The sequence below is a fragment of the Schistocerca gregaria genome, chromosome X, assembly GCF_023897955.1.
Source record: "Schistocerca gregaria isolate iqSchGreg1 chromosome X, iqSchGreg1.2, whole genome shotgun sequence".
Taxonomy (NCBI): Eukaryota; Metazoa; Arthropoda; class Insecta; order Orthoptera; family Acrididae; genus Schistocerca; species Schistocerca gregaria.
The window spans coordinates 427187240-427248187 of record NC_064931.1 but is presented as its reverse complement, the minus strand read 5'-3'; the positions used below and the strand labels follow the sequence as shown (position 1 = coordinate 427248187).

Genomic DNA, 60948 nt, shown 5'->3' with positions numbered 1-60948 from the left:
TATTTTGGCAAATTAAGTATAACGCCTAAGCTGTAGCAATTGTGTTAAATACTACGGGACATCTCTTAGGATTGTATAGCTCAGTTTTGGAAGTATATATTGTAGAGCTACATAATAGTAAATGTTTAACATTGCGAGTGCGCTCGGGTATGACCTACATATTTTAAGGGGTTAGGAAGTCAAAGGGGCCGACTTTGAGCAGGAGAGGCACCACAGGAAATTTTAATTTCCACTGTCCATACTTTTACAAATTCATAAGATTGTGCGCATGACCAGGAAGGATTCAGAATTCACACTCATAGCAGGGGAAATTCGAAAACAATGAAGTAATTTTTTTTAATGTGAAATTACATATATTTTCACTTACTAATGGCAGCGTTTGTTGCTATAGATACACTTTTCATAAGTAAGAGATGGTTCGATGAATTTTGCACAGCATACAAATCACACTTAAAGGTGTATGAAACTCTGGAATTTTCCACTTACCAAAAACTGTGGAAAAATTGAGGTAATTAACTACAAAATGTGTTTTTGTAAACATGAAGTTTAAAATACATCAGATCAATCATTTTCTCATAAATTAAATTCTATAGTTTCATACACCTGTAAGTGTGGTATGTATGCTGTACAAAATTCATAGAAGAATCTAACTTAAAAAGACAAGTTTACCTGTAGCAACAAATGCTGCCATTACTAAGTGAAAAAAATTAAATTTCACGGGTAAAAAATATTGTTATTTTTTCGAACTTCCACTGCAATGAGTGTGAATCTTGAATCTTTCCTGGTGATGCTAACAAAGTTATGTGAATTTATTTCTAAAAGTATAGACACTGAAATCAAAATGTACTGTAATACCTCTCCTGCTCCAAGTCGGCCCGTTTGACGTCCTGTCCCCCTTAATGTTCTGTTTCCTGATAAACCATTAGGTCGACACCACAGTCAGTTACAGTAAAAGTTTACGAACAGTGGTGATAAAATCGTCGGAACAAATAAATGAATACTAATGTAGTTAAACGCTCTAAATTTTTACGGTGTACGTTCCTTGAGCCATCACATAATCTTACAAAATATAAGGCAACTAATTTATTACTGGATCTTTAATCATGCGACATCAAAAACTAAACAGAACGTAGAAGATAAGCAAATGCATTGACAGTCACAAATTCAGACAATTAAAAACAAGCCTAAACTTCATCAGATTTTAGAACAACCGGTATTACACAGAGACGGTAATTCCAGCAGCTTACATTGCGGAGTAAAGAGCGGCTTCAACGCTAACAGACACATAGTAGGAACAGCGGCGTCGTTGGCCCAGTCGCAGTACAAACAAAATGGGTGGCTAGTCTCACATAATTCACTACTACGACAAACACTGTCGCAGCGAAGACAGCACAGTTCAAGTCAGGAGTCACGGAAGAACATGCCACACTATAGTCTCTGTCCAATTTATCTACCACAATTTCTGTTTTTTTTTTTACATAATGTCACGTCCACAGCGCTATAGATACTACATTTATCTTTCAAAGGTACTGTAACACTTCATGGAATTTATTTTTAAAATAATGCTTCGTTAATTGACTTTCCCTTGTACCGATGAGATATGTAGACTTCGAATTTCAACGTTTCAGTTAACAGTAGAATCTAGGAACAAAACCTAGTACACTGACAGCGTGAAAAATACTAGCAAATAACCCCATTTCACTTAATAAACTTCCAGTGAATGGATTAATAGAATTTGGCGTTGATGGCATCTAGTCAGTAACATCAAAGAACAACTTCTTTTATTATTTCTTCCTCGGTGACTTATGGTTCTATGTGTTACATCTGGCAGAGAAAAAAGAGTGGACGGCTCTTTCTTGGCAATTTATGACAACATCGAACACTATATTGGCTGTATTTGTCTACAATCAGTTTGTTCTTGCAAAGCGTGGCGAACTTAAGTAACTGTCACGAATGTTGCATAGTTCCCTGCACACTCGCCTGATACAGATTTAAGTTCAGGCCGTGAATTAAAAAGGTTAATCCAAAGCGTTCTTAGCTGGTGCCAATGAAATCTTTTCATTTGCGCATATTACTAAATGCAGAATAGGTTTATATTCTAGGCAGGAATCTGACTCCTAGGATTAGTTTACTCTTGCTCTATATCTCAACACGTACACCCAAAGTAACACTGATCTGAATATATGACTTCATTTCTTATCAGTAGTCCACCCGCACATTTGGTTCCATTAGCACTCCACTACTAATACCACCGCTTAACCATTCAACTAAGAGAAACATAGATAGTGCCTATAGCAAAATTAAAGAGACTTTTAGAGAAAAGAAAAACAGCTGTATGAATATCACGGGCTCAGATGGGAAAAGAACGCTAAGCAGAGAAGGACAAGCTCCTTCGAGTAGAAGTATATAGCAGGACAGTACAAGGAAAAATTACTTGAAGGCAGTATTATAGAAAGAAAACAGGACATAGATGAAGATGAGAAAGGATGTAAGACATTGCGAGAAGAATTTGACACGCCACTGAAAGACCTAAGTCGAAACAAGGCCCCTGGGGTAGGCGGCATTCACTCAGAAATACCGATATTCTTGGGTGAACCAACCATAACAGAACTGATCCACATGGTATACAAGGGGTATAGCCTGAAGAGTACTCAGGGAGTCTTGCCCCTTAAGAACGTCTCGTTGGTAAAGGAACGAACGTGCCTGAGTGATCGCGCGATGGCCACCACTTCAGCAGAGAATACACTTCATCAGTTTGGCATGGAGCGTAGTTCACTGTATCTTGCATGTGTGTCGGCAAAACTGGTTCGTCCGTCGATCATACAGGTATCAGTATATACCACTTCAGAACCCAGGAATACATCAAAAATCAAAGGCGGCCAGGAATTGGTGGTGAAAAGCCGTGGTATCAAAAAAGATTTTCGATCCAAAGTTCATACTGTCGGCTTCGGGAGCTGTCTGGCTGCCCAATCAAGTTGTTATGCTTTCAACTAATATATGCAAAGTATTGATAAGGTAAATAACAGTAGTTCGTTCGCTCTTACGTTATTACATACTTAGTAAGAAAGCTTCATCGGCAGTTAGCGGCTAGAATATGTTAACTGTTTGTGCCAAATATTTCAGAAACGTTACGGTTATCTTTTACCTCAAGTAATATACTGAACTAAGGGTAGTTTCCTTTATGTTCAAATGTCTGCGAAATCTAATGAGACTTAACTGCTAAGGTCATCAGTCCCTAAGCTTACACACTACTCAACCTACATTATTCTAAGAACAAACACACACACCCATGCCCGAGGGAGGAAACGAACCTCCGCCGGGACCTAGTTTCCTTTATCAGCTCTATTTTTATAGGTTATACTGAGCCAGGCGGAAAAGACTAGGTGGAGTTTCGCAGATTCGACCCTAGTCTTGTATTTAGGAGAAGAGAGTTACAGAGATCTGACTCATCATGGTATGTATCGCAAGCAGCCAGATCATTTTAATCCATGTGCTAACTAGCATGACCACTGTCTGTTCTGCCAAGTCATTAATGAAATTTATTCAAGTTACGTTTTGCTCTTCAGGCTTCCGTGGCGAATCCGTTTCCGTTTAAGGTACACTACTGGCCATTAAAATTGCTACACCACGAAGATGACGTGCTACAGACGCGAAATTTAACCGACAGCCAGAAGATGCTGTGATACGCAAATGATTAGATTTTTAGAGCATTCACACAAGATTAGCGCTGGTGGCGACACCTACAACGTGCTGACATGAGGAAAGTTTCCAACTGATTTCTCATACGCAAACAACAGTTGACCGGCGTTGCCTGGTGAAATGTTGTTGTGATGCCTCGTGTAAGGAGGAGAAATGCGTACCATCACGTTTCCGATTTTGATGAAGGTCGGATTGTAGCCTATCGCGATTGCGGTTTATCATATCGCGTCACTGATGCTCGCGTTGGTCGAGATCCAATGACTGTTAGCAGAGTATGCAATCGGTGGGTTCAGGACGGTAATACGGAACATCGTGATGGATCCCAACGGCGTCGTATCACTAGCAGTCGAGATGACAGGCATCTTAGCCGCATGGCTGTAACGGATCGTGCATCCATATCTCGATCCCTGAGTCAACAGATGGGGACGTTTGCAAGACAACAACCATCTGCACGATCAGTTCTACGACGTTTGCAGCAGCATGGATTATCAGCTCGGAGATCATGGCAGCGGTAACCCCTGACGCTGCATCACAGACCGGAGCGACTGCGATGGTGTACTAAACAACGAACGTGGGTGCACAAACGGCAAAACGTCATTTTTTCGGATGAATCCAGGTTCTGTTTCCAGCATCATGATGGTCGCATCCGTGTTTGGCGACATCACGGTGAACGCACATAGGAAGCGTGTATTCGTCATCGCCATACTGGTGTATCACCCGGCGTGATGGTATAGGGTGCCATTGGTTATACGTCTAGGTAATCTCTAGTTCGCTTTGACGGCACTTTGAACAGTGGACGTTACATTTCAGATGTGTTACGACCAGTGGCTCTACACTTCATTCTTTCCCTGCGAAACCCTACATTTCAGCAGGATAATGCACGACCGCATGTTGCAGGTCGTGTACGGGCTTTTCTGGATACAGAATATGTTCGACTGTTGCCATAGCCAGCGCATTCTCCCGATCTCTCACCAATTGAAAACGTCTGGTCAATGGTGGCCGAGCAACTGGTTTGTCACAATACGCCGGTCACTACTCTTGATGAACTGCGGTATCGTACGAGGGCTGCTATATATATTTCTGGCCTAGGCAACACTAAGTGTTGCCAGGTGCAATCTGACATTTCCATTGGAAAGTTTGACATTTTTTAGCACAAATGTACTCAGAACTTTTTGACTTACGACAATTTTTTTTTCTTTTACAGGGACTTGAAGAAATCAATTTGGCACAAAAATGGAATTAACTCGTGAACATTTCCGTGCGATCATTTTTCACAACTTTCGACGTGGATTATCACGACAAGAGTGCATCGATGAACTTAAATCTTTGTATGACGACGAAGCACCATCCTATAGCACTGTGAAAAACTGGTACAACGAATTCAATCGTGGCCGACGCTCGCTCAAAGACGAATTCCGTGAAGATCGTCCAAAAACAGCCGTTGTGCCAGAAAACATCGATGCCGTACGTGAACTGATAATGCAAGACCGTCATGTGACATACCGTGAGATAGAGGCATGCCTAGGCATTTCTCCCACCAGCATACATTCGATATTGCATGAACACCTGGCCGTAAAAAAGGTTTGTTCTCGTTGGATCCCGCACAATTTGACAATCGCTCAAAAGAAAGCTCGTGTGGATTGGTGTAAAGAAATGCTGAAAAAATACGATCGCGGTTTTTCAAAAGACGTTTATAAGATCGTCACAGGTGACGAATCATGGATCTATGCGTATGAGCCCGAAACAAAACAGCAATCGACCGTGTGGGTCTTCCAAGACGAGCCAAATCCAACGAAAGTTGTTCGTGCAAGAAGCACTTCGAAGCAAATGGTCATGTGGCGACTGTTCCACTTGAGCAACGTAGGACGGTCAATTCTGAGTGGTACACCACCATTTGTTTGCCTGAAGTCTTCGGAGAAATTCGAAAAATGAACAAGAGAAGACGAATCATTGTGCACCATGACAATGCGAGCTGTCACACATCGGCTCATACCAGCGCCTTTTTGACCGGCCAAAACGTCGAAGTGATGGGTCATCCGCCGTACAGCCCTGACTTGGCACCCAATGACTTCTTTTTATTCCCACACATCAAGAAAAAAATGCGTGGTCAACGATTTTCGTCGCCAGAAGATGCTGTTGCAGCATTCAAAAACCATGTTTTGGAGGTGTCTCAATCGGAGTGGAAAAAGTGCTTCGAAAATTGGTTTGAGCGCATGCAAAAGTGTATAAATCTTGATGGAGAATATTTTGAAAAACAATAAACCATTTTCGTTGATAAATATTCGTATTTTCATTATTAGGCCAGAAATATATATAGCAGCCCTCGTATTGAAGTTTCATGGGCAGCTGTACCTGCACACGCCATCCAAGCTCTGTTTGACTTAATGCACAGGCGTATCAAGGTCGTTATTACGGCCAGAGGTGGTTGTTCTTGGTACTGATTTCTCAGGATCTATGCCCCCAAATTGCGTGAAAACGTAATCACATGTTGGTTGTAGTATAACATATTTGTCCAATGTATACCCGTTTATCATCTGCATTTCTTCTCGGTGTAGCCATTTTAATGGCAAGTAGTGTATGTGAAAATACTGTAATATTCTTCGCGGCAATTGCCTAACATCGTCAGGAGGTACTGCTGACAAGTAGTAAAAGTTTCTGCTTACAGATAGTAATCACGGGCTATTTCTAGCAGTTTCCTGGAGAAAATAGTGTGCGATTTAGGCAACGTGAATCTGCGGCAAACCCGAGAGAATGTACATGCAAATCCACAACCTTAAATTTCATGGACGGACTGAGTTCCTCGCTATAAACTGGTGGGTTGCAATCAAACGGAAGATTTTGTTGAGTACAAGTTTACTGTTTGTGCGTACATAACGAGCCACGCCGCAGCGACGTAACGTCACTGATCAAAGTGGACGCCTGCTATCGGTAGGTTCACTTGACCTAATTACTACAGAAAAATAGTGCAACATCGAAATTCACGAATGTGTCTTAAGTAAACGTTATTAGAGTAACCGTAGTTCATCAGCCCTCAGATGCACTAAACATACTTCACACTTCAGCAAATAACAGCGTATACAGAATTTAACATACGCACTCTAAACTGAAAGATCCTGTTAACTCTATATCCAGCTCCGTCAAGAGTAGCAAACTTCTGAAAGAGAAAGCATACACTCTATGTATGCTCGACGAAACGTTTTAAGATTGAAAAGGGCGCTTCTTGATAAAACTGCTTAAGAAAAAGCGCATCCCATAGGATTTCGTTATTACGTGTAATCTGCATTTTTCATCTATTACAATTTCACATTGAAATGCATATATTACAAATTACAAATGTAATTTAAAATTAGAGTATTTTCTGTCCCACAAATTTCACTTATTCGTCGGCATCCTTTGGTAGGAAATTCTATTATTTTAAGGTTTGTCGAAATGTTTATAAAAATTAAACCTAGCATCACTAATTTTTTCACAAATGTCTCAATACCGGTGAAACAGCAAATAATGACTAAAAGGTACAGATACAACCGGTATGAAAGAAAAATTTACACTCCGTTAGCCTCTGTATCCAGTCTTGTTTACTGCATTTTACTTCATCAGCAGTGCAACTATATCGTATTAATACTGACCTTCCCTCGTACACAGACACTGACAGCAAGGCATGACTGTAAACAGAAGAGACTGGTCATGGTTTTCATTTCACAGGCAAGCATAGGTTACCGTAGAACTAAAAACACCTCAGATTATGTACACACTGACTGGATTAAATTCCAGATATATGAACACAGTCACCTACACATAGCATGCAGAACACTATTGAACTGAATTCGCCCAGTGGATGGGGTGACACTTGGAGTCCTCTAGTAGCCTCCGAAGCCTGTATGCGAAATGGTAGCATAGTATTTTATCCTCCCATTTCTTTAACTCCAGTTTCCTCTTTATGCTAAGATTAGAATGTTTACACGATCACAAACAAAAGAATCGCATTAAACTATAAAGTACCTCAGTCATAAGTCCAGCCGAATTATGAGGGAAGGAAAAGTAAAAGAACAGTATTCCGGCTCTGTGTCCATTTTAGTGCTGCTAGTTCTGTCTTTATAAATTCCACACACCTGCCCTCATCAGAACGAAGGTCATATTCATTTGATGTGCTTAAATTGGTATCTCGCAGTTTAATAGTGGACACATCTCAATACCTTGCTTACAAAAAGTATCGGTTGTGCAATCGTCTACGGAGCAATTTCTGTTTTGAATTATTACTTTTAGATTCTGTGACTAGTGTTGAGCAGTGAAACAGTTGTAACCAAAATAGGGTTTATCGGCTTCAAAAGACCAAAATTCTTTGGTGTCTAACTCTCTAAATTAAGCATCGTTCCGCTCTCATATCTCATTAAAGTCGAATACATTAGAGATATACTGCGCTAGCTCATAGTATACAAACATCGAGATCGGTAGTAGCTTTGCTTCAGTAAGTGTCGAAATTTCGCCAGAAGTGCTTTTACAAACCACGAAAACATAAATCACAATGGGAGCTCTGTTACTTGGATCTAGCCTTTCCTGAATACGATCTAATTATTTTATTACCAACTACCCTATCTCGGTATATATTGCTTAATTTTTGTGTAACTTCGCACATTCTGGGCGGAAAGGACATTTATTGGCGAACTTTCATCACTGTTTAGGGTAGCTTGGTAGGTGTATGATGTAGAGAATTCCTGGTCTCTTTTAGGTAGCTAACAAGCAACATACAGATGTGTCACTTAACTATAATTAAGAGGTGTTTTTAAAATATTATAAAGAAAACTAAATTGGATATACAATACTATTGATACTGTTCCTGTTAGGGTCAGTTATTACTTACTGCTACTGACAGTTCACCTATTAGATACTGAGAAGTATGTCCGTTACGTATAATACAGAAAAAAGACGCAGTGCAACCATAACTCAGAGTGACACTTCATTATCTAATCGCCAATTCTCAATCACCACATCCATGGACCTGGAGTGGAGTCAATTATGGAAACACTAAAACAGACTTTCTTAAGATTTTTGTAGGATACCAAATGGAACCTCGTTTGTAAATACCAGCTCTAGCTCAAGGCTTTTGATATCATTTTCGCATGGGGCTTTTCTTAATATTAAATGAAAGATGTCAATTCTATGAGCTTGTGTTCTTGGATTACCACAGGGATATTTATCATCAACACATCCATTTTTCTGTGTGAATGGGGGCTAAATGTCGCATTAAATATGGGTCAAATGTTTTAAATATTATAAAAAATACTTTTTTGAGCTACGAAAAAGTTACAGGCCTTCCCACCGGTTTTAGATTTTTCTTTTTGTCAACGTACCAGGTGGAGGGGTAAGGAATTCATGTTCCGTCAAATCGTCAGAGACTGAATGCAACATTGACTCGGTCAAGTCTGAGGAAGTAAAACGATTGTGTCCCTTTCAAAAACCCCAGACTTGGATTTGAGGAAACCATAGAAAATCTAAATGGCATTGTGGAGATTTTAACTCTATTTTCCACGAATGTGATTCCATTTCTGTCGATGTCTGAGACATGTATTACATTCTGAGCTATAGTATTCTGATGATCTCAAGGATTGTCCATGAATCTGTTCCTCAATTATGCGAAAGTTTCATCCGGTTGAAGCAAATGATTCTGTGAAAGTGCAGCCAGATGTTCGAGGTCTATACGTGTGGACTCACTGTGTTGTTCCCAGTATCGTAAAAAATGCTAGTTTAAGCCATCTTTTAAAACTATGTAAAAATACATATTTTCATTTTATAAAGCAGTTCTCCAAATGATTAGTACAATTTCTCAGGTGAGATGCGCGATCTATGGATTACTAGCATGAACTGTTGGCAGAATCGTCGGCAGGAATATAATTCAGTCAGCATATCATACTCAGTATACAGATTATTTATTGCGTTAGACCCTCCAAAACTTACTCCCACTGCAGTATGAAACATACAGGTCCGTTAGTGTATACATATACTAGGTAACGTCTTCTAGAAATTAGTGTGCGATGAATGAAATTATCATTGCAAGCTGAAAGGCTTGAGTTCCTGTCGCTTCAGGATAATTAAAGAGTAATCTACGAAAGCGATTAGAAAGACAGAGATCTTTGTAATCTGCCATAGAACTGCGAAGCATGTGGCACATACAGTGACAGTTATTAGTGTCGCATTCGACAACAGATGGTGACGACTCTCCTTCCATCGTTTGAGGACGTTAGCGACTCCTGTCTGCAGACATGCCTCGTCGGTTACTGCAGTGACATAAATATTATGCCAGTATGTCCAAATTAGTCAGTAATAAATTACTTTCGCGAACCGGCTTTCAGAAGACTCCAATGTTGGACCAGTTTTCTCGTAACTCAGCTGTCGATTTTAACTGAAAATTTTCATATCAAAGAAAGTCAACAGACATAAATTTTTGTGTACACACTGTTCTAATGCAGTGATTTATCAGCGTTCAAATGTACATAATACAACAAAAAACAGTTATTACTGATTATAAAAGCTCGTTTCCCGCCCGTCTCATTCAGTACACCACATCAGGATTAAAACGTGCGAGGAGATATAACTTCTGTCAGTCCTGTTCAATGGATACTCAAACATCAATGCTGATGTGGACGCTGATGCAGAGCGAGGTATCTGAGTAATACAGAAAATTACAAGCTTAACGAACACGTTCTTCATCTTACTAATATGAACAACAACATACTAGCACTAGGTGATATTAGCATCAGTTAACTGATACTATGCAATAACACAAATAATATTTGGTGAAACAAGCGCAATTCTTAGCAGACTACAGCGAATCGTCTTCTTAAGACTGATAGGGGCTTTTGGAACAACATCTACAGATGCTTGTTTGTTACTCAAAGTGCGTGATCATTAGTTACAGAGATTGATTGAAAAATGAGAGCATTACAGTATTGGAGGAAAAGTGTAATAAAAAGGTATTCATGAAATTTGTGACCAGCACAGTTAAATTATTAAAGAGCGCACCTAGTCATCATCTGTGATGGAATGCGACAGAAATAACTATCATTATATGCAAATTACAGAGATGCCTTAATGTATGATAGTGTTACCAGATTTTTGTGTAATAAATCAGAATCGAAAGCGACTCGTGCTTTTTTGCTTGCAAAGACCATTAAAACTATAACACAGTAACTTATGGCATATCTTAGCAAATAAACTCACTACATTTATGAGTGCGTACGGTTTTGGCTGCAGCGGGTGGTAAGCTTTAGTGACTAGAACACATAAGTAACCTAAAAACTGTGAACAATATTGACTCAAACGTATTCTTCCTAACGATGCTGCCAACAGTACATGCCAATAATCCATAGATCATCTTATCTCACGCGAGAAATCGTACTAATTATCTGGAGAACTGCTTTATCAAATGAAAATATATATTTCCACACAGCTTTTAATCGTGGGTTAAACGAGAATTTTTAACGATCCTGGAAACAACACGCTGAGTCCACACGTATACGCCTCATACATCTGGCTGTACTTTCCCAGAATGATTTCCTTCAACCGTATCTAGCTTTTGCATAACTCAAGAACAGAGTGATGGGCAATCGCTGAGATCATCAGTATGTGACAGCTCACAATTTATGTTCATGTATCAAACGCTAACAGAAACGGAAACATATTCGTGAAAAATAGGGTTAAAATCTCCACTCGGAAATCCAAAAGTAACTTTTCTATACTTTCTCAAAATCTCGTACGTCTAAGGCTGGCTTGGTTCCGCATCAACGTCGATTTTGTACTATGTCGCTAGCAACTTTGTCGTCGACGGTGTATTAAATCCTGAGTTTCCTACTTCCTCACAGTGTCAAGTATATAAGATTGGCATAATTTTGTGAAAAATTATGAATAAAGCAAGAAATGGGAAAAACACGGCTAATTGTAACCTATAACAGAAAGTAGGTTCACAAGATCCGTAGAAATTTGAATTCATGCAGTAAAAGATCACAAAAACGTAATCAAAAATATAATCACGGTGTCCCGCTGATGTTTTTAGACAATTCACGTAAAAAATATTTATTATAAATACGAAAGTATGGAGTTAAGTCTGAGGGTTAAGAAACAAACTAGTACTAATGTGACACTTTTCTGGTGTGTATAAGCGTCACGTGGACATCGAAGGGGCCGGCCGAAGTGGCCGAGCGGTTCTAGGCGCTACAGTCTGGAACCGCGCGACCGCTACGGTCGCAGGTTCGAATCCTGCCTCGGGCATGGATGTGTGTGATGTCCTCAGGTTAGTTTGATTTAAGTAGGTTTAAGTTCTAGGGGACTGATGACCTCAGCAGTTAAGTCCCACAGTGCTCAGAGCTATTTGAACAATTTGAACATTGAATGGATAATAAATTGGCTATAAAGCAAGCTGATAAATGAAAGAGAATGGAATCGACCATCCAAGGGTGTGTTTTTTAAACACGGAAAATGTGCGACTCGCAAAGCAATTCATAATATTTCTTCGTCTTCTTGTATGTACCAGACAAAAAGTTTTGAATTCTTATTATTTTCTGCATACAATCCTTTAAGCAACGATTCAGTTATATCAAATAAGAGAATAAGAAGAAGATACTGCTTGGTTAGAAGATAAAAGTGTTTGTTCCACACTTTAAAATTATAGACAGTAGGGTAACGTGATACTGCGCAGGAATTTTGAACTAATCAGACCATTTTCAATAAAACTTTGTGAGTTTTTACTTGTGTAATTTTTTTGTAATAAGATGCATCATTGGAAATGGTCCCCGGAGCCAAGTTTTGGGTAATAAGCTGCAACATTGGAAATGGTGCCCAGAGCTAACCCGTGAAGTAAATGATGGCGTAGATCATAACGATGACCATGGCCTTTTGCGGACGATGTGCATCAACTAAGCTGGTCCAGCCCACTACTTTAGTCTTTAAGGATTACATATTTCAGTTCTGATTGCACTAGAATATAACATGGGTTTCAAAACTTGATAACTCTTCCATCCTGTTCTGTAAACTCTATTCTTGAAAAAATGTTAGGTTTTACAAGTTACCGAACATAATTACTTGTCTTTAGTTTGGACCAAGGACACGCTGCATAAAGATAAGGCACTATGCACAAATTCGAAAGGGTGGCTGTTCAGATCCCCATCCGGCCAGTAGTTTGCTGAAATCAACCAAGGCAAATGCCAGAACGGTTCATTTGGAAAAGACATAGTCTGATTCCTACCTATTCCAGATATGTGCTTCGTCCTAATGTTCCAAGCTTCAAGGCAGTTCATCTGTCAGTTGGTCATCTGTCAAGTATCCGACAAAAGTTTGAAATCGTTAATACACTCCTGGAAATGGAAAAAAGAACACATTGACACCGGTGTGTCAGGCCCACCATACTTGCTCCGGACACTGCGAGAGGGCTGTACAAGCAATGATCACACGCACGGCACAGCGGACACACCAGGAACCGCGGTGTTGGCCGTCGAATGGCGCTAGCTGCGCATCATTTGTGTACCCCCGCCGTCAGTGTCAGCCAGTTTGCCGTGGCATACGGAGCTCCATCGCAGTCTGCAACACTGGTAGCATGCCGCGACAGCGTGGACGTCAACCGTATGTGCAGTTGACGGACTTTGAGCGAGGGCGTATAGTGGGCATGCGGGAGGCCGGGTGAACGTACCGCCGAATTGCTCAACACGTGGGGCGTGAGGTCTCCACAGTACATCGATGTTGTCGCCAGTGGTCGGCGGAAGATGCACGTGCCCGTCGACCTGGGACCGGACCGCAGCGACGCACGGATGCACGCCAAGACCGTAGGATCCTACGCAGTGCCGTAGAGGACCGCACCGCCACTTCCCAGCAAATTAGGGACACTGTTGCTCCTGGGGTATCGGCGAGGACCATTCGCAACCGTCTCCATGAAGCTGGGCTACGGTCCCGCACACCGTTAGGCCGTCTTCCGTTCACGCCCCAACATCGTGCAGCCCGCCTCCAGTGGTGTCGCGACAGGCGTGAATGGAGGGACGAATGGAGACGTGTCGTCTTCAGCGATGAGCGTCGCTTCTGCCTTGGTGCCAATGATGGTCGTATGCGTGTTTGGCGCCGTGCAGGTGAGCGCCACAATCAGGACTGCATACGACCGAGGCACACAGGGCCAACACCCAGCATCATGGTGTGGGGAGCGATCTCCTACACTGGCCATACACCTCTGGTGATCGTCGAGGGGACACTGAATAGTGCACGGTACATCCAAACCGTCATCGAACCCATCGTTCTACCATTCCTAGACCGGCAAGGGAACTTGCTGTTCCAACAGGACAATGCACGTCCGCATTTATCAAGTGCCACCCAACGTGCTCTAGAAGGTGTAAGTCAACTACCCTGGCCAGCAAGATCTCCGGATCTGTCCCCCATTGAGCATGTTTGGGACTGGATGAAGCGTCCTCTCACGCGGTCTGCACGTCCAGCACGAACGCTGGTCCAACTGAGGCGCCAGGTGGAAATGGCATGGCAAGCCCTTCCACAGGACTACATCCAGCATCTCTACGATCGTCTCCATGGGAGAATAGCAGCCTGCATTGCTGCGAAAGGTGGATATACACTGTACTAGTGCCGACATTGTGCATGCTCTGTTGCCTGTGTCTATGTGCCTGTGGGTCTGTGAGTGTGATCATGTGATATATCTGACCCCAGGAATGTGTCAATAAAGTTTCCCCTTCCTGGGACAATGAATTCACGGTGTTCTTATTTCAATTTCCAGGAGTGTATTTTCTGCATGTTCCCTTTCAAGTGACGATTCGATTATACCAAATACGAAGGTAAGGAAAAAGTACTGCTTATTTAAGGGGAGAATAGTTGAGAAAAAAAGAATCGCTCATTCCTTCGTTCAGTAGAAGATAAAAAGGTTTGTTCCATACTTACAAAATAGGGAGGGTGGGTAACGTCCCACTACCCAGAAGCTATGAACGAATCAGACCATTTCTCAGGAAATTATTCAGCAAAATTTTGTGACTTCTGATCTGTGCAAATCTGGGTAATGAGCTGTATCACTGTAACTGGTCCAGGGACCTAAAACATGATGTAGATGATAATAATGATGATGATGATAATGAAGATTTCTGATAGTGAATCTATCTGTCGAATTAAAATTATATGCCAACGAAGATCGTCGCCTTTTGTGGACGAAGTCGATTAACTGAGTTGGTAAAACTCACTATTTTAATCTTTAAGCAATAAATATTTCAATTCTGATTACACTAGAATGTAAAATTAGTTGCAAAACTCGGTAAGCAAATGTTAGGTTTTATAAGTTATGGAACATTCTTACTTGTCTTTAGTTTGGACCAAGCGAGGTTGCATAGAGGTAAGACACTCAACACGAATTCGAAAGGGTGGCTGTTCACATCCCGATCCGGCCAGCAGCTAGCTCGAATCACTCAAGGCAAATGTGAGAACGGTTCATTTGGAAAAGACATAGCCTGATTCCTTCCAATTCCAGGTATGTGCTTCATCCTAATGACCTCGTTGTCAAAAGGAAAACTAATCACTTAAAAATGGAATAAATTTCTAGACGAAATATAAAAATCGTGGTGCTTTAGAGGTCCCGAATCACTTAGAAGACTGTCGCACTTGTCACATGCGTTGGTAGCTTCATGCTGAATCAACACCTACAGGCAATGGCGCTCTAAAACAGTTACCCTTCCAACTATTAGCACAGCATTGGTATGATGGAAATTCGCGACATTCGGTATTATAGGGTTAAAAATTAATCTTTAGTTTGGCATAAAAAAGGGGAACGTTTATGCTGAATTTCCATTTTCGAAAGTAATATGAAAACATTTCTTCCGATTATCGACCATATTGAGGGAGCTACTGTGTGTTGGGTCAGGCAATGAGGAAAGTATCTGAATCTGTGACATTCCTCAGAGTACCATCACGTATAGACCAAAAAGAACGCATTCTTTTTAATTCCCGTAATTAGTACACTGACTACAGATTTTTTCTTGACTGTAATTTAATTCCCATACCAGTAAGAACGGGAGTGGAATGGCAGCAATACAATTGCGGTTTATCAGCAGAGAGCATTTACGAAAATATATGAAAACAATTTTAGAATGGTAAAACATCTATGCGTCTGCTTTACCTGTTAAAATGTACATTTGTACATTTAAGGTGCTAAAAAGCATTAGATGTATTCTCAAACACAAATATCGTTGGTAGTCATTAAAATAAGAAAGAATGATTTCACTTGCAGCACTAACATGAAGGAATCGCAGGCGTCAAGGATAGATTGGGATTATAATGGTTGTTTGTTATTGTGGTCTTCAGTCCGAAGACTCGTTTTTTTGCATTTTCCCACGCTACTCGATCCTGTTCAAGCCTACAGCCAACATCCTTTAGAACTCACTTGCCGTATTCATCTATTGGTCTCCCTCTACGATTTTCACCCTCCACGCCTTACTCCAATACTAAACTGGTGATCACAGTATGTTTTATGTTTCAGAATCCTACAACCGATCCCTGCCTTTGCTCAAGGTACGTCAGTACTTACTTTTCTGCCCATTTCTATTTAGCACTGCATCATTGGTTACATAATACACCAGTCTAATCGGCAGAGTTCTTCTATAGCACCACATTCCAAAAGCTTCTGTTTTATTCTTGACTGAAATGTTTATCGTCCACGTTTCACTTCAGTACAAGGTTGCACTCCATACAAATACCTTCGCACAGGGATTCCTAACACTTAATCTATAGCCTATGTTAACAACTTCCTCTTCTTCAGAAACGCTTTTCTTGCCAATGATAGTCCACATTTTTTATTTTTGCTCCCTGAACCTTAGATCCTTCTCCAACTTTTTCTTTTGTTTCATTTACTGCTTGCTCAGTGTACAGAATGAATCACCCAGGCTACAACCTTGTGTCCCTCCCTTCCCAACCACTGTTTTCTTTCTTGCATCTGGACAAATAACTGCGTTCTGGTTTCTGTACAACTCGTGTATATTCTTTCGCTCCCTGTGTTTTACGCTTGCTACCCTCATAATTTAGGAGAGCGTATTGCAGTCGACATTATGGAAATATTTCTCCAAATCTGCAAAAGCTATAAATTACGTTGGCCTTTCCTTAATCTATCTTCTAACCGAAGTCGTAGGGTCAGTATAACCTCGCGTGTTAGTACGTTTCTCTGGAATCCAAACTGATCTTCCTGATGTCTGCTCCTACCAGTTTTTCCATTCTTCTGTAACAATTTGTGTCAAAATTTTGCAACCATGACGTATTAAACTGGTAGTGCAGTAATATTCACATCTATCTACAGCTGCTTTCTTTGGGAATGGAATTATTACATACTTCTTGAAGCCTAAGGATATTTCGCTTGTCTCCTACACCTTGTATACGAGGTGGATTAGATCTGTTATGGCTGGCTCAACCGAGAATATATGTATTTCTGAGTGAATGTCGTCTACCCCAGGGCCTTATTTCAACTTAGGTCTTTCAGTGGCCTACCATATTCTTCTCGCAGTATCTTACATCCTTTCTCATCTTCATCTAGGTTCTCTTTTCTTTTCATAATATTGCCTTCAAGTAATTTTTAATTGCACTGTCCTTCTATATTCTCCTTCCGCTTCTCAGCTTTCCCTTCTTTGCTTACTACTGGTTTCCCATCTGCGCCCTTGATGTTCGTGTAGCTTCTTTTCTTTTCTCCAAAAGTGATTTTAATTTTCCCGTGGGATTTATCTGCTTTTCCCATGGCCGAGTGGCCAAGTGAAGATGTGTGTAATAGAGTTGTGCGGGTGGACTACTGATAAGAAGTGAAGTGACATATCTGTGTTAATTTCAATGTTACTTTGGGTGTACGTGCTGAGGTATAGAGCAAAACAATCCTAGGTGTTAGACTCCTGCCAAGAATATAAATAAATTCTGCTGTCAGTAACATCTGCAGAACAAACAGTTTCATTGGCATCAGCTAAGGACACTTTGGATTAAACTTCTTAATTCACAGTTAAGGAAGAAGCTGTAAAGACGAGGGCGTAGAGAACTATGCAACGTTCGTGGTAGTTGCTTAAGTTTTCCACGATTTGCAAAGGCAAACTGACTACAGACAAATGTAGTCAGTACGGTGTCCGACGTTACCATAAAATTCCAAAAAATAGTCGTCCACTCTTTCTCTTCTATCAGATGTTACACACAGAACCACAAGCAGTGGCGAAAGAATAATTAACACGTTGTCTCTTGATGTTACTGCCTAGATGCCATCAACGTTGAATTCAGTTCGACCATTCAGTGCAAGTTTGTTAAATCATATGATGTTATTTCTCTAGAATTTTGTACGCTATCGCTGGACGAGGAGTTGCTCCCAGATTCTACTGTTAATTGAAATGTTGAAATTAGAAGGCTACACATCTCATTCGTACACGGAAAAGTTAACTAATGAAGCATGACTTTAAAACTAAATTCCATGAAGTGTTACAGTATCTCTGTAAGATTATCGTAATGGCTTAAGTACTGTAGACGTGACATTATGTCAAAAAATAAAGAACTTGTGATACATAAATTGGACAAGGACTGCAGTGTAGCATGTTCTTCGGTGACTGCTGTCTTGAAGTGTGCCGTCTGTGCTGCGACAGTGTTTGGTCTACTAAGGGGTTTATGTGAGACTAGCCGCCCTGCCCATTAGTAGTGCGAGTCAGCTAACAGCGCCGTTCTTGTTGACATTGTGGAGTCTCACAGCCATGTGTCTGTTTGTATTGAAGCATCCATTTACTCCGCAATGTAAGTTGCAAGAGCTGTTGTGGGTTTGCAGTACAGATAGCTCTAAAATTTAATACAGTTTAGGTTTGTTTTTAATTGTCTGAATTTGTGAACGTCGATGTGTTTGCGTGTCTTCCACGCCGTTTCTAGTGTCTGATGCTTCAAGATGCAGTAGTAATTAAACTAGTTACCTTATAAAACGTAAGACTTCGTGGTAGATAGAGGGACGCATATCGGTCAAATTTCGAGCTTTTAGTGACATCATTCTGCTTTATTCATGACGATTTTGTCATCACTGTTGGCAAACTTCCGTTGCCACAGACTGAGGTGTCCGGTCAATGCTCTATAGGGAAGCAGCGAGATACAGCTACGTAAGTAGTAACTGAATGCACTCGTCATGTTGACAGTAGTTCACTATTCCGTAGCTGTCCAATAGATTTACTTCAGGAACTTCATCACTTGACGCTAAACGTTTCTAAATAATCTCATACCATTTTAACATAATTGCTATGTCAGCTCAGGAGTTTCACACCTTTTGCGTAAATAATTACACTATATACGAGTAGACGTTTATTGGGTCGCTTTCTGTTCGGTACAAACTTGGTAATCGATTTTGAGCTTCGGGGTGAGTTGTGTGCTAGAACCTCCCAGCGTAGTTCAGAACTGGGTGACCATTCAGTATAGCACGCTTCGTCAGTTAGGTGGTGGCCTTGTGTATCACTGCAGTCCCTCTTCCCTTGTTAGAGGCGAATTGGTTCACGGGATAACAACTTCTTGTAAGCCCCCATGTAAGCTCCACTCTAATAAACTTAGCAGTATCTTCGGGAAATACTTTGGGAACCAATGTATTAACTAGTGTGGAGGAACTGAAATAAACAAATTTTCCATGGCCGCTGTAGGGCTCTAATCTAAACTGGCTGAAAAATTTCCCAAGCGAGAGTAAAGAATGCAGGAAATTAAATTTTCTATAGCATTCCCAGCCACACGAAGTAACGAAATTTTGTGGTTGACATCTGTAGCTCAATTAACCCTTAAAACATTAAAAATGAAATAAGGTGGGCGTATCAACCGCGGCATTTAATTTCGAATGCCCACCACCCTTTTCCGTTTCTGTTACATATTGCACGTGAACCAGGAATTGTCTTCCGGCTTAGCTATTAGCATAGCTATAAAAAACCTCAATTTCTCAGTACTATCGGTGTGGGTTAAGACGCCCTATCCCGCTAGGAGAAATGTTGCGCTCTAGTAAGTTCCGAATAACTCGGTTCGTAATCCGTCGATGTCATTGCTGCCGTACATGTACTAATGTTGCTCGAGTTTATTCACCTACTTGTCTTGCAAGGGTAAGCAGGAGAAAATCATGAAAATTGTGGAATGTATTACGGCAGTTTGATAAGAGCGAGCTCTTTCCATAAATTTATTTCTTGGTGCTGCACCCGAGACAGTAAGTAGCCGTCAGACTAAACGCTAGAAACGAATGGCTGCTAGCGCATGGTACAAACGAGTCCACATTGCCACCAGTGCTTCGTAATTTCTCAGACGGCTGTTGCTCAGTAATAGATTACCTTCCCATCCTGCAGGTCCGTGATGAGCATTTTTGACAGTGAAGTTTCTTCGCAGCCAAAAACTGTGCGGCGGGTGTCATAATCAGCTAGGAATGGCTAATCTACATGGGTCTACGGAGAGCGTATAGCATAGACACGTTGCATGCCAAGTGAAGCAGCCTCGTGCTGCAGCTGCTTCGATAAAGCAGCTCCATGTTGCTGGCTTCATATTTACTCGCTTCTGTAAGCAGTTGACCAGATAGCGGCTTTGTCAGAACTGTGATGGGGTGGGAAACAGCCGCTAAAGGTGGCTATTTCGGAAACGGAACGAAGACATTACGCTACCACTGTTTCAAAATGGTAGTGTGAATCCTCTTCCCACTTCACTCGTTAAATCCCACAGCGGAAACTTCCGTGGGTTCCGACCAAGCCAGTCAAGATGACCGGTGGTTACGGTCATAACACTAAGCATTAATTCACACGCGCTGTACGCTAGGAAAAGTTAGGCACATGGGAATAAATTAATAGTCGGAAAAGATAAGCGCGTAGTCAGATGGAACAGTTTAAAAAAATATGCACTAGGCGTGAGGTCCTTAATTCTAAAAGTCAAAAACGTATGGTCCCACAGTTAATCATGTCTTCACCGCGTACGTTTCTATACTCATAACGACAGGTCATATCGTTATTTTGATACGTAATCGGCAGTTAAGATAAGATGATTAATTTTCTTTCATAAATTTGACGAAAATTATCTGAAATAGAAAATCAAAACATGCCTGTCTTCGAAAAGCAAATTCCTAGTTGTGATGGAAGTTTCTCCTTTACGAATAGTCTGCTTTGAGGGAAATCCAGATTGTCCTCAGATTTCCTGTATGTTGAAATAAAGGCTATAGCAAAGAAATGAACGCTCGAGTACAGGTATCAAGGCTTAAGTTTATCAAATTATGCCGGGTCAGTTTGGCAATATAAGGGTGCGTCCGTTTGTCACACATGTACAACGTCTCGCTTTTGTGGCCACAAATAACCCGTAAAACCCCATGGAATGAGCTGCTGATAGCCGTCCCATCTCTGCTAAAATGCGCAATATAACATCCCAATTTAAGATTACCTCCAAGCAATCTCTGAAAGATCGGGAGTTGAACTTTCTCGTTGTAAGGCAGACGATGAGACATGATCGTCACAACCACCACCACAAACACTCAGATTTTTGTAGTTTTTACATATCCACTATTGTTGGAATGAGCGATTCCGTCACGCCACATATTGGTGAAACATTCCAGTCGTCTGTTAATTTAGGTAGAATTAACTAGGCTTCGCTGCTTAAATCTTAATTGTACAGCTTCGTACGTTGTGAGAAACAAGTCCCAATGTGAGAACAAAGCATAGCTTAATGTTGATCATGTTGAGCTCACTGCTAGTGTTGATTAAAACCAACCTCGGCTTTATTTTGCCTCATTCGATAAAACCCGTTTATTTTCGTAGCATACATTCAGGTTGCCAAATTGGGCTGAAGTGACGTCGATGTAATCTGAAACATTACATACCAGACCATCTAGTTCCTGACGTCAGCACAGCTTGGCAACCTGCAGACTTTCAAAGAAATGAAACGGGTCGTAACAGATGGGTCAAAACGTAGCTGAGGTTTGTTTTCCATTAATCAATACGTTGATGAAGCATGTCACTTTCTTTAGTAGCAGGTCACACAGGTCTGGTAGACAGTGTCCTAGGAGAAGGGGTCAGTATTGAGATCAGTGATTTGAAGAAATTGCAGTTAAAATACACCTTCAGAGCTAGATCGTTGCTAATGGCGCAAATCGCTTCTACTGAACAGGTGTTAACAGCCCTTAAGGTGTGCATTATACAGCTTCTGTTTACCAGGTTTTTGCTGCAAATGATCGTAATGGCATTCCTCCTGCACAAGGTTGCATTAATAAACCCTATGAAAGGGTTAGGACCCTTAACCTTCGACCGTAAAGGTTAGTGCTTGACTTTCTGCGTCTGAAATGACCGTATGTTCTCCTAGTTTCCAGTTTTTTCCCACGTTCGCTAAAATTTCTTCAGAGGGGTGTGTGTAAACAGCTTACGGACCGCACAGCAAACGAACTCACTCGCTAGTTCAGGTAAACAGCAAACATAAACAGGATGTACATGCCGCAGACGAGGCTCAAATGAGATTTTGAAACGAAATACAAAATGATAGCGCGTACTGTGCTTCTTTGACACAAGGGGAAAAGATACGAAACAAGATTAAGTAAAAGCTGTATGAAAGGATAATGTAGATAGAGGAACTCTAGCCTGAGAGGAACCACAATTTATTACTGTGAAGATAAATCCTGTAAGTACTCATTGCGTTTGAATAGGGCGCAGTCTTAATTTGTAGATAGGAGACATAGTATAGTGCTGCGACAGTTGCAGTATGAAAACAGGTGGCAGCTCAGCTAGAAGAAACGGCATGGTTGAGGACGGAGGGTGCCTCCGCTGTTGAAGCGGCGGACAGTATGGATTTCCTAGTGTTTCCAGAAGACTGTTGCAAATTCACCTCGATTCTTGGAACTAGCAACGCCATGCCTCTGAAGTGACACTGTGCTTACGTTCTAGGCGTCCTGGACCTGATGAGGTTAGACGAGATGAAGCCCTGGAAAACAGTGGTGGTACAGCTGGCTGCTGAGCTCCTCGGCACGTTCCTGCTGGTGGTCGTCGGGTGTGGCTCGACTACGACGGCGTGGTCGGACGGCTACCAGCCGACGACTGTTCAGGTGGCCCTGACATTTGGACTCACTGTCGCATGCATCGTGCAGGTAGGTATCGCAATAATGGCCACATTCTAGAGCGCAAGAAATGGGCACTCGTTCAGCTTGCCAGTAGCGGGGGGAAGTAATAGCACAAGTGTAGTGAGCTGCGTATCGCAAATGGAATTCAGGTAGACTCAACTGCTACTGACTACAAAATACCTGGTCATGGGTTAAGGCCAGCCATTTCATCCATGTCAGTATTACTAAGTTCGCGGCAAAGACGTTGTAATCTGTATGATGCGCATGATGTCCACGGCATTGACAATGGTCTTAAACTGGTTAGATACGGGACAAGATAGGATTTGCAGTGACCTAACAATTAGAATGTGAAAATAAACCCCCTAAGGAATCTGTGCTTAAATGTGGTGAAGGGTGTGTAGCGGTACCAACTAGAGATGCTCGCCTGGGCAAAGTAGTGAACTGTTGAGTCACTAGGAAACGAAAATTTGATAATTGTCAGCATGTTAACTCGTCAGGCTCACTCGTATTGACCTTCCTCAATGTAGTTCTGTCAGGATAGCTTAATGACTGGTCGGCAACTCATTCCCCTTGCTGCCACGCAAGCATTTCACACATGCGCTGCAGGAATGGCTATAAAAGTGCCATTGAGATAGTGTCTGAATAAAATGAAAATGGAAGGAATGGGCACTGCCACTCGAACAAATAGGTTCAACGTGCCAATACTGCAAGTTCTCCGAAAGAACACGCGGCAATTGGCTACTAAAAACGCTATTCGCACAAATAGCGCGATGACAGGTTTCAAACAGACCGATCCAACAACCGGTTGCTTAAATTTACATGAAATTCGTTGTTCGCAAACTAAAATTACTAAACAGAAGAGCAGTCGCAATATCCATTTGCGGCAAAACAGCGGAACAGTTTTTGTCGGGAGTACCATTAATACTGAGGCAAGATTTCATTTGTGATAAAGCTGGTAGAGAAACGGAGGATTAGGTCCTTCACGGGTAGAAAAGCAGTCAACGGAAGACTTCACACTGTTCAAATTCTTATCAGAGGTAAGCACGTCTTGGTACGAAGACGATGCACTTCTTCCTGAGGCAATTCCCGAAAAATTCTGTGTGGTTTGGCACCTGGGATATCCAATAAACGAGTGAAGAGGCATTGTAAGAATGATTGACTTAAGCGTATCCATTTCCACTCAACTTAAACTCGGGGGTAGTTGCACCGAAATATTTGTATGTGGAGCTAGATTGTTATGCTATTGACCAAAATGTTTGCTTTCAGACGCTGGGCTACGTGAGTGGCGCTCACGTGAACCCGGCAGTGACTGTGGGCCTGGTGGTGGGCGGCTTCCTGGGCCCGCTGAAGGCTCTGCTGTACGTGACGGCGCAGTGTGTGGGCGCCACCGCTGGCTCATTCGTGCTCCAGGTACTCGTAGCTGCGCCTGTTGAAGTGGTTCTTTCGTTCTAACAATTGTTAGTAAAATGGTAAAGGACACGGTTTCAGACCTACGCGGTAGACTGTTCAGTAAGGTCTGGAATTTTGACGAGTTATAATCTGATAACAACTGTACATGGCAACTAATTGCCAGAGAATGACGCCTTAGAGCAGCAAATTGTAGAGAACGCAAAGTTGTATAGCAACTGTGTCAGAGCAGCGACTAAAGATTTCAAATCTTCGTAGTCGAAGAACTGAAAAACAGCCATATTAGTGAAGAGGGACTACACACTTCGTCCAGCTGTGTTAATTGTAGTAAATTTGTTCGCTGTTTCCACAATGGTTTTAAATGTAGTACCAGTGAGATGCAAGGTACCTTGGCACCTTATGTTGCGGTTGCAGGCCCTGACACCCAACGAGACGGTCGCAACGCTGGGCGTTACAGCCTTGAATCGGCACGTGACGCCGACGCAGGGCTGCTTCGTCGAGATGGTCATATCATTCGTGCTCGTGATGGCCGTGTACAGCGCTGTCACAGGGGCGGCGGCGGCAGCAGCAGGACCCTTCACTGTCGGCATGTCTATCACAGCCTGCCACTTGTTCGCGGTATGTATCCCATAGGCCCAAAGACCCTGATCATGGGTGCTCTGAGGTTTAATTTCAATGAGTGACAAGTCTGTAGCTGCTGTGCGGACATTGAGACCCCGGCTAATACAGCCGCAGACTTGGTTGTGGAGGTGCCTGAATTAAGCGACGTAGGTGGAGAATCGGCAGCGTACAAGTCGGCACACCAATTTAATAATTAAATTGGTAAATACATTCATACGTCCCTAAGTATTCAAAACTCCCGTTTTTGCTGACGCATCTAGTTCAGGAAATTAGCAATTAACGTATTGCATCAGTTGGGTTCTAAAGAATTACGATAGTTACATAAGAGACACAAACAGCGCAAACAGTGTTAAATCCCTCATAACTACGATCTGTGGTTACACAGGGTATGATAGCAGCGTGGGTAATACGACGGCCACCGTGAGTTGCGCGTAAAAACCAACGGCAGTGTGTGTGTGTTAGCACAAGTTCGGCATTAAATAGTTAAGGCACTGTTAGGTAGGCCCATCCACCACGGCACCGGTTAATGTAAGAGCAGAATTTGAATGGCACATATTCCGCAATGCTGCGTAGTGATATGTCCTCGAAGATGGAAAAATAGCCTTCATATTTTGGGTGCTGCCTAGAAATGCTGAACGAAACGTTTGCCTTGCTGGAAGGTCAACACGAAGAAACTCCTGAACATTAATTTTGGACAGCAATGCGGGAAGTTTCCGCAGAACTTCCTGCAGTCCTGAAAACTTCTGAGTTAAATAAAATCGCCGTCCACTGCATATTAGCACTCCCTCTTGTAATGCTGTGGCGACATGTGCTAAAGTCGGACCAACTGCTCTCTTCCTTAAAAAAAAAACCTTAACCATCAGCGCGCCATCCCGCATGGACAGTCATACCGAGCGTCTCAGACAGCTGTGTACCCCGTGTCTTGTAACAAATTCTGCGCCTACAGCGCCATGTAGTGAAGCGAGTTCCATAGTGCCCCTACCCCACCTTACATAATACGTCCTAATTTGACGTCATGGGTAGGTTTTTTTTTTGCAGCGTATTGAAAGTGGATCTTAGGTTACCGCCTTCAAATTTCTTCGAATTGCATAATGACACAGCTTCGCAGCTAGTTCGAGAAAGTCGGTAACTTAGCTTTCGGTTTTAGACAAGGACTGCCCATAACTAAAGCTGTAGATACGGTTATTATTAAGCATGTGAAGTGCATGTTGGGTATGCGGACGGTAAACAACTTCTGGGATGAGTAGTTCTCACGGCGGGGTTAGACCGTGGTCATTTCGGTACACTCATATCCGGTAAATGTCAATATACGGCACTTGCTTCTTGGCACGCTACTTTGTCGATCTTAGAAGTGAATACCCAAGCCTGATAGTGGCTACCCAACAGCGAAGGCGAGCTAAGTGGAGAATCAGGGTCGTTCAAAGGAGTGGGAACGAGCCGAAGAGACTTCCGGCTGCTTGTGGCCAGTCCACAAAACCCGTTCTTTTCTCTTGTTTCTCCTTAGCTTGGTTTCTTAGCTGGATATCTGTAATACGATGCAGCAACACAATTTTCATATTGCTGATGGAGCCCTTCAGATCTGAATTGTGTTGGACAAACAATAACACCTCTGTTAAAAAAATTCAATAAAAATACAGCAGCGAAGTTCATCCATACCACAGCCTGAAATGTTCCCAACACGACCGTTAAAAATTCACCATGCGTTTGTACAAATTTTGTCCAGTTGATGATAGGTATCAGAACAAGCTTTGAATAACACGGGTCCTTCTTCCTGACAGGAATTCAAAGATGTTAATGTGCGGGTACGCTGTAACGCACGTGGACAATGTGTGGCGTTGGGTGAAAAACTGGACATTCCGCACAGCTGCCGGCAGACATTGATTAGATGGGGACCCAAGGCGTACTGGTAATGATAAACAAGAAACACGCTTTAGAGTTGACGATAAACAGCGACGATTGTGTAACCACACTTCAGAACCTTAGGGAGCCAATAACGCACGCCCCCAAACGTCTTTCTTCGCATAAAGCGATCGTAAAATGAAACTGGTCTGTGGTGAATCTTGAACACTACAGCCCATTTGACTGTTACGTCTTAAGAAAGCAACATAGGCTGTTAAAGATCAAATGACTTGCGTAAACGTAACACCTGAGCCATAAGAAAAAGCAGGGCTTGGTTCAGAAATGTCGCAGATAGGCACGAATGCATCGGCGACAGTGCAAAAAGGGAGGTGTGTAGAGGACAGTTAAGGCTATAATCTGTACTAATTCCGCTGTTGCCTCAATCACTAAACTTAATACAGGGCACTACTACTTGGTCTACCCTCGTATGAAAGTAATCAGTGACTTAAGTATTTATTTAAACTGTGCAAATGGATTTAAATTTGGAATGTGGGCTAACGCCCTATAGAAAGCTTATGGCTCGACCTTGTCCAGACATAAGTTGACTTTGTCATCAGTGAGTTGTAAAGAGATCTTCACACACCAGAAGCACTGCTACAATGAAAGAAGTGAATCATTTAGGTTAAGTATATGCCCGACTAACCGTGAAGGTATCGTCCCAAACTCAGTAACACGGAGTTACAATGTGTGTTCGGCTTCATAACTGAGGTCTCGGGAAGACAAAACTACTTTACGATGTAGTTGAATTTATGGTTTCGTAGAAAACTACTCATAAATTAACAGGGATAGAAAATTCACTTCGTAGATCAGTAGAGCAAACCCTGATGGTAGCTGAAAAAGCAGCGACAGGACGCACCTGTAATTGACAAAGGACTGCCTAAAATTCAATAAGGTGTAAATCCCTATTCAGAGGGATTCAAATGTAACGAGGAAATATCAGAGGTATCGTGCAAGACTAAATGAGCTTCATTTTTCGCAGATGCAGTACACTGGTGCTGGTATGAATCCGGCACGCTCGTTAGGACCTGCTTTCGTTACGGAATCTTGGACAAACCATTGGGTATGTATCAAATGAAAAGTGTGAAATGAATGAAGAGTTGACGACTAAGCTTTGCTTAGTATTGGTTCGGCCGTTTTTTTTTTTTTTTTTTTTTTTTTGCAGGTGTACTGGGTGGGACCGTGCGTAGGCGGTGTTGCTGCGGGTATCGTCTACCAGTACTTCAGACCAGAAGAGCCTGTCGATGCATCGGAGAGTAGGGCTTCTCCAGGCCAAGCTTCTGGTGTGGCCTCGGGGGTAGCGGAACGGAATGTATAAGCACGGAACAAAAATGTAATGCTCTTGACAACATGGCATTGTCCAGTTTCTGCCTGAACTACGTGGACGAGTGTGTAAACGTAATTAAGCCTGATGTTAAGAGAATGCATACTAGAACTCGCCTATTTCGCTAGGCGTGGCAAGGACATACAATGGATGTAAAATTTTAATGTGAAACATTTACAATGTACTGAGATTTTATGCTCCAGTGTACTTTTAAATGTTGCCCACGTTCAATAAATTCAGCATGTCGAAAACTAGTATCTGCTGACGGGTGGAATTAAATGCTCTTAAAGCTAGAATTTAAAAGGGAAAGGGACAAGAAAAATGTCTCACCCGACCCTTTGAAATCCCAGTACTAGGGCACAATACCCCTTCCCCCCTCCCCCTTCGTGTTCATACAACATACGAGAATATTCTTATCGTGCAGTTAAGTATGGCTGAACTTCAAGCCCATAATTCCTGCAATGCCGTGACGCATCAATGGAGTGGTGTCCACTGTGCACAGAACACACCCACGTACGTGGCAATGCGTGATATGCCCTAGCCAACAGCTGGAGGCGGCCTTGTTCATTCCCAAATAATTCAAATTAACGACGCAATTTCGTGAAATGCCACACGATACTCCACTTAAATCGATCGTGAAGGTATTCGACGCAACGCTCCAGTTATGTGATAGTACTTCACACACACATAAAGTAAGGTAGACTTGGCCAGTCTGGACCGTACTGGCCAATTCTGGCATTATTTCAATGTATTGTAAAGGCGCGTGGAGCTACCACACCGCTCTTGGCCGTGGCTGTCTTTGCAGAGCTTGGCGCAATTACTGCGAAAGTGGCACCTCAACTGGCATCACGAGGCTGAGTGGAAACCGTTCTAGCCCTCCCTCCCAGGAGAAAGTTACTGGCATTGCCCGGATCTGAACCTGGGTCGTCTAGACTGTCACGATTACCATTCACCTATGACTGAGGCGGATTTCACATGTACAGTAAGCTCCACATAGTGCCTATACAGCAGTGTAACAAATGATTTAGCGGTCGCCAGCCCAGTTAGGCCATGTTTCACTGCACAACGGTGTATTATGCATCGTACTTAAAAGCCCTGAGAGTTCTGTAATAACTGAAAGTATGGGATAGTGTTGTTGGTTGTATTGTAACTTGCTTACCTGTAGCGTTTTAATTATCGTTAAGTGTAAGTAAACTTAAATCTCGATACCTGCTCAACAAGAGGCAGTGGACCGCATTAAGTCGTTCTTGGAAAATTGCCCAGTGATCTATTACCTGCGATCAGCTGTCCACTTGCTGGCTTAGCGGCTACTGTACTGAGACAATCTGGGCTGTTCAACTCAGGATGACTGGCATCAACAGATGACAAGTTAATAGATTTCTATGGACGAAGCTAGTTTCCTGTACTGTTCATGAATTCTCAACAGAAACCCCCCTCTGAATTTCTCGGAGCAGTACTTCACACTTGCCGTCAACGGTTGTGAAAGATCTCTAGGTCTACTCGCCACCCATCTAACAGAAAATTAGCTATTGGCAGGTAAGTAGTTCTCGTCAATGTTTATGACGAATAATCAGTGAACACAAGCCTATTTACATGCAGACGTGGGGGTGGGGCTGATAGTAACATTTCACGTGAGTCCTGAAGGTGGACGTGGACCCGTCTGGCCTACACGAACAAAGTTCTGTTAGCTCGCATCCTAAAGCTGAGCCCTTCTTGCAGATCGGGCATCGTCGTGGTCCTGTCGATATGGCTCCGTGGAACTGTTGCAGGAACGTGAGTATACTTTCCAGTGATGAGTATGTAAAATTTTTAGGGATGCCAGTAATTTACTCCACAGTTGCAATGAAAATTTAGATCAGTTTCGCGCGCTACTTCTGAAACTTCTATTTCTAAGATAGCAAGCAAAAATAAATTTTAATTTCACACTGCTGTAATCTCTCACTTGCTGAAAGACGTAAATTCGTAGAATTTTTTTTTGGCGGCAGCGGCCGTCCGGACGTTGCGGAATTAGATTTGTAATTCTATGGAGAGTGATGTATCCATGCTACTTCGTAGTTAGATTTCGCAACAGTAGACGCAAAAACTTGTCCTTCAATGTGGCTGGTCAGAACTGACTCAGAATATCTTGCTTCTGTCGAAACTTAAAATAACTTCCAGTGGTAGTCCGAGTCTACTCTCAAGAGTTCAGCCAGTTAGAGCTAATAATACCGGTATTACGGGACTGTGAATACTTGCACTTGGAATAATTTTGCAGTGCTCCCAGATTTATTCACAACTAGCAGAGTACACAGCATTGCCTGGGTATGTGTTTATTCCAGTCTTCTAGTCCATTACCACCCTCAATCTTTTTCCATCTCTACAGCCTCCTCTCTTCCCACCTCCTGAACTCCCCGTTCTTTACCCATTTCCTCCCTGTCCATCTCCTCCTCGCGCTTGTCTGTCCATTCTTCTTCCCTTTTTCTGTTTTTCCTCCTGCTTGTCATGGTCTCTCCCATTTCTCCACATGCCTCTTCCTCCCCTTGTCTCTGCCCTTCCCCTCCATTTTCCTATCTCTCTCTCCTTCTCTCCCCTCTCCCTATGTTCCCCTCCCGTATCTCTGTTCATGTCCTCATCTTACCGTTGCCTATCTCCTCCTTTCCTCTAGTCCTCCCTCCACGCAGTAATACCCCAATAGACGGCTTGATTCTTACTCCTACAGTATTTCTTTCCCGATTGTAATTAATATATATACCAATTTGACTGAAATGCTTACAGCCATTTAAGATAAGCTTTCTACCCGTGGCTTTTCCAGCATACGCACATGTAATATATATTTCAAAGATATTTAATTGTATTTTACGACTGTTTGTACATATATTTCACCTGTACATCTAACGAACGTCACGCTGCAGCGTTTTTCCCCGCATCTCAATGTTTATTACGTCGCATATCCTGAACCATGTTCAGTACTATGACGTATTTTTTGCACGTAAATCCAGTGGTACATGTGACTGTCTGCAAAGCCTATTATTAGTACAGTTAGTAGTAAAAAAGGTAAAAGTAATGCGTCAGTTTATCATGCAGCTGTCAGTGGTGTCATGTCTCCTGAACTATGTACCTTAAAACGATGTAGGTTTCTAAGTACATTCAGCATTATACGTGGGTACTTCCACGAAATGTTGCGCGCATTTAGTGGTAAAGAGGTAATAAATTAAATCATGCCTCATTTGGCAGTCTCAATCCATGGACTGGATAAATGTAATAAGGGATAAGCTTAGAAGTTGGACATTATGTGTACAGTTTGTTGCAAGTATACAAGTGTTGTCATTCTCAAATACTGGATGACTACGTTATGGGTATTCTCGCGTCGTGGGCTACACTTAGTGGCGCTCTACCAAAACTACAGTTGGGTCTTTTTGGTACAGTAAATAGACAAGGTAGGAAATGGCACGCTTCCCGTCAGTGTTAATAGGACTAGTAGAGAATAACTAATGGAAAGTGTGAGAGAAACTGATCCGACGACTTCCCTTTGTTTTTTGCAAGTAATTAGAACTGCACAGCTATTAGTCCATTGTGTAGTCTGTTCCGTACCCTTCCAAACTGTAAACCGAATTTTTAGAAGAAATAAAAATTTGTCGATCGCTTGTTTTTATATAACCGCTGCAATTACTTCTGATGAAAGTACAGTTTTCATGCACCGACATATAAAATCTATATTGCTATTGTTACGTCTCAATAGAAAGTTAATCACGTCAAAGGCAAGAGTTTCCTGTTATTAAGTATGAAACTAATTTATGAATAACAAACTAGTCTCGTGTGAAGTTGACGCTTTACCGAAGCTGTGTTTGATACATTGTCTTTCGTTTTTATAAACGTTGACTTTTTAGGAAATTGCGCTTTATAGCATTAGACGATGAATCTGTATTTTTCTAAATAAAACATAACTGTCAAGTTACAAAACGAGTTTCAAATGAAACCGTATTAAATGGTGGCACTTTAAATTTTGCTTTAAATGCTGTCTAAGTAACATACAGGGGGATAATTATGTAGAACAGAAATGATACGTAGGCTACACAGCCCATATACAAGGAAAAGCTAGAGAAAAAACATAGCGAGGTGTGCAGTGGTTTGTACACTAGACTTGCATGCGGGAGGACGTCGGTTCAAACCCGCGCCCTGGTCATCCCGTTTAAGGTTTCTTGTGATTTCCGTAATTGGCTTCAGGCAAGTGCCGAGATGGTTCCTTTGAAAGGGCACGGCCGACATCCTTCCCCACCCTTTCGCAATCCGATGGGACCGGTGACCTCACTGTTTGGTCTCCTTCCCTAGACCAACCAACCAGAGAAACTGGAACACCTGCCTAAAATTGTGTAGGGTCCCCGCGACAGGATGCTTGTCACCTGTCAGTCGTATCTAGACGTATCAGCGGTCCCATATCACTCCAGGTACACACGCCCCACACCATTAGAGCCTCCACCAGCTTGAACAGTCCCCTGCTGACATGTAGGGTCCATGGATTCATGAGGTTGTCTCCATACCCGACACGTCCATCTGGTCGATACAATTTGAAACGAGACTCGTTGACTGGAAACATGTTGCCGGATGAGACAACAATTCACTGTTGCCTTGACGGGCCCAGGCGAGGCGTAAAGCTTCGTGTCGTGCAGCCATCAAGGGTGCACGAGTGGGCCTTCGACTCCGAATGCCCATATCGTTGATCGTTGAATCATTAGCACGTTGACACTTGCTAATGGCCCAGCATAGAAAGTTGCAGCAATTTGCGGGAGTGTTAAACTTCTGTCACGTTGAACGATTCTCTTCAGTCGTCTTTGGTCCCGTTCTTGCAGGATCTTTTTCCGGCCCCAGCGATGTTGAGATTTGATGGTTTTTACCGGACTCCTGATATTCATGGTACACCCGAGAAATGGTTGGTGGGAGGAATTCCCACCTCATCGCTACCTCGGAAATGCTGTGGCACAACGCTCGTGTGCCTACTATAGCACCACGTTCATACTCATGTAAATCGTGATATCCTGCCGTTGTACCAGCAGCAACCGATCTAACAACTGCGCCAGACACTTGTCTTCTATAGGCGTTGCCGACCTCAGCGCAGTATTCTGCCTGTTTACAGGTGTCTTATTTGGATACGAATGCCTGTTCCAGTTCCTTTGGCGCTTCAGTGTAATTCTCAAAGTTTAGACAATTCATTGCTTTCGGATCCTAGGGAAATTTTCTGAGATACTAATTGCATATGCAAACAAAGCTATCGAAATTAGGTAAAATCCAATAGCGATGCGACACGCCTAATATACACGTAATGCAGTTGGTCTTAACTTACCAAAGCTACTAGTAAAACTACCATAATCTACGCTTACTTGTGATAATATATGGTAGGTTTACAATTCTAGCTACACTGCTCTTTCACCCTTGTCCTTTCCCTTGACGGGCGGTAGTTCTTACCCACTCAGTGATTCTTTACAGACGTCCAGTGGTTTTAGGGGAGGTGCGGAGTATGCATACATTTGTATGAACATCCGTTTTTCTTTAATTTGTATATATATATAAATTAGTGCTTTTCTGATCACTTTAGATCTGATCAGCTACAGTTGCTACGTTTACACCAGTCTATTTATTATGTGCAAGTAATGCACTTTCAACTGATTGCTGGGTGACATTATTTACATACAGCACCTATTTTACAAAGTAACAAATGGTTTTGTTGCTTGTATCAGGGATAAATTAATTTAAAACTTTCATCGAGAAAGCGACTGGTGCGACCACAAATCCTACGGCATACACACGAGCCAAAGACCTTAACCTATGGTCACACGCAATATTTTTACTACCTTACCGTTAGTACGTTTTACCAATCATTCAACTCTTCGATGATAGAAATCCGTTACTTGGCCACATAGGCATTCAGGAACTCATCATTGTCGGAAAAATCTCTTTCTGCCAGATGCCTTTTCAGCTTGCTGAAATGACGAAAATCGCACAGGGCGGTATCTCGACTCACTGGTCAACATCTCCCACGTCTTTACCCTTTGTCAAATTGATGGCACCATTTAACTACAGCTGGACGTGATATTACATTTGGTCCATTTAGCGCCAAACTTTCATGGCGAATCTGTGTGCAGTTCAGATGTTTTGCTGACAATCATTCCGACACACGTACTTGAATGTTGGAGTAAGTTCCCAGTTGCCAAAACATTTCATTCCTACGGTGTGCTGCAGCTACTATCAACACCGGAGCAGAACTATCTGCAGGAAACCGAGGCCGTATACCTTCTTCTGACAGAGACCTTGATGTGCCTCAACTAACAGTTCAGTGATTACCTATAAGGAGACACCAAACGGCGCAATTGTATTTGACCCCCAGGCAACCTTAGTAGCTCCGTTTCAACAATTCCAATGGTCTCTGGTAACCAACACTGTGACATCTATCTCCTGCCTTTGAACTGAGTCCAGACACCAGATGAATGGAAACGGATCAGGAGAGCTAACAATCTTCTTTCCAGCGTTTTATCTCCCCATAAGCTCTTGCTGCTATGGTCATACGTCTGGTGAAAAGCCTGAAGGGCACTTAGGAAGTGGAAAAAAAAGGACTTAGTGGAATGATTAAATCTCACCTATTCCAGCGTACTCAACGTCAGATTGGTAAGCGAGTCTTGAAGATGTATTCATGAAATAACACAGCACAGTCTCTCGGGTTCCACCAACGTAGTCAACATATACCAATGTGTAAAACTTAAGGACGAAAGTAACTTTCACGTGGTGTCACGGCCAAGCAACATGGGTAGATGAAACTTGGACCAGACGTAGACGTACGGCCGGGAGAGCGGTGTGCTGACAATATGCCCCTTCATATCTGCATTCTGTGGACCGAGGACGACACTGTGGCCGGTCAGTACCGTTGAGCCTTCATTGCCTGTTGTTGTGGTCTTCAGTCCTCAGACTGGTTTGATGCAGCTCTCCATGCTACTCTATCCTGTGCAAGCTTCTTCGTCTCCCAGTACCTACTGCAACCTACATCCTTCTGAATCTGCTTAGTGTATTCATCTCTTGGTCTTCCTCTACTATTTCTACCCTCCACGCTGCCCTCCAGTGCTAAATTTGTGATCTCTTGATGCCTCAGAACAGGTCCTACCAACCGGTCCCTTCTTCTTGTCAAGTTGTGCAACAAACTCCTCTTCTCCCCAATTCTATTTAGTACCTCCTTATTAGTTATGTGATCTACCCATCTAATCTTCAGCATTCTGCTGTAGCACCACATTTCGGAAGATTCTATTCTCTTCTTGTCCAAACTATTTATCGTTCATGTTTCACTTCCATACAACTACTTTCAGAAACGACTTCCTGACACTTAAATCTATACTCAATGTTAAGAAATTTCTCTTCTTCAGAAACGCTTTCCTTGACATTGTCAGTCTACATTTTATATCCTCTCTACTTCGACCATCATCAGTTATTTTGCTCCGCAAATAGCAAAAATCCTTTACTACTTTAAGTGTCTCATTTCCTAATCTAATTCCCTCAGCATTACCCGACTTAATTAGACAATTTCTTTTATCTCATCATAATTTCCTGAGTCTCCTCATCTGAGGCACTAATTGGCATATAAACCTGAACCCCTATTGTGGGTATGGGCTTCGTGTCTGTCTTGGCTACAATAATGCATTCATAATACTATTCATAGTAGCTTATCCGTGTTTCTATTTTTATTCATTATTAAATCTACTCCTGAATTACCCCTATTTCGTTCTGTATTTATAACCCTGTATTCATCTGACCAGATACTGCGAGAAGAATATGGTAGGCCACTGAAAGACCTAAGTTGAAATAAGGCCCTGGGGTAGACGACATTCACTCAGAAATACATATATTCTCGGTTGAGCCAGCCATAACAGATCTAATCCACCTCGTATACAAGGTGTAGGAGACAAGCGAAATAGCCTTAGGCTTCAAGAAGAATGTAATAATTCCATTCCCAAAGAAAGCAGCTGTAGATAGATGTGAATATTACTGCACTACCAGTTTAATACGTCATGGTTGCAAAATTTTGACACAAATTGTTACAGAAGAATGGAAAAACTGGTAGGAGCAGACATCAGGAAGATCAGTTTGGATTCCAGAGAAACGTACTAACACGCGAGGTTATACTGACCCTACGACTTCGGTTAGAAGATAGATTAAGGAAAGGCCAACGTAATTTATAGCTTTTGCAGATTTGGAGAAATATTTCCATAATGTCGACTGCAATACGCTCTCCTAAATTATGAGGGTAGCAAGCGTAAAACACAGGGAGCGAAAGAATATACACGAGTTGTACAGAAACCAGAACGCAGTTATTTGTCCAGATGCAAGAAAGAAAACAGTGGTTGGGAAGGGAGGGACACAAGGTTGTAGCCTGGGTGATTCATTCTGTACACTGAGCAAGCAGTAAATGAAACAAAAGAAAAAGTTGGAGAAGGATCTAAGGTTCAGGGAGCAAAAATAAAAAATGTGGACTATCATTGGCAAGAAAAGCGTTTCTGAAGAAGAGGAAGTTGTTAACATAGGCTATAGATTAAGTGTTAGGAATCCCTGTGCGAAGGTATTTGTATGGAGTGCAACCTTGTACTGAAGTGAAACGTGGACGATAAACATTTCAGTCAAGAATAAAACAGAAGCTTTTGGAATGTGGTGCTATAGAAGAACTCTGCCGATTAGACTGGTGTATTATGTAACCAATGATGCAGTGCTAAATAGAAATGGGCAGAAAAGTAAGTACTGACGTACCTTGAGCAAAGGCAGGGATCGGTTGTAGGATTCTGAAACATAAAACATACTGTGATCACCAGTTTAGTATTGGAGTAAGGCGTGGAGGGTGAAAATCGTAGAGGGAGACCAATAGATGAATACGGCAAGTGAGTTCTAAAGGATGTTGGCTGTAGGCTTGAACAGGATCGAGTAGCGTGGAAAAATGCATAAAACGAGTCTTCGGACTGAAGACCACAATAACAAACAACCTTTATAATCCCAATCTATCCTTGACGCCTGCGATTCCTTCATGTTAGTGCTGCAAGTGAAATCATTCTTTCATTATTTTAATGACTACCAACGATATTTGTGTTTGAGAATACATCTAATGCTTTTTAGCACCTTAAATGTACAAATGTACATTTTAACAGGTAAAGCAGACGCATAGATGTTTTACCATTCTAAAATTGTTTTCATATATTTTCGTAAATGCTCTCTGCTGATAAACCGCAATTGTATGGCTGCCATTCCACTCCCGTTCTTACTGGTATGGGAATTAAATTACAGTCAAGAAAAAATCTGTAGTCAGTGTACTAATTACGGGAATTAAAAAGAATGCGTTCTTTCTGGTCTATACGTGATGGTACTCTGAGGAATGTCACAGATTCAGATACTTTCCTCATTGCCTGACCCAACACACAGTAGCTCCCTCAATATGGTCGATAATCGGAAGAAATGTTTTCATATTACTTTCGAAAATGGAAATTCAGCATAAACGTTCCCCTTTTTTATGCCAAACTGAAGATTAATTTTTAACCCTATAATACCGAATGTCGCGAATTTCCATCATACCAATGCTGTGCTAATAATTGGAAGGGTAACTGTTTTAGAGCGCCATTGCCTGTAGGTGTTGATTCAGCATGAAGCTACCAACGCATGTGACAAGTGCGACAGTCTTCTAAGTCATTCGGGACCTCTAAAGCACCACGATTTTTATATTTCGTCTAGAAATTTATTCCATTTTTAAGTGATTAATTTTCCTTTTGACAAAGAGGTCATTAGGACGAAGCACATACCTGGAATTGGAAGGAATCTGGCTATGACTTTTCCAAATGAACCGTTCTCACATTTGCCTTGAGTGATTCGAGCTAGCTGCAGGCCGGATCGGGATGTGAACAGCCACCCTTTCGAATTCGTGTCGAGTGTCTTACCTCTATGCAACCTCGCTTGGTCCAAACTAAAGACAAGTAAGAATGTTCCATAACTTATAAAACCTAACATTTGCTTACCGAGTTTTGCAACTAATTTTACATTCTAGTGTAATCAGAATTGAAATATTTATTGCTTAAAGATTAAAATAGTGAGTTTTACCAACTCAGTTAATCGACTTCGTCCACAAAAGGCGACGATCTTCGTTGGCATATAATTTTAATTCGACAGATAGATTCACTATCAGAAATCTTCATTATCATCATCATCATCATCATCATTATCATCTACATCATGTTTTAGGTCCCTGGACCAGTTACAGTGATACAGCTCATTACCCAGAATTTGCACAGATCAGAAGTCACAAAATTTTGCTGAATAATTTCCTGAGAAATGGTCTCATTCGTTCATAGCTTCTGGGTAGTGTGACGTTACCCACCCTCCATAATTTGTAAGTATGGAACAAACCTTTTTATCTTCTACTGAACGAATGTATGAGCGATTCTTTTTTTCTCAACTATTCTCCCCTTAAATAAGCAGTACTTTTTCCTTACCTTCGTATTTGGTATAATCCAATCGTCACTTGAAAGGGAACATTCAGAAAATATTTACGATTTCAAACTTTTTGTCAGATACTTGCGAGATGACGAAGAAATATTATGAACTGCCTTGAAGCTTGCAAAATTTTCTTTCATAGGGAATTGTTTGACACAATATTTATATCATTGCACACATTCGTTCATCATATTGCACGTTTTCCGTGCTTGTTCTAAAAACCACTTCCATGAACGGTCGATTCCATTCTGCTTCATTTATCAGCTTGCTTTATAGCCCATTTATTATCTCTCCGATGTTCACGTGACGCTAATACACATTAGGAAAACGATACGTTAATCTTACTTCGTTTGTGAGGTCTCAGGCTGAACTTCATATCTTTATATTTACTATAAACATTTCTACGTTAAATGTCTAAAAGTAGCAGCGGGGCATCGTGATTATATTTGTGAATACGTTATTGAAATGTTTTACTACATGATATCAAATTTCTATGAAACTTGTGACCCGACGCTCTCTTGTACTCTACCGTTTGTAATGTTTATCCCATATCTTGCTTTATTCATCATTGTTCTCAAAACTATATCATTATTATGTAATTGCCGCTGTCAGGGAACAGGAAAGTCAGGATTTTATGTCCTGTCGATGAGGATGAAGAAGCAAACCGATCGGATCCCTTTCGAAGGAGGTATCCGAGTTTTAGACGTAAGTGATGTTGGGGAAACTATACAAAAGTTAATTTTGTATTCCTTATTGACATTTTAGCCCTATTCTTCACGAATATGAGCCATTTTCTGTCGAGAAGTGATACATGAACGTAAATTGTGATCTATTTCATACTGATGATATCGACAATGGTCCACCACTCCGTTCTTCAATTGCGCAAAATTTACATAAGGTTGAATGAAACCATTCTGGGAGAGCACAGCCACAAGTACGAGGCCTAAACGTGTAAACTCACTGTACTGTTTAGGGATCGTTAGAATAGCTAATTTAACCCGTAATTAAAAGCTGTGTCGAAAATATGTATTTTCATTTGATAAAGCAACTCTCCAGATGATTAGTACGATTTCTCGTGTGAGATAAGTGATCTATTGATTATTAGTATGTACTGTTGGCAGAATCATTAGGAAGAATAGGGTAAATGTATCGAAGAGTGTGCAGTTCCAAAGAGAGCGCAGCTCCTGACAGTTGACTAAAGCGATCAGCTCGCAACAGACGTAGTTGTGTTCAGAGTGGTATCAGAAAAGCCTCGCAGAAGGTGTGTGAAGAAATCCTATCTTTCCGAAGTGAAGCAGGTAAGAATCAGTCTCCAGAATTCTTGATGTAATTCTGGTACTGTTGCATAATTATACACAGAATACACGAGCAATTGCCTTCAATTCCTAATTATATTTTGAAACTGTTGCTTGATATCTACCATACTGCGTCCAGATGTCTTGAAAATGTGACGTGTGCTGTCATCTGTTGACCTTCCTTGGAATCATTGTTTCAGTACGAAAGTGCGCGCATATAACGCCCCCAAAGAGTGTGTGCGTTCTGTTTAGGGTTGGTTGGTTGGTTGATTTTGGGATAGGTGACCAAACAGCAAGGTCGTCGGTCGGATCGGATTACGGAAGAATGGAGAAGGATATTGGCCATGCCCTTTCAAAGGAACCATCCCGGCATTTGCCTGAGGCGATTTAGGGAAATCACGGTAAACCTAAATCAGGATGCCCGACACGGGTTTGAATCTTCGTCTACTTGAATGAGAGTCCAGTGTCCTAACCATTGCGTCGCCTCGCTCGGTCTCTGTTTAGGGCACAACTGCAAATTTTGTACTTCTTGAGCACGTTGTGGAGTCCGAAGGATAGGTTTTGTTTCTGAATGACTTCAAATTAAGAGCGAAAATCGGACATGAAGCTCATCTAAACTGAAGAGCTGTTCCATGCAGCCAGACAACGAATTGAAAATGGAGACAGTAAACCAAGGTTACCGCCGCTCTTGGTATGAAGGAGTCTACTTTAAGGAAAAAACTGAAAGCAGTTAGTAGGGAACATACATTCTGGCGTTTCCAGAAGACTGTATCCAGTGGATTAAGTGAAGGAGGTGGTGCCACGAGCAGTGCTCTTCATTTGAGGGTGATAATGCGTTCATTTGTGACATTTGCTAAATACGCACTCTTTGGGAAATTTTTACTTACTCTTAAGCGCAGGTGAACGAGAGAGTGCGCATTCCCGTTTTTTGTATTTTTTTTTTATAGTTCGATGAAAGTATTACCTCTCTGCGGTTGTAGTTTTCTGAATATGAAGATTTTTTATTCATTAATATAAACCTAAAATATTTTGTTTTCCTATTGATAATAACCCAGATATTTAAGGTTATACCTCAACTGCGCACTCTGAATTATGGTTCCTCTATGTTTGAGTCAATATTATTCACAGCCTGTAGTTTATTTATTATATGCCACTCACTAAAGCTTAACACCCGCTATAGCCAAAAACTTACTCACCTGTAAATGCATTGGGTGAGATATGATATAAATTATTGTGTAGAAGACTTAAAGATCTTTGTGAGCTGAAAAATACGAGTCCCTGTCAATTCTGATTTATTAAAGAGCTATCATAGATGAAGGTATCTCTGTAATCTGCATATAATGATAGTTATTGCTGTCGCATACGGTAACAGATGGTGACTAAATGTGCTCATTATTTTCACTATTCTGGGTAGGTGCGTGTGACCCTAGTTGTTTTTGCGATCTAAAACAAAGCAAACCAAACCAAACCAGTTATACTAGCCACAGTTTGTAGGAATTTCGTGACCACCTTCCCACTAAACGTTTCGTCCTGCACATTAATGCTCCTCGTTTTTTAGTCTCCCCAGCTAGTTATCACGCACTGAAGGTAACAAACAAGAATCTGTAGCTGTCGTTCCAAAAGTCCCTGTCAGTCTTAAGAAGACGATTCTCTGTAGACTACTAAGTTTTGTACTTGCTACATCAAATATTATTTTTGTTATTGCGGAGTATCCATTAAATGGTGTTATTCTCATATTGTTCATATTAGTAAGATGAAGAACGTCCTTGTTAAGCTTGTTATTTTCTGTATTACTCTGATACCTCGCTTTGCAGCAATTTCTACATGAACATTGATGTTCAAGTAGCCATTGAAGAGGAGTGAAAGAAGTTACGTCTTCTCGCTTGTTTAAATTCTAGTGTTGAGTATCGAATAAGGTGAACCTGCAACGTGCTTCCTTGTGAGAAGTACTATTGTTTTTTGTTTTATCACATTGATTTTAATGTTGCTAAATCTTTGCTTTAATACAGTGCTTGTAGACATGTTGGCAGTCTTCATTTCATATGAAAATCTTCAGTTAGTGTAATTAAACTACTAGCTGCGTAAACGAAGGCTAAGTTACGAGAAAACTGGTTTAACGGTGGAGACTTTTGGTACCCGGTTCGCGAAAGTAACTGATATTGAGTTATTTTGACATAACGGAGTTATATTTCTGTCACAGCAGTAGCCTACGGAGCACGTCTACAGACTGGACACACTAACTTCCTCAAATGATGCAAAGAGAGCCGTCTTCAGCTGTTGTCGAATGCGACACCAATAACCATCACTATATCTGCTATATACTTCTATGGCAGAGCTACGGCACATTACAGAGATGGCTGTGTTTCTAATAGGTTTCGTAGAGTTCTTTTCAATAAATCAGAATAGACTGGGACTCATGCCTTTCAGCTTGCAATGATCATTAAATATACACGGAAGGCCCAAGAAGCTGGCACACCTGCCTAATATCGTGTAGGGGCCCCGCCACACAACGTGGCATAGACTCGATTAATGTCTGAAGTAGTGCTGGAGTAAACTGACACCATGAATCCTACGGGGATGGAGATCTCTTCTGAACAGCACGTTGCAGGGCATACCAGATATGCTCAATGATGTTCATGTCTGGGGAGTTTGGTGGCCAGCGGAAATGTTTAAACTCAGAAGAGTGTTCCTGAAGCCAGTCTGTAGCAATTCTGGACGTGTGAAGTGTCGCATTGTCCGGCTCGAATTACCGAAGTCCGTCAGAATGCATAATGGTCATGAATGGACGCAGGTGATCAGACAGGATGCTTACGTATGTGTCACCTGTCAGAGTCGTATCTAGAAGTATCAGGGGTCCCATACCAATCCAACTGCTCACGCCCCACAGCATTACAGAACCTCCACCACCTTTAACAGTCCCCTGCTGACATGAAGGACCCATGTAATCATGAGGTAGTCTACATACCCGTACACGTCCATCTGCTCCATACAATTTGAAACGAGACTCGTCCGACTAGGCAACATGTTTCCAGTCATCAACAATTCAATGTCGTCGTTGGCGGGCCCTGGTGAGGCGTAAAGCTTTGTGTCGTGCAGTCGTTAAGGGTACACGAGTGGGCCTTTGGCTCCGAAAGCCCATATCGATTATGTTTCGTTGAATGGTTCACACGCTGTCTCTTCATTGAAATATGCAGCAATTTGCGGAAAGGCTGCACTTCTGTCACCTTGAAAGATTCTTTACGGTCGCCGTTGGTCCCGTTCTTGCAGGATCATTTTCCGGCCCCAGCTATGACGGAGATTTAATGTTTTACCGGATTCCTGATATTTACGGTACACTCGTGAAATGGTCGTACGGGAAAATATCCACTTCATCGCTACCTGGGAGATGCTGTGTCCCATCGCTCGTGCGCCGACTATAACAAGTTCAAACTCACTTAAATCTTCATAACCTGCCATTGTAGCAGCAGTAACCGATGTAACAATTGCGCCAGACACTTGTCTTATATAGGAGTTGCGGACCGTAAAGCAGTATTCTGCCTGTTTACGTATCTCCACATTTGAATACGTATGCTTATACCAGCTTCTTTGGCTCTTCAGTGTATTGCACACTAATTTCTGGAAGACGTTACCCAGTGCATGCATACACTTACTGGTCTTTACGTTCTGAATACAATGGATAGCCAGGTTTGGAGTGTGGAAGACAATAAGTGATCTGTATACTGTGTACCATCTTCTGACTCAGTCATATTCTTCCTGGCGATACCGCTAAAAGCGCATGCTAATAGTACATCGTTCACGCATCTCGCCTTAGAAATTGTACTAATCATTTGGAGACATTCACATATCAAATATCGAAAGAAACTGAATCGCAATCGTGAGAAATAGTGTTCAAATCTCCACTCGGCAATCCTGATTTCGATTTAATGTGGTTTCCTCAAATCTATGTCTGAAGTTGCGAGATTTACTTTGAAAATGACACGGTCACTTTCCTTCCTCATACTTGTCAGATTCATGACTTCGTCCTCGATTGGACGTTAAATCCTGATCTCCCTCCTTTGACAACAAGAAGCGTAAAACTTGTGGAAAGGCCTATACCTTTTCCGTAACACAAAAAAGCGCTTTATAAATACATTTATAAGCTTTATCCAATATCTAATGTGGTATTTAACCATTCACATAGAAAACTAACTAGGTTGATGACAAATATCCTTGTGGCAATAAAAGTACTGAAGCTCATAGAATTTATATCTGCACCCTAATGTCAAGAAAGGCCACGTCCGGAAATGATGTCAAAAGTCTTGAGCTACAGTGCGTATTTACAAACGACGGTACGTTTGATATCCTGCAAAACATCTTCAGGTCGGTTGTTTTAGTATTTCCGTCAGGACCATGGATGTGGTGACTGACAGTTGGTGACTGAGTACTAACAGTGTCACTCTGAGTTATTGTTGCATTGGTTCTTTCTTTTGTACTATACGAAATGAACATACATATCTGTAACTAAACAGGTGAATTGTCAGAAGCAGTATGCGATAACCGACCCTAACCTAAACAGTATCAACAGTACTGCATATCCAGTTTCGTTTCCATCATAATATTTTAAAAACAGATCTTAGCTATAGTTAAGTGAAGCATTTGTGCTTTGTTTGATAAATACGTACTACATACCAGGAAGGCCCTGAATCATACACGTCGCAAATGTTTGTAAACAGTTCTGAAAGTTCGTTGACGGAGGTCATATCCACTAAGAATATAAGTTACGCAAAAACTAAGAAATATATACCGAGATAGGGCAGCTAGTGATAAAATAATTAGCTCGTATTCAGGGAAGGTTGGCTCCAAGTATCTGCGCTCCCATTGTGATTTAGGGTTTCGTAGTCCTCTAAAAGCATTTCTGGCGGAAGTTCAGATATTTACTGTAACAAAGCCACAGCCGATCTCGATGTTTGTATAATATGAGTTTGCGTAGTATATCTCTAATGACTTCGACTTAACAAGATGTGAGAGTGGAACCTTCCTCAATTTAGAGAGTTAAAGGGCAAAGAGTTTTGGGCTTTGAAGCCGATCAAGACTGCTTATGGTTAGAACCATTTGACTGTTGTACACCTGTCTAAGAGTTTCAAAGCAATACGGGTTAATTCAAAATACAATCTGCGTCCAAGGCGGTGTTGAGATGTATCCAGAATGTAACTGTGGAATACTAATTTAAACACAGCACGGAGGAATGTGACCTACACTCTAATCAGCCCAGGTGAGTGAACTTCATAAAAGCAGAACTAGCGCGCTGAAATAGACACAGAGTCCGAATACTATTGTTTAATTTTTCCTTTGCTCTTAATTGCGCTGGCCTTGTGAGTGATGTGCTTTAACTTAATAACGTAATACCATCCTTGTTTTGCAATGGTATAAACAAAAATGGTTCAAATGGCTCTGAGCGCTATAGGACTTAACATCTGAGTTCATCAGTCCCCTAGAACTTAGAACTACTTAAACCGAACTAACCTAACGAAATCACACACATCCATGCCCGAGGCAGGATTTGAACCTGCGACCGTACGGTCTCGCAGTTCCAGTCTGAAGCGCCTAGAACCGCTCGACCACTCCGGCCGGCGATGGTATAAACATTCGACTCTTAGCACACAGGGAAAATTTGAATTAAAGAAAGGAGAGGATAAAATAATCCTATGCTAGCATTTCGTATACAGGCTTTGAGAGGCTACTAGAGGCCGCTAAGTTTCACACCATCCACCGGGTGAATTCGACAGTATTCTGCATCCTGTTTCTATATGTCTGTGTGCATATATCTGTAATTTAATCCAGTAAATGCGTAAACAATCCTAGATGTTCCTATTTCTACGATATCTCATGCTTGCCTGCGAAATGAAGACCATGAACAGTTCCTCTAACCCGATGTAGTACCACAGAGTCAATTAGATGAACCAATGTCCACCACGAAGAAAGGTTAAATTACTGTAAAAGACAGTTTATTGCAACTTATTTCTTATAGTTTAGCACACTAATAGGTAGGGAGGCAACACGTAAAACGTATTGCCACCTGCTGCTTATTTATGCAATTAATTCATTTCAATATATTACAGTGTATTCATGCAGTAATGTTATTAGGTTTTTCGGTATTTAGTTTAGATTCGAAGATTCGGAGTAAGCATTCACAGAGCATATCTGAAAAAAAAAAAATCACCTGAAGTATACTTGTCACTGTCGCCTTAATGTCAAACACAAAGGATGCCTATTAGGAAACGTGCTGAAAATTTGTATGTTCATCCAACAATTATTTTTCATTGCTGAGCATAAAATTCAGCATGCAGATTGGCTTTCTATACATTAAAGGAAAGAAAACTTGAGAGTTTCAAAGGTGGACTGATGGTAGAAGTGTATAGTCTTTGCCGTGAAAATGTTTGCGTCAATACGTTACTAGTTGAGTAGTACGGATGTTATTTCCCGTTCAGTCTAGCGAGGAGACCTTGTTGGTGAGTGTGCAGCTGTTTCCAGTCATGCTGTGTTGTGCGAGTATGAAGAAAGGTCAGTATTAACGTGAATCAGTTGCGTAGAATGTGGAATAGTGTGTAGTAGTGATGATTTGATACGGAGGTTAGAAAAGTGTGCAGTTTTCTTTCGTACAGGTTGGATCCCTATCACTTTAATCATTATTTTATTTCACTCGTATTGTTATGCATGTGAAAAGCTTGGCATGCTAACTTTAATTTTTTGCAAATATATTGAACCTTAAAACAATGAAATTTCCTGCTAAAGGATATCGAAGAGTGTCATTCATGGGCCATGGAACTCCCTAATTTCAGAATTACCCTTTTAACCCATAAAACATCTCAAAGTGAAATACTGTCATGGATTCAAGTTACCAAAATACCACATTATTCTGCTAGAGAGAGCCTGTGGCTGCTATTTGTAACAGCTTATGCTGCTTGGTAGCAGTAACCACTTGACGTCAGGCAGCTGGTAGAATTTTACGGTATTTACTTTTTTCTGGCAGCAGCTAGGAGAGGCTTTTAAACGGATCCGTCACGGAAGCCTCAAGAGTAAAATTTAACTCGAATACGTTTGATCTGAGAGAGCTGTTAGTAAGTAGTTTAAAGATTTGGCTGCTTTTGCGTCATTCAGTGTAAAACGTTACAAGAATATAGTCCAGGGCTATTAATTTCTCCATAATGTAGCTAGTCTTCTATAGACAGCTGTAGTTAAGTGAAATTGATAACTTTGCTTCTGAAAAAGTTGTCTTCAAGTAACACCATTCGACTAAAGTGATACGTACTACGTAGTGAAATCTCTAGAACCCACTTCTTTGCAATACAGGGCTGCGGTCGAAACTGCGACGTTCCACGTAGTCCTTTTCTTCAAGCAGTCTACCCTGCAAAAATAGCAGTTAAAGGAAACTACCCTTAGTTCCGTCTACTTCCTGGCGGTAATCATGATGTTGCTTAAAGAGTTGACAAAGTATTCTAACCAACTGATGAGTCTTCCTAGTGATCGTTAAAAACGTATGACTGAACGGCGTACTGTTAATCAGATCTTGGTTAAAAGTGAAATCGTAATGGGGAAAAAAGATAATTGCAGTTGTTGATAGTAGGAACTTAAATTCTCGTAGCTTGTCTGCTGACATTAGCTTCGTGCATATTGTATGAAACTGAGTAATAACGTTTCTAGCACATGCTAATGATGCTAGAAACGTCGACAGAACCCACAAAAATCTACTGAAGTTACTGGTATCTTAAGGAACTTCTCAGAGTTCAGACTTTTAACTCTGAAAGTAAATGTTACAGTTTTAGGAATAACAAAATGTAGCTTTACAAAGGTTTAAAAGGAGTTTACAGCAATTTCTTATAGCTGCTGAAACATTCACGGTATCCAAATACCTTCTTTTGTATCTGTATAACAGTAACAGTAAAACATCGTTAGTAGCTTTGATGTGAAACGTCACATGTAAGACACACGCTCTAGGATTCTGTGAAACTAATGTGAAATACTTCTTCTATAGGCGCTTGGGCTGCAGCAGGTTTGCACGAGGTCGAAGTGTACAGCACTACTTGGCGAAAGTTTGCAGCGGAGTTCATAGGAACATTCCTGTTGGTCCTCGTAGGATGTGGCTCTACCACTGTAGCTTGGTCTGAAGGATACAAGCCAACGACTGTTCAAATTGCACTGGCCTTCGGTCTGATTGCATGTGTTGTTCAGGTGAGTAACAGGTTATTATATATTTAAAGCCAGTTGCTATATCCAGTGCAGTGAATAGTGTTCAGAGATTTGTAATGGCAATACCACTGGAAAAATGTGCATTCTTGAGCTTAGCTATCATTTCTTGCTATTAAGCAAGAATGTAGACGTGATGGGTATATTGTGAAGCTTTAGTTAGTTCAGAAATTACATTTAGCCTCCCTGAAAATCTCGGACAAATCAGTTCGTCGGAAAATAATTTGCCGTAACTACTTGCTTTATGGACAGTTACGTTCTTTTCATGCTCATTCTGACATCTGAAGTCTTCGGCACTTACCTTAGCCATTTTATTTACTAGCTACCAATTTTGCAGTTACTTTGCCTTTCGGAGTAAATCAGTTATTGGTGGTAAGATCTTAGGGGACCAAACTGCTTAGGTCATCGGTCCTATTTAATCTTACTCCAACTCACTCTATGCACAACATGCACACGCGTGTGCGCAAGGGAGGACTCGAACCTCCGACGGGGAGATAAGTCCTTCACCGCGCGGCTATTGTCAGTTATCTACTTCTGTGCCGTAGATACGTATTTCATTCCAGTTCCAGAAGCTTTGTGGGGTGACGCTATGAACAATCTGAGAAGTGGCTGTGTGGGTGTGTGGCTGTGTGGGTGTGTGGCTGTGTGGGTGTGTGGCTGTGTGGCTGTGTGGCTGTGTGGGTGTGTGGCTGTGTGGGTGTGTGGGTGTGTGGGTGTGTGGGTGTGTGGGTGTGTGGGTGTGTGGGTGTGTGGGTGTGTGGGTGTGTGGGTGTGTGGGTGTGTGGGTGTGTGGGTGTGTGGGTGTGTGGGTGTGTGGGTGTGTGGGTGTGTGGGTGTGGCAAGTTAGAGTATGACTTAAAACATTTGCTTATTTTTCAGGAGATCGTCAAAATAGGTGAAAGCGTAACAGTAAACTGAAATAACATTTACAGAATTAACTGTTAGAATGAAAGTTATGCACTTGTAATATATTTCATACACAAAATACCTAATCTTGGTTTGAGACAGTGCTGTCAACTGAAATATAACGTTTTGACTGTCTGGTCTAACAGCCCTTATTAAGGTATTTATGTATAGTGGGAGGAATTCGCCGTCAGTCTTTCAGTTTTTAAACTGTGGTTTATCTGAAACCAAGTTACATCGCCAATTTGTGTAAGTGAATGCCGTCTGGATTTTATTCAAATGAATGTATACCAGGCAAAACTATTTAAACTGTAAACTGATCCGTTAATGTGGTCAATACTTCCGCTTGGATTCTTTCTTGTACAACGTGAAGATTTCACTATTAAACTAAGCTATTTTCTGTAAGTATTTCAAATACCAAAGGTATTAAGAGCTATGGTGACAATATTACGTAATTGACCTCTAACTTTAGGCCTTAAATACATTACGTGAAGGGGACTGATTGCTATTCTGATACACACATTTATACTGCTACTGTATAGTTCGTGTAGAGCTGGATGGTGTTTCACCACTCGTAATTTTCTTGCTTTCGCGTTAAAATAATTCAGTAACTTTCGAAGGCAATGGGTCTCGGCAAAGGTTCGGGTTGTTGGGTCAGCATGCACTTATACATCAGTGCCCGAAGCAGAAATAGCCTGTTTTGGAGGAAACTATCATTTGTTATATAGTTCTGATAGTAACAGTTGCAATTCACTGTGATCAACCAACTCTCGTCACATTCATCGTAATGGTGGACCCTCTAAAAATACAAAACTGCCGCGTCACTGGGTTAAACGAATCAATCGCAGTCCTTAGGTAAAGGGCGAAATAAACGGTTGTAGGTAGGGACCTACTCGAAACGAGCCGTGTGGTCACAAAATTTAGCTAATAAAAGCTTTTACTGAGTGTTCACTAAATATTTAAATTTTCCCGGAATCATAACTTCGAAGGACCTTCCGTAAAATTGCACTAGGTGCAATCCATCTGGATAGACTAGAAATTGAAACACACTATGGTTGTTTCATGCTCAAATCGTAGTCGGGCAAGCTGTTGTTCAGTGTACGGAGAGATGCGCGCAGGTAATACAAGCAAACTGGGTGGTCCATTTTACCAGCGAGAATACTGAATCTAAATGGTATTCTTACCGGCTGTCCACACGCTTGCTGTTATGGGCTACCCAGAACAAAAATTTCCCTGGCAGTCAAATTTGGACCACACTTAGTGGGCGTTACACGGTACACGTCAGTTGTAATTGTTGACCCACGTTCATCTCAAGTCAGTGAATTATTGTACAGCACTCGGCGAAGGGTAAATAGAACCAGTACGGGTGTTTGTCCTATACAACTTGTGAACAGGGGGAAAATTAGCTTAAGACACCGCACATACTTACCTATTTATCATTTTAGTGAAAATTTTTGACCAGGAAAGTTGTGGAGTGGTTTTAATTTCTTCAGTTGTTTTCTGGGTTGAATAAACCGGAATGAAGTTTGCCAGAAAAATTTCATGACCCTGAAAAATATAAAAACATTTTTGGCTGTTCCTTGCTTGTAACTAGGAACTTACATTTTCGTAAATAACCTGCCTATTCGAAATGACTATAAAATTTCCTAGAAATGCTGCTATTAAGGTCTCTTCACCCACGAGCCGTCGTGCCCAAGCGTTAGTAGAAAACTGACGTATTTCTGTTCTGCCCTCTGCAGAAACTCACTTCTCCACTCCACAACTCGAATTTATTTTTAAGGGCTGTCAGTGAATTCCTCCAGTTATCTTCACATACCAGCTTTATATCGCATATGCAAAGGTGTCATTCCACAAATTACACAAATCAGACATTATAGTAGTTGTGACAAGAAATTTGGAATTTCAACGAAAAATCGTGTAAAATTATATTAAATTACATGATTACGTAAAAATTTTTGGCAAAAATCTACCGTCGTTTAGAGGGTCCTAGCTGAGATTCTTCGAAGGCAATGGGCCTCGGCAAAGAATCGGTTTCTTGCGTCAGCATCGAGGCTTGTTAATCCAGGAAGTAAGAGACAGTGAGAAAAGCTTGATCTCCTCAAGGAGGGAGGATTACGAAAAAGATGACGTATCTTCCGCTTCGTGCAAGTGTCTTTACTCACACGCGGTCTCCTTTAGTCACTTAAGCTAGACCAGTGCTGTCTTACTGGGGCTGGACGTTCACCCCGCTCTTCGCACGATGTGAAAATCGGGGAGCAATTGTTAGCTTTCCTGCCTCCACAAGTGCATTGACAGCCTTATTCACCCATGACAAGTAATGATCAGTCAGTGCAGGGCTCAGTTGCACTGGCAAGAGACCACTACTTGTTTTCAACACCACTCGTTCTGTTCAGTGTTGTTCGACCGGATAACCACTTCTCCACGTGAAAGTAAACTCCCAATGTTGTCATGCAGTAGCTTCGATCGGAAGTGGTGAGGCAATATTTGCTTCACTTTGGTGCGTTGAAGATACGTATTGCCTGCATTCCAAATCATTCACTTTGGTCGCATGTCCTTTCCCATACAGAGCCACAAGAAACAAATTTCCTTCTCCCACAATCTTGTTCTGGTGTGCCGTTCGAGGCGCCAAAGCGTATCATACTTTTCAGTTATTAGCGAAAACTGACAGGGGTGAAACTGTAAGAAAAGTCGCTTGTGTGGAAAAGTCCTCGAACTAGCCATGTTGAAGGTATGGAGTATAAAATGAAGACGTAGACGGAATCACATTTGCTTAGAACTTAAATACAAAGTGAATTTAGAAACGGTTCTTCTCGTCTATTACTGGAGCCTCCATAACGTATGACATTCTACATTGTATTCAACGTAAAACTAGGAGGAATTCACTAACTTACAGCGGATAATAGATTTGGAATGGAAAATTTTTTAAGGAGACAGCAGACACGTCAGTTCTCAACTAGCGCTTGAGCCCAAAGTTTGTCGGAGATATAAAGGTAATGAAATATGTAGGAATTTCTGTAAACTTAAATTGTGAATAGAAGCTACTTACCAGAAGTTGGTAGTTTGAGTTATAGGCAATAAGTGCCCAAAATGGTACCTTATTGCATTTTCAGTGTTGCATCACGAAATTTTTTTTGCAAACATATTCGGATGCAGCACCTAAAAATAGAAAAAATTGTCACTTGGCAAAGTTTTTTAAAAAATTTGCTGTTACCTTGATATACACGATGGCGGCAGCAGTCTCGTGAAAACAGGCTCTTTGAATTTATCTGAAAAGGTTTGGCATGAGCTGCGTGGTTCTAAGGAGTCCCATTTAAATTGGCAAGAAGTTACTTTCCCCCTCACATTGTTGTGCCCGAGTCTGTCTGGGTTGCTTTTTCCTTTACCTGTCAGCTTCACTGTCACGACCTTTTCTAACTCTGACTTGCCTGTGTAGTTGCTTTCTACCTTTTTGCGTCTCATGAAATGGGCTAACGACTTCGTAACAAGTCCCTTTAAACATACCTTTCCATGGTTTACAAATACCTCCTGTGAAAATGTGGTGCATTTCTCTTCATATCACAGCCCATACTGACGTCTGCTTTGGAACCCAGTACAAGGATGTGGTTGCAGTCCTGTTCTGGGAACTCCATTCCTGAAAGGCTTACTTTTATGCACCATGTGGCTTCTAAAATATACAGAACCATAATCTTGTCTGGATTATATGGTTGATAATTTATGGCTCTGCTCCGCCTTGTTGAGAATTGCTGTACCACTCCTGTAGTCTCCCAGCCGAAGTTAGGTTCTTACTTCGTCAGAGGGTACCGAGTATTGATCACTTAAGTGATCATTATCCAACAGTTTCCTTACACTCCAACTTTGCTTTTTTGTGTAAACGGTGCATCGCTTCGCTGACACCCTCCAGCAGAATTACCAGCTGAAATGCATCTAATTTCTGCCAGGAGCTCCACATAACCTGCTGTTCCGCATATCCTGTTTAGTACACTACCCAGATAATCTGGTTAAAGATCATACAGGTACTCCCATGACCATTCAGTGTCCAATTGTATTGCAAGAGTATCAGGGTGCTACTGCTAATTACACTGATCAGCCAGAACATTGACCATCTACCTAATAGTATGTCCACATTTGGTACATGTAACAGCAGCGCCGCTTCGTGGCACAGAGGCCTTAGCAAATCGCTCGAGGAAGCTGGCACCACATCTGTGCACATAGCATTCCCGTGAATTACAGGGAAGTGGGACACACTAACATAAGATGGGTTAGTGAGTTCAGATCTGGCCACCTGGGTAGGGCGTCAGCGCATTAGAGCTCACCACTGTTCTGTGAACCACTCAATCACAATCCTGGCTTTGTGATATGGCGCATTATTCTGCGAAAACTGCACTGCCACCGGAAACATTATCCTCATGAAGGGATGAACGTTGTCTGCAGCTTGTGTACATGACTGCTTAGCTGTCATGGTGCCTTGCACGAACTCCACTGGACACATGGATGCCCATGTGAATGTTCCCCAGAGCACAAGAGCTGCTGCCAGCTTATTTCCATCCCACAGTACAGGCGTGAAGGAGCTGTTCCCCAGAAGATGGATTTGTGCCCTCCCATCAGCATGATAAAGGTATCGGGATTCATCAGACCATGGAATGCTCTATCATTGTGCCAACATCGAGAGCGGATGGTTACATGCCCATTTCAATCGCAATTGCAGATGTAGTGTCAACAGTGGCACATGCATGGGTCGTTAGCTGCGGAGGCTCATCATAAGGAGTGTTAGTTGTGCTTTATGCTCACGCATACTTGTCTGCTGACCGGCATTAGTCTGAAGTTAGGGCCACCACTGTTTGACGCTTCACCTGTTTCACCAGTCAGGCCAGCCAATGGCCTCAGACATCTGTAATGAGGGTTAGCCATGCTATCGCACATCTGAACATAGTTTCACATCGGTTCTGCCACGTATGGAGCACGCAGTGCAGCACTCATAAAGTTGTGGTTTCAGAAACGCTTGTGCCGAACCTGTGCCTCATAACTGTCTGCCCTCGATAAAGTTCAAATAGATGGCGCACCTTGACCCAGCTTATTTGGATAGGGAACATCTGGGTGGTTATTGCTCCTCTAATAAACTAACGTCAAGGAGACCACTGCTGCATAACACTTCTTACGTACCTCAAAGAAGCAATCCACCGCCTTTGCAGACAGTAGCTCATGTCTTGGTGGAATGGTTCCTCCTCTTGCCTATCCATGCTAAGACTGGTCTTCTGGACACTCTACCACTTAATATTGGACAATTCATTGAGTGGAACTAGGTCTGTTTTGACAGTGGTCTTCATTCTCACAGTTTTAAACGCCTTTCTGGGTAGGCGAGGGTTGGTTGGAACTGGTCACATGCTAGGTGTGGGTGACCCTAAACTGAACTGCCTTTACCTGGTGACTGTCATCTACTTGCTATTAGATGTGGTCAGCTCTCCTTCCGCTACACCCCATTTTCCGTTTCAGCGATAGCTCTCAAATCAATAGTGGAAGTTGTTCGTCTTGTCAAGACTTCGATAACGAATTGGAGGTGACTTCTCCCGTCGCATACAGGGGCGTGGGCGACATTCGCCTGGCCCCACCCACCTGCTGACTTGATTTATCGCCTTCTTGTTTGTCCACCTGATGTCGGTTAAATTTTCAGCCTTCTCACTTTCACTATTAAGCATCAGATATATAAGAAATATTCTTAACTATGCAGTTGTCTTCGCCTTTAAGCGGGTTAGTGAGGGATGAAATGCGACATTTTGTCCGTTCTGCCTTATGTATAGGTGCGATCCATATACCCTCTCTGGAAATTCTTAGCTTTGTCAGTCTTACCTTCAGTGCATGGTTTAAGACTCCTACATTCAATAATCGTTTCAAATTTGTGGAGGTCACAAATTCAGAATGAACTATCTAGGCCGATGGACTGACGAACACGCTGTTCATCCCTGTAACAAGCAAACAAGTGAGCAACCAACGAACCGTTTTCCACGCAAACAGTTACATTCGGTGTGCAGTAGTGGTTTCATTGACTTTGTTCGATAAATTGTATTCTTTCGGTTCAGGATCTCTCATGTGGAGTGACTGAGTTTACACGTCAGTTCAGTCCGTTTAACATAACGAGATAAGGTCACCACTTGATTAGTCATTTTTGCAGTTAAATTTAGGATGACCTGTTCTAATGGCACGTAGATGTCTTCAAAAGAGGAGCTGAGACAACGCTCTTAGTTAGGCATTTGTAATGGGTAGTTAGCATTATCTAACAAATGCTTGATTTTTGAAGTCACCTGAAGCATTTTGTACAGGGGCTCGTGCAACAATAGTGTGCTCACAGTTGAGCTGGTACTGCTGTTAACGTATATTCTAATTATGTAGATATTGAAATAAAGGTAAAAACACTTTCATTATTCACATGTTTGTGATAGGAGGCAGATGAAATGACTAAAACATTTTGTACAAAGAAAAGCTCGAATATGGCTTGCACCCTCGCGTAAGTTAATGCCAGCAGAAAATTACAAAATAAGGTGGTAGCGAGCTATGAATGATACATGGTGTTACAGTGCCTGGGCCATGTGAGCGGCGCGCACGTAAACCCAGCAGTAACAGTGGGCCTGTTGTCAGCCGGCCAGGTTTTCCTTCTGAGGGCCGTGATGTACATAGCTGCCCAGTGTGCTGGCGCAATCGCTGCTGCTGTTGTCCTCAAGGTAAGAAAAAGCTGTCGGGATATTCACATTAAGACGAGATTAATTAGTACTGTTCCCATAGATCATGAATACACTTCGTAATGATGTGGAACGTGTCAGGTTAATAAAAGGTATCTATACAAGGCTAATCACACAAAATATTACATGACGCTTAATAGCCGGCCGGGTGGCCGAGCGGTTCTACTCGCTACAGTCGGGAACCGCGGTGCTGCTACGCTCGCAGGTTCGAATCCTGCCTCGGGCATGGATGTGTGTGATGTCCTTAGGTAAGTTAAGCTTAAGTAGTTCCAAGTTTTAAAGGACTGATTACGTCAGAATTCCCATAGCGCTCAGCCATTTGAACCATTTTGACACTTAATATTTTGTTGGGTGGAGGGTGGGGAAATTACCAACTTACTATAGAAAAATTCATCTGAGTAAGATTTGCCATTCAGATATTTCTTTTTAAATGATATATGGCTGTGTCAGACTTCTGAAGCTATTAAGTGCCCATAGTTTTGTGGCAGCATAATTTACCCCTTTCTGAGCCATGTTGGATTTAAACTTGAGTAGTGAAGATCCTTTCTCCTAGTGTTGTAGCCATGTAAACTATTACTTCTGAATTCTTTCGGATTGTTAATAACAATTTCATAAGTAGAATATACATATTGAGACTGCAGTGAAGATGCCTAGCTCTTTAAGTGTCTGCAGAATGATTATTCTAATTACACGCTTTTGTGCAATGAACACTTTTACTCAATGAGCTACCCCCAGAATGATGTCATACGAAAGCAGAGAACGAAAATAGGCGTGGTGAGCTAATTTACTGGATGTATATCGCCAAAAATTTGCAGTGACTGTAATAGGATAAGTAGCTGAACTTAAACGTTTCAGCAGAACCACAGTGCTTTTTTTTCCAGTTAAACCCCTCATCAATGCATACGCCTAGAAATTTTGAATATTCTACCTTAGCTACCGATTTCTGATCGAAGTCAATATTTATTAATGGTCATTCCATTTACTGTGTGGAACTGTATATACTGCGTTTTGTCAAAGATTAATGAGCCTATTTGCAGAGAAACACTAAATGATTTTCTGAAAAACATGGTTTACAATTTCATCAGTTAATTCGTCTGTTGGGTGTGATAGCTGTACTATCATCGGCAAAAGTACCAGCTTTGCATCTTTTTGAATATGGAATGGCAAGTTGTTAATATATATTAACAGCAGAGGACCCAAGACTGAACCTTGTGGGGCCCCCCATTCTTGATTGTTCCCCAGTTTGAGAAATCACCAGTTTTTTCATATTGTGGGAACTGCTTATTTCAAATTTCTGTACTCTTCCAGTTACGTATGATGTAAACCATTTGAGTACTGTCCCATTCATACCACAGTACTTGGAGAGATCACAAAAATCCCAATGGGTGACGTCCAGTTGATCAGAGCATCTAATATTTCATTAGTGAAAGTATATATATAATTTTCTCTTGAACCCTTCTGGAAACTAAACTGACATTTTGTTAAAACTTCATTTTTATATAGGTGTGAAGCTACTGTAGAACACATTACTTTAAGAATTTTAGATAAGGCAGTCAGAAGGGAGATGGGGTGGTAGTTATCAGACGTATCCCATTTCTTATCCAGTGGTTTACCAATGGCATACCTCAGTCTGAGGAAACACCCTGCTTTAGAGAGATATTACATATGTAGCTAAGAATCCCACTTCACTGTTGGGAACAAGCATTTTATTATCCTGCTGGAAATGACATCAATTCCATTTGAGCTTTCATTCATCATCTTCCTAATATCAGGAGACGTAGGTGGAATTTGAATTGCATCAAATTGTGTGGGTAAGGCCTCTTTCATTAACTACCTTGCTTCTTCTAATAAACATTTAGATCCTATGTTCTCTACAACATTTAAAGAAAGATTTTTCAAAACGTTGTCGACTTCTGGCTTTGTCGAATTTCCATTTGCTTTGATGGTAATGCCATCATCCTGTACTGTTGGTCGCCCTGTAATATTTCAAATTGTTTTGATTTTGTTACCAGAGGTGTTAATCTGACATGATGCACATGCTTCTGGACTTATAAATAACCTTTCTTAATGTAGAACAGTGGTTTTTATATTTAGTAGTTTTTGGGTTGTTAAGAACAAGAAAGAGTAGATAGTTCCGTTTTGTGGTTGAGATACTTTACTTCCTTTAGTAAGCCAAGGGTTTTTGCATGGTTTCTTAGGAGATCCACTCCTTTCTTGGGGAAACAGTTTTCTGATTCTCTTACGTTTATGATGAAATGTTATATTTTAAATTAGCATCGGGTTCCTTGTACACCTCATCCTAGTCAAACTGCTGGATATTTTCCTTGAAATTTCCAGTTGTCATTAACTGAACGCACCACTGTGGAGGGTAGTTTCCAATTGCTGAATGGAGCGGACATAGTCTGTAACTACCTGAGACTCACGATCAGAAAGGCCATTCTCAACAGGACAAGAATTTTTTGAACTTACCTTGGCCTAGAAAAGTGTTACCAATGTGCTGTTGTCCTTCACTACCTGAGTAGAAAAATTACTGACACGAGTCAGATTGAAATAACCGAGCAAGACTTCTAGGTCATTCTTCCTATTACTCTTTCAGTGAATCAACACTGAAGTCCCCACAAAAATTTGCTTTCCCTATTTGACTGATAGCACAACAAAGTATTTTTTCCAGGAATAAGTGTTTCCTGAAGAGGACCTACACTCCTGGAATTTGAAATATGAACACCGTGAATTCATTGTCCCAGGAAGGGGAAACTTCATTGACACATTCCTGGGGTCAGATACATCACATGATCACACTGACAGAACCACAGGCACATAGACACAGGCAACAGAGCATGCACAATGTCGGCACTAGTACAGTGTACATCCACCTTTCGCAGCGATGCAGGCTGCTATTCTCCCATGGAGACGATCGTAGAGATGCTGGATGTAGTCCTGTGGAACGGCTTGCCATGCCATTTCCACCTGGCGCCTCAGTTGGACCAGCATTCGTGCTGGACGTGCAGACCGCGTGAGACGACGCTTCATCCAGTCCCAAACATGTTCAATGGGGGACAGATCCGGAGATCTTGCTGGCCAGGGTAGTTGACTTACACCTTCTAGATCACGTTGGGTGGCACGGGATACATGCGCACGTGCATTGTCCTGTTGGAACAGCAAGTTCCCTTGCCGGTCTAGGAATGGTAGAACGATGGGTTCGATGACGGTTTGGATGTACCATGCACTATTCAGTGTCCCCTCGACGATCACCAGAGATGTACGGACAGTGTAGGAGATGGCTCCCCACACCATGATGCCTGGTGTTGGCCCTGTGTGCCTCGGTCGTATGCAGTCCTGATTGTGGCGCTCACCTGCACGGCGCCAAACACGCATACGACCATCATTGGCACCAAGGCAGAAGCGACTCTCATCGCTGAAGACGATACGTCTCCATTCGTCCCTCCATTCACGCCTGTCGCGACACCACTGGAGGCGGGCTGCACGATGTTGGGGCGTGAGCGGAAGACGGCCTAACGGTGTGCGGGACCGTAGCCCAGCTTCATGGAGACGGTTGCGAATGGTCCTTGCCGATACCCCAGGAGCAACAGTGTCCCTAATTTGCTGGGAAGTGGCGGTGCGGTCCCCTACGGCACTGCGTAGGATCCTACGGTCTTGGCGTGCATCCGTGCGTCGCTGTGGTCCGGTCCCAGGTCGACGGGCACGTGCACCTTCCGCCGACCACTGGCGACAACATCGATGTACTGTGGAGACCTCACGCCCCACGTGTTGAGCAATTCGGCGGTACGTCCACCCGGCCTCCCGCATGCCCACTATATGCCCTCGCTCAGTCCGTCAACTGCACATACGGTTCACGTCCACGCTGTCGCGGCATGCTACCAGTGTTGCAGACTGCGATGGAGCTCCGTATGCCACGGCAAACTGGCTGACACTGACGGCGGCGGTGCACAAATTTTGCGCAGCTAGCGCCATTCGACGGCCAACATCGCGGTCCTGGTGTGTCCGCTGTGCCGTCCCTGTGATTGCTTGTACAGCCCTCTCGCAGTGTCCGGAGCAAGTATGGTGGGTTTGACACACCGGTGTCAATGTGTTCTTTTTTCCATTTCCTTTAATGTAGGATCTTAACCTCGCGGTAGTGCCAAGTATGTAAGCAATAATGACTCGGGACTCGGTGAAAAATGCAGGTCCGAATCTGTAAGGTTAATTTACTGCATGTTTCATAGTTCTGCAACTTTAAACATTAACTGAACAATGACTATGTAGCCGAACATACAATATACCTGTTCTAAGGGGTTTACAGCTTAGTCCACAAATTTGTCAAGTTGCTGGTATCTCTGAACTAAGAGCTTCTGTATCACTACATGTCTTCTAGCCATTCCCTTATTCTGTAGTTGGAGAGCTTTAGTCCATTCGCTAGTAACTTTCATTACAGTATCAATCTAGAAAGCCAGACAGAGAACTGATTACTGCTAGTGTGCAGTGGCATAAACCAGGTTCATGGACTGTTCTGTTTTGACAGGGTGAAATACACTCCTGGAAATGGAAAAAAGAACACATTGACACCGGTGGGTCAGACCCACCATACTTGCTCCGGACACTGCGAGAGGGCTGTACAAGCAATGATCACACGCACGGCACAGCGGACACAACAGGAACCGCGGTGTTGGCCGTCGAATGGCGCTAGCTGTGCAGCATTTGTGCACCGCCGCCGTCAGTGTCAGCCAGTTTGCCATGGCATACGGAGCTCCATCGCAGTCTTTAGCACTGGTAGCATGCCGCGATAGCGTGGACGTGAACCGTATGTGCAGTTGACGGACTTTGAGCGAGGGCGTATAGTGGGCATGCGGGAGGCCGGGTGGATGTACCGCCGAATTGCTCAACACGTGGGGCGTGAGGTCTCCACAGTACATCGATGTTGTCGCCAGTGGTCGGCGGAAGGTGCACGTGCCCGTCGACCTGGGTCCGGACCGCAGCGACGCACGGATGCACGCCAAGATCGTAGGATCCTACGCAGTGCCGTAGGGGACCGCACCGCCACTTCCCAGCAAATTAGGGACACTGTTGCTCCTGGGGTATCGGCGAGGACCATTCGCAACAGTCTCCATGAAGCTGGGCTACGGTCCCGCACACCGTTAGGCCGTCTTCCGCTCACGCCCCAACATCGTGCACCCCGCCTCCAGTGGTGTCGCGACAGGCGTGAATGGAGGGACGAATGGAGACGTGTCGTCTTCAGCGATGAGAGTCGCTTCTGCCTTGGTGCCGATGATGTCGTATGCGTGTTTGGCGCCGTGCAGGTGAGCGCCACAATCA

General features: G+C 42.2%; 2 protein-coding genes across 2 annotated transcripts in view; both read left to right on the top strand.

Moving 5' to 3' along the window:
• The first annotated feature begins 18218 nt into the window (after positions 1–18218).
• On the top strand, positions 18219–28259 carry LOC126299582 (aquaporin AQPAe.a-like). The gene is made up of 6 exons (XM_049991593.1): positions 18219–18462; positions 22584–22783; positions 24023–24166; positions 24578–24781; positions 27663–27743; positions 27846–28259. The coding sequence occupies exons 1-6, from the start codon at positions 18423–18425 to the stop codon at positions 27996–27998; spliced, it is 822 nt and encodes a 273-aa protein (XP_049847550.1). The 5' UTR covers positions 18219–18422; the 3' UTR covers positions 27999–28259.
• A 17945-nt stretch (positions 28260–46204) lies between these two features.
• The window catches only part of LOC126299581 (aquaporin AQPAe.a-like), a 56892-nt gene continuing 42148 nt past the window's right edge, over positions 46205–60948 (top strand). The window contains exons 1-3 of the mRNA XM_049991592.1: positions 46205–46321; positions 47793–47989; positions 55477–55620. Coding sequence (XP_049847549.1) covers positions 46231–46321; positions 47793–47989; positions 55477–55620 — 432 coding nt within the window. The 5' untranslated portion in view covers positions 46205–46230. The remainder of the gene's footprint in view (positions 46322–47792; positions 47990–55476; positions 55621–60948) is intronic.

Bases quoted from the DNA above. Each gene is read 5' to 3' on its own strand.
- LOC126299582 (XM_049991593.1), top strand. From the start codon at position 18,423: ATGTGTCTGTTTGTATTGAAGCATCCATTTACTCCGCAAT. The intron at 18,463-22,583 runs GTAAGTTGCAAG...CTTACGTTCTAG, and splicing joins GCATCCATTTACTCCGCAAT to GCGTCCTGGACCTGATGAGG. The intron at 24,782-27,662 runs GTATGTATCCCA...CATTTTTCGCAG, and splicing joins CAGCCTGCCACTTGTTCGCG to ATGCAGTACACTGGTGCTGG.